The sequence below is a fragment of the Gallinula chloropus genome, assembly GCF_964237585.1.
Source record: "Gallinula chloropus genome assembly, chromosome: 4".
Taxonomy (NCBI): Eukaryota; Metazoa; Chordata; class Aves; order Gruiformes; family Rallidae; genus Gallinula; species Gallinula chloropus.
In genome coordinates this window covers 88,904,426-88,976,514 of record NC_140088.1, presented here as the reverse complement: position 1 = coordinate 88,976,514, position 72,089 = coordinate 88,904,426, and the positions used below count along the sequence as shown (strand labels likewise).

The following is a 72,089-nucleotide window of genomic DNA, read 5'->3' as shown; positions in this document are numbered from 1 at the left end:
TATTTCCCATGTGTGGTTTTTTTGCCTCCCTGTCGCTCATTCCTTTTCCCTAAAGATAGATAATTAACATAAAATTAATTCTAACACAGACTGAAAACATTAACAGTCTTATTGGGCTTTTTTACATTAAAAAGAAGACCCATTAAAATAAGTCTTTAACTCAGAGAACAATGCAATCATGAATTCCAATCTGCATCATTTACTTATTCAATGCTCTTCTAAGACATTACTTATAAAAATGTCTGCACAATTATAATGTGAAACAGTAATCTTCTACATTGATAAAGAGTTAAAAGCCAGGGCACACTGAGAAATCTGTGGATAAAATGATACAAAGGAGGTCCTTCTGCTTGTGGGTGTGAATATCCTTTCTGGCCAGGAACATGGGGAACTTCTGAAAGGACCATAAATCTTTGCTCAAGTCTTTCTTGCTTTTGCTGTTTTTTTCCTCAAAACCCTTGAACTGTTCATCTGTGTTCACTTCTCCTAGTGAATCCTCCAAGATTATAAACTTTTCCTAAAGGTCCAATACCTTTCCATCTACCCCATAAATTACAACTCCCTTGTAATGAGTTAGTGTTATAATGAGACTTACAGGCAATTCAGTGTATTTTAATAGACAAATTACTCTAAATTAAGCTCTAACCATCTGTTCCATTCTCATTTATGACTCTAAAAAGAACATATTTTAAAATTATATAATTTAAAAATAATGTAAATGATTGAAGTCTGCAGTAAGGCTTCTGTGTATTTGTTCAGTGTAGCATACTTATGGTAATAGTGATGTTCCTTCCTTGCTCCAGGCATATATGAAGGGGAAAGTGGTTAATGCTTGATACAATAAATTTGCAGTTATTATGACGCATTAAGTATGTCAAAAAAGATATTTTACTCCTAGAGAGTTTCACTGAATGTAAATCTCTGTACTGGAGCATCCTGATGGGATACCTGGAGGCAAAGCTTTAGCTAATTCTACAACTTGTAGGGGGTTAAGGATATCAGAGACATTAAATGCTGACAACTGTAGTTTTAATATGCTGGGGAAATGGAGCTATTCCATATCGCTTTCTGTATTTGTTAACAGTTATGCCACCACCAGGGATCTCACTAGGATTTATAGAGAAAGAACATGCTGATAGCTATTTAGACAGAAAACAGTAATATTTTTTTTCTCCTGCAGACTCGTCCTGTAGCAAATTGTGGTGCAGATTGATAGAGTGGCAAGGAAGAGAACAGAAAAGACATGGTATCATCAAAGGGTGCAACTCAAAGTCCAAGTAAACCCCTTTTCCTTCCATGGCCTCCCTGTTCTGTGCTTTAAAAATATCCCATTCAATACTTAGAGTGATCTCATAAGCGAGACGACTTTATTAGTGTTGATTTTGACTTCAAAAGTAGCATTTTCAGTCAAAGAATATTTACCCCTGGCTTCATGTGACTGCTGGACTTGTCTGGGAGGCCACGTGTGGAAGTGTCTGGGTCAAGCATGACTTACCATGCAGAGGCACCTTTTCTCCTGCAAGGCTGGGCAAGTTTCTGGTCTTACTGAAATATAAACCAGGATCAGCTGAAACTAAGCACAACTGAACCCAATCTGCAGATCGTCACCACAGTCAGTTAAAAGTGGCATGAATCTCACCAGCTTGCTGTTTGAAAGGGCAGTGATCTCACCACAGCTAAACAATCAGAGTCAGGCAGGAGTGTGAATGGGTTGTTTCTTCTGTGGGCTTTTTAACAGGGTGAATATCCTTTGGGAAGTGTCACTGGCTGTGGGGACAGCCTGTTTGACTGAGGCAGGCTGGATGCTGTGCTGTCAGACAGTGAAAGTTAGGGAAGAGGGAAGCCAAAGTTAGCATTGTCTCCTAGCACTCCAGTTAACGTCTCCTTTTCAATCATTTATGGAATGACATCAGTGATTGTAAAGGGAACATCTGCTGATGGCTTTAGGAGGTATTAAGTTTGGAATGACTAATTTAGTCACGTAATTAACAGAACTACGGTTTGTTTGGCAGGATAGGAAACACATGTTATAGAGATACTGATGATAATTGTGGAAGGCCAGTAATAGAAATCAAAACGTATCACTTCAGTACATTACATGTCTGAGTCTGTCATTCCAAAGTAAATGCCTCTTAAAACCAGATGCTCCCCCTGCAATGTTTGATGTGTATTGATAATGGATGGACAAAGGAGATGTTCCATCTTTTGTTATCGCTAAGCACCAAGGTCAGATTTGGTAAGTAAGAGCTGGGTTTGGAGTTTTAATGAGATGCAAAATAATTCTATTTACTTCCTGCAGAACTGTGTCTGCCTGGGGGGGATTTTCTAGAAGGTGGCATTTTAAAATCGGCCCCTCTTTTCGTTCGTCAGCAGATGAAAACGTGAAGTATGTTTTATTTATCATCTTGGAAATATTAGGATCCTAATTCAGATCTTTGCTTGGACTGAGGGTGCACTGGGAGGATAATAGTAGGGTGTGTGTGGCTAGTTTTCACTCTGTGGCATAATGAAACTTTAACAAAGACGTTTGCTCTCTAGAATATTAATCACTGGAATGACAAACTACATTAATGCAGGGCACAAAAAGGGATTTTACTCCATCTAAACAAAACTTACTGACCTTTCATTATTTGAATGATTAAAATCTTTGTTTCTGGAGTCATTTGAAATCATTATTTTTCAGTTGCTCTTTTATTATTTAATACATGATATCACTCAATTCCATTCAACTTTATAAACTAACCTCGTAGCACTGAGCGCTTTCCAGTATACAGTTAAGAGCTGTGATTAAGGCTGTTTATCTGTGGTTCACTCGTTTCCATTTTCCATCCCAGTGTTTGGAGTATTTTGTTTTGCCAGGCTTTTAAAATTTATTTTATTTCACGTGTTTTAATTAGGAAAAAAAATTCTAAGAAATGAATCTTTCACTTAGGAAAAGAATGGCAGAAACTTTCCCTTCCTTTTAGAGCCAGAACTCCCCTATAGATTTTTTTTCTCTCCCCCCCAGTTATTTTCACTTTGCAAATTAACTTTTTATTCAATGTCAGAGAACTCCCACTGTTGGCAATTTCTGTCTGGTACTGTTCCATTCACCCCAGGAGGAATGGCTTCATGAGCAAAGCAAAGGTGAGGAGTTGAAAGTTCATGATAAATGATTTTTGTTATATTATTCCATCATTTATAATGTGAATATTACTATCAAAATAGAATCTTTTGGTATACGTGTGTACATATTCAAAAGAATTACAAGACAGGTTTGGGTTTTTTTCCCCTCTGTGGGAGTTGAACTTCTGCTTGAACAGCTCTTTATCCTACAGGCTTTCCTGGGGAACAGGAAAAGCACATTACAAAGGCAGAAAAAGGAAATGGGACATTTTCAGAATTAATGAAAAGTTATTATTTTCTTATCTAGAATTTGGTTCACTGGCAATGGTTTAACTCTATAACTTCATGTATATTATGTGTACTTTTGCTTTAGTGAAAGTTTTTTTTGCTAGAAGAGAAACCAAGTCTAATTTTCTTCCTGTCTAAATTTTCCATTTGTATTTAGTAGGTGATAAGTTTGGGGCAATAGAGGCTATTACTGTTCCTTTCTGTGCCCTTTGAGAGCTCAAACTGTGAAATGAAGCCAAAGCTGCAGCTGCAGCAGCAAACATGCGCTTTTTAATGAGAAACATCTTGCTGTTTTCCCCTTCCCCACAGTAAAATTCTACCTACGATGAAAAATAACACATCATCTTACAATTGGGCCACAATCTATTAACATTTAATTTTGTGGTGATAAAATTAAACACAGGTGATAACAGATTTGTTCCTAGATTTTGGTTTTTTGCATACATTATCACACATTTACCATTGTATTCTGCATTCAAAGGGTAAAAATACTTTGTCCTGGCTTTTCTGTTAGTTAAGTTCTTATTCTTCAGTTTTATATGGGTATTTTCATATGAACGTTGATGAATCGATAGCAATTTTTATACACAAGCATCATCCAGACCCAAATTTTTGGTTACTATTTAATTTAATGCTTTTATACAAATAAAGCTTAGATTCATTGTGCTGTCATGTCAGCTTCACAGACTTCTTCAGTCTTATTAATTCTCACATTCGTCCATTGAGGGGGATAATGATTTATTGTGTGTGGAAATTCCACAATACCCTATTTTGCTTTGACAGCTGTATTTATTCCAGTGAGTTAATTAATGGGAATCCCACTTGTTAAGATGGTTTTCTGATGTGTCGACAAAACCCAAAGAAACAGCTGACAATGACACACTTGGATTTCAGGAAGAAAAAAAAGGGGTTTCTTTCCTTTATTTCCCCTGCTCTTCAGGTATAGAGTACAGGGCTTGTTCGTTGGAAAGAGGAATAGATCCAGGCAAATTTTCCAGTTTCACTTTAAAATCCATTTTTTTAATAGTTCTTTTTAATGATTTGTCTAAAATATTGTGATATGAAAAAAGACCCACAATCAAACAGCTGAAGCTAAAATAATTCTATTATTTTTTAGCTGAGTTACTTCCCACAGTGAATTTAAGCGATGTGATTAAAGTGATTAATTCTCTTTCATAGTCTTTTTTTATACTGCCATCTATGATCTGAGATGTAGGAATTTTTATTCTAGCAGTTAAAGACATAAGAAGATATCACTATGGCTAAAAGCAGAAGCCAGAAACATTTAAACTGCCAATTAAATGTAACTTTTAAACCCAGGATGAATATGAGCTTATTTTTGAGCATCTCACTGCATTGAGGGCAATTAATAATTTACATTCCTTCTCATGGAAAGTGACAAATTCATCATCATTTGGAATCTTGAGATCAAAATTGGATGCCTTTGAATAAAAATGTTCTGTAAGCCAGTAAAAAATTAAGAGTGATAATGTTCATTTCTGGTAAAAAGAAAAAAAAAATAGTATTTTCCCAATATGAAGTAGCAAGAAATTCTTTGGTCCATGTTATGTAGAAGTTGGATAATAAGATTATAGTGGATTTTTCTGGTCTTAACGGTCTGTGGATCTACAAAAAGCTGTTCAAATAATGCATGATATGAGTACAAGCAGGAGATAGAACATTCTGAAATGAAGGATGACATTAGGGAGGCAGTCTGGTTTAGTAATTAGCGCGTGGATTCACTAGTCAGAAATTCTACGTTCTATTCCCATATCTGACATTGATTAGCAAGTCACATTAGGACTTATTATCAAAAGTCAGATATGCAGCTGATCATCTAATTAAGATCATCATGCTATTAGCATAACTGCATTTGCAAATCATGCATGCAGAGCTTTAGCCTTTGTTTAACCTTGATCTGTGATATGAAAGCAATCTGTGTTACGGACTGATAGAACCCTCTTATTCCATGATTTGAGCAGCTCACAGTTTTTAATGTAATTATCCTCATCAGATTCTGTCAAACTGGGTACTATTATTTATCTTCATTTTCAGAAAGTGGAACTGCAGCACAGAAATACCAGGTTCTGATTTCCAAAGATGCTTAGACATTTAAAGATGCAGATAACCAAGTAGTGAAATGTTCATGTCTCAAGATCACATCTTTAAGTCCTATATACATTTTTAATGGCTTTTTAAGTGCCTAAATCACTTCAGAATCTGGTTCTGCATCTTGTTATGGTCTATGACATCTGTCCAATTGGAAACACTGTCCATGTTAGCAAGTACCACAAACCAGTATAGGCAGGTTCACGAAATGGACCAGTCTGTACTAAGGATCTGGCCTTCTCACACTTCAAGGGGCTTTAATGCTGGGCTAGTTCTAGACATGCTGTGGACTGAATGCTTGTCAAAACTCACCTTCTACTCACTTTCATTCCAAAATCCAGTTTTGTGGGGCTCCCAGCCCATAATATGCATGAATGTATGGTAAATGGAAACGATCAGTAAATTCTCTTACAAAGGTCATACCTGACCTTTTGTGGTTGATGGGGGCTTACTGTGTGACCCAAACCAGTCAGTGTCTAAGCAATTACATTCCTCCCTGCAAAGGAGGAGAATATTGATGTCCTTGCTTGGAAAGTTAGCACTAGTAAACAGATGAGCTCATCTGAAATGCAGGGTGAGATTGGTTTGTAGGAGCTCACTGAAGACCTGGATAGAAACAGTTAAAGCTAACTTGAGAAGGGATTTACTTGATTTATGGAGCGTTAGCCAACTTAACAAAACAAAATACTTAGCACCTGTCCAACTTTGAAAATATTGCTGTATTCTGGCATTATTTCAGTAAATACTCCAAATCTCTCATGGCCAAGTTTATGAGAGAAAGCAATAAGTTTCCATCCACTGCATCAGCCTCACAATTTCATGAATTTTCCATATGATGAGAAAACGTAAGAAGAAATGTCTCATTTTAATATTATTAAGCATAGGAGTAACATGAAAAACATTCATGAAATTAGATACACTTCCATGCAATAAGGTTGAAGAAAGATGACAATTTCAAAGAACCAATATGATTGAGAGTTTCAGCCTGGTAGATATTTCAAAGACCTCTTGGAATGGCTAAACCCCCTAACCGCTGTGTCATTCTTTTGAATGAATTAATTTTGTCATTCTTAACATTTTCCAGAGAAATAATGGACTGATGAAAGGTACTGTGTGAACTGATATTTCTAGCATAAATATTTTCATTTTTCCAGTATATGAAATGAACTTTCAGCATTGTAGATATGAAAAAAAAAATATCCCAAAGCAAAACAGTGGAACTGCAGATGTACAAGATCTTCTAAGCTATCTAGATTCCCTCCCTTTTTTGTGCTTTGGTAATGCTGCCATACTTAACTAATAAATACACATAAGCATTACTCAAGAGATGTCAGCAAAAGAATGCTGGAAAAAAAAAAAAAAAGAAGGTTTATTGTTACCCTAATAGCCTTTTCATGCCCTGAAATATTACATCAGAGTTAGAAATAAAGCATGTAAACAACAGATACTGAAAACACCCAAATGAATTGAATATGGCCAGAGGTTAGCAATGCAGCATGAAAAATCTATATGGATTTTAGGCAAAAAAGAAATTACTTTTTTGTGTCTTTTAAAAACTTATTTATGCATTAGGAACCCCAGTTAGAGAATAAAAGGATACTAAAATGGTTTGAGTTGGAAAGGACCTCAAAGATCACCCAGTCCCACCATGGGCAGGGACACCCTTCACTAGCCCAGGATGCCCAAAGCCCCATCCAACCTGGCCTTGAACACTGCCAGGGACCCAGGTGGCAAACATGCCAGGGCCTCACCACCCTCACAGGCAAGGATTTCTTCCTAATATCTAATCTAAATCTCCTATCCTTCAGCTCAAACCCATTCCCCCTTGTCCTATCACTCCCTGCCCCTGTAACCAGTCCCCCTCCAGCTTTCCTGTAGCCCATTCAGGCACTGGAAGGCTGCTCTAAGGTCTCCCTAGATCCTTTTCTTCTCCAGGCTGAACCACCCCAACTGTCTTAGCCTGTCTCCATACGAGAGGTGCCCTCTGATGGGTTTTGTGGCCCCCTCTGGACTCACTCCCACAGGTCCACGTCCTCCTCATGTCTGGGGCCACAGAGCTGGACGCAGTGCTGCAGGTGGGGTCTGACAGGAGTGGATTGAAGGGGCAGAATCCCCATCCTTGACTGCTGGTCACCCTACGTTTGATGCAGCCCAGGACACCGTTGCCTTTCTGGGCTGCCAGCACGCTGCTGGCTCAGGTTGAGCTTCTCTTCAACATCCCTTCTCCTCAGCACTGCTCTCAATCTGGGATATTATAACAGTCATAAGCTGCTAGTTTTATTCTTGTCATGATACCAAGTGAAAAGATGTCTTAATCTACACCCTTTCCCTGTCTTTGTCTCTGGCTGAAACCTTAGAGCCTTGATGACTTGTACCAAACACTGTGGCTGACTCAAGAGAATCTTTTCACTCCCAAAAATTAAACTACTTCTAGAGTTTTTCCAGATGTTATTGCCAAAAGGATTTGGGATATCCTAATACATCCCTTCAGAGTCTGCTAGTCTGATGGATAAATTGAAGGAGGTGGGCTTACAGAAGTATACTACTCTTCTTTTTTTCTCAGCAGTGTATATGTGGAACACCTTAGCTGGTTTTTTAGTACAAGTACTGCCATGCTTATGTTTCCATCTACAGTATTAGTGTAGCTTGGCAGGTATGCAAGATCCAGATGTAATACTCCACATTACCCTAAGAAAACATTTTAAACTAAACCATACATAGTTGTTCTTTGTAATTCATGTGATTATTCAGTTTACTTTTGTTAATTGTACACCATTTCCTAGAAATTATTCTCATGCTGTCTCTTCCCCTCCAGCTTCAAATTTGTGAAGGCTTCCAGATTTGGGGGCAAGAACATTCTAAAAGGTGGGAATAGGTAGGTAAAAGGGGTGGGAAGCTTTCTGTGTTCTGTGATCTGTCTGATCTCTGCAACCTCTATCATGGATTTCCACTGAGAAGACTTGAGATGCGAGATGAAGTTCTCTACAGATCTTAAAAACATCTTCTTTGTGGGGATTTTTTTACTTTTTAATAAATAACCTTTATCTCTTCAGAAATGTATGGAGCTTTTGAGTGGCTGTTATCATGCTGAAGTTGGAAATCTTTTTCATTAAAGGCTGATACAACCTGATCTATACATAAAATGCCATCACTGGCTTTAGGCAGTGCCATAGTGGGTTTTAGCAAAAATCACTATCAGTGTCACATGGAAAGTTTCCATAGAAAAATACAGTCATCTTTGTCATTTTTGGCATGAATGCGAATGAATTGGTGTCTGCCAAGATTATCTGCTGCTGTGGCTAAAAATGATTAGGGTGGAATGGACTTTCAAGGTAGCTTCAGAAAGAGCCTGCAAGGTATCTGAAGGAAAGATCTGCAAGGAACAAGCCTTCCTAGGGGAAAATGCTGTGGAGACATGATGAATCTCATGTACCTGTGGAGTTTATAGACAAAACCAAATGCATCGAGAGTCGATGAGTTCAGCTCTCACCTCTGGTCTTACCTGAGGCAGGAAAATCAACAGGATGCACACTGGGAAAAGCTTCACAGTGCAGATTGGGGCAGTCTGAGTGCCTCCAACTTCTGGTGCTCAGGTTTTAGTTCATGATTTTGTCTTTATTTTACGGTTGGATTTATTTTTCCTTCGTGCTTGTTTTGAAAGGGAGTGACAGACTAGGAGTGAGGAAGGCTGCCTCTGCTTTTCCTGGCTGCATCTGTCTGTCAGGTGGGCAGGGGGAGGGAAAGGAGGAGATTACAATGTCTGCACGCAGACTGGAAGGCTCCTGACAAAGCACATGGCTTGCTTGTTGCAAAGGAGGGATCTACAGCCAAGCCTCAGAGGTCAAGGAGAGGATACATTCCTAGAGACCCGGAGGGAGACTGGTGATGGTTGCTGCAACCCAGGAAGGCAGTGCAAAGTGCTGCACTCTGGAGCATCTGGAAGGAGAGGCTCTTTCTGAGAGGAAATAGAAAACAGGGGGAAGATTTGTTTTCAGAACTTTTATGCATCTGCATCATCCAGAAGATCTGCGTTTGCTCTATTTTAAGGGGTTGTCTGTGCTCTAAGAAAACAGAGATTAGAATTACTTAGAGTGTTTTGGGGTATGCTCCTTCTCTGGATAGGGTTGGTGAGTGCTATCTCAAGGCTCAGACCTCCTCAGAGTCCCATCAAAACCTCATAAAGGCAAATGTTTATATCTAAGCTTGCTGGGATGGAGGGTCTCTCTCCCTTATTTGGAAATGACTACAGAAAAATTAGTAAATTATCCCTGGTGTAATTTATTTGGCCAGTCCTGTTGGTAGAAGGAGACAAACAGCTACTATAATGGACAAGAAACCATGGAAAAATAAGCTTTCTGTTTTGAACTCTTGAAATTGATCTAATTAGTGATGACATCTAGTCTCTAGTTAGTCCAAGAGATTTGAGAGCATACTCCAATACTCTTTTCTGTTTTCCTCACTTTTTGCCTGCTTTTCTATCTCTAGATGCTAAAATCAAACACTTGAGCGTTTCAAGAAAGCACCTGTTGTATAATACACACTGCAAACAAAGTGTATTCTCTATTCTAAGACATAGTTTATGTACAAAGCCTCTGGTTCAATGCTATAAATTCATAGACATGTGGGCCCCCATACAGTGAGGTAAGTTCTCTACTGTCCTTTATCTGAGATACCAATTGATTGTCTGATTTGTCATATTTAATGAGACTTTGTTGCAGTGACTAGCAAAAGGCATGTAAATAATTTGATACTGTGAAATGATGGAATTCCTTTGATAATGATCTGGAGTTTGTGATAGAACATGTCCACACTTCACTTCAAAAATGACTGTAGTTCAGAAATACACAATGTTAGTGTATTTTATGGGGGGAAAAAGGCAGGTGAAGCATTACTGTCACTGCTGTAAGCATGGATAGAGGAAGCTTCTCATGCTAAGAGTAAGAATCCTAGAATCACAGAATCACAGGGGTTGGCAGGGACCTCCAAAGCTCATGGGGTCCAACCCCCTGCCAAAGCAGCTCCCCAGCTCATATTGCACAGGGCGGCGTCCAGACGGGGCTGGAATCTCTCCAGAGATGGAGACTCCACACCCCCTGGGCAGCCTGTCCCAGGGCTCCCTCACCCTCACTGGGGAAAAGTCCTTCCCCATGTTGCTGTGGAACTCCCTGTGCCCCAACTTGCAGCCATTGCCCCTTGTCCTGTCCCCACAGACACTGAGAAGGGGCTGCCCATTTCCCCTGCATCCCATCCTTCAGATATTGATAAACATTAATCAGGTCCCCCCTTAGTCTTCTTCTCTCCAGGCTGAACAGCCCCAGCTCACTCAGCCTTTCCTCACAGGGGAGATGCTCCAGGCCCTTCATCACCTCCGTAGCCTCCTCTGGACTCTCTCCAGGAGATCCCTGTCTGTTTGATTCCAGGGAGCCCAGAACTGGACACAACACTCCAGGTGGGGCCTGACCAGGGCAGAGTAGAGGGGGACATGTATTTACCTGCAAATTCCAAGTCACATAGACATGCCTGTATTTAAGTTTTTATAATACAGGGATAGTAATTAAAGGAAAAAATCTTTATATTGTTGCTGGGGATGATCCAACATTTAGCAGATTGCTGCTCCTGTGAATTATTTCACTGTCAGCATCACTGTATCTCTGACTGTTTTACTCAAAAGTAATAAGCTGCTTCCACAATCTTTTTTTGCCAAAAGTTACTTAGCCAAGAGAGGTGTCAAAGTCACTATTAAGATAAAGACATCTGCTTCTGCATCAGAACAGCAGGGAGAACAAATGCTGATGCAGTTTCCATAATCATGAACATGAGAAGTAGGAGATAGAGCAGAAAAGAAATGAAGTGTGTTAGTAATCATCAAAAACTTACTAAAGGGAAAAGTCCCAGGGAAAGAGTTCAGGACTTCTAGAAAAGGCAGAGCATCCAAACTTGGGAAAAGTGACTTTATATGTCTTTATATCATATTACACTATTAAATCATATGTATAAAGTTTCTTTGTATCATACTACAGTGTGCTGTGAACATACAGCACTTGCTGAAACAGTGCTCTATTTGATGGCAAATTTGATGACAATACTAAATCAGGAGTCCATAGGTCTGTCCCTGGGGCAAAATAACCCCACACATCACCTTGGGATGGGAAGGGACTGGCTGAATAGCAGCTCTGACAAGTACCTGGGGGTCACTGTGGATGCCAAGCTGAATGAGCCAGCAGCGTGCTTGTTGTGAAGAAAGGCAATGGATGCTGGGCTGCATCAGGAGATGAAGGGACAGTAAACTTGAGGAAAGCTGCTATGCTCTGTGCTCACCCTTGGTGAGAATGTGGTATTCGGTTCTGAGATTCCCTAATCAAGAGGGATGTTGAGTGACTGGAGATGGTCCAGGGGAGGGCTAGCAAGACAAGCTAGACCTGTGAGGAGAGGCTGTGGGATATAAGGTTGTTTTGTCCAGTGAAGAGGATGTCAAGTGCAGTCACTTGAAACAAGCTTCCTGTCAAAGACAGCAAAGCCAAAACTCTGCTTGGTAATGGCATATGATGTAGCAAGGGACAGCCGGCCACAGATTGCACCTTGGGAGGTTCAGCTGGAGGGGGGAAAAAATCTTTTCCACAAGAAGTGTGGTGTGGAACTGGAACTGGTTACCCAGGGAGGTGGTGACAGTCTCCACCACTGGCTCTTTTCATGGCACAGCCAGACAAAGGTAGAGCCAGCCTGACCTAGTTAGGTGACAGATCTGCTTTGACTCAGAGGTTGGACAAGAGCTCTCCAGAGGTCCCTCCAAACAGGTGTTTCTATGACTCTATAAAAGAAATTGATTAGATATTGTTCATAAAACTTTTAGTAATAAATGTTTGTGCTACCAATATAGATCTACTAAATCCAAATTTCACTAAAGAACATGTTGTCACAAATTATGGGATCTCAGGGCATCTGATGAGATTGGAAAAGGGGAAGAAACAGCAAAAAACAGAAGTCAACGTTTGCTAAGGAGTTGACAATTTAAACCAAAGCATTTTCTTAGCATAAATTATAGGAATTATGGTTTGAATTTTACTACCAGTTCTGTGAGGATAGCATAATTTGAAACAGTTATCAGTAGACAATGGGCAGGTTCCACCTATAAAGCAGACCTGGGTACATTTTGTTACTTATAGTGTTTAGTTCCCAATGTGTTTCCTTGAGCATTTCATTAAGGAATATTGGGCCCATTATTTAGGTGAGTAAATCAATGCTTTTAAATTTCTGATTTTGACTGTTCTGGCTTTTTTCTATTATAGAGATTCCATAGACTGTTAGAAATGTGTCACATAATAATGATCATATAAGGCTATTACTGTTCCTATAGCAAATGAAATGTGGAGACTGAGAAAGAGAGGAATGTAAATGATCATGGAAGTCATTCCTCCATTCTGTGCTTATTTTCTCTTAGATTTAAGGGTAACTATACCACTTTAATGCAATTTTTTCCCTTCTAATAATGTATTTTATTCGTAATTAGAAAATGTTATCCAAACAACTGCTAGAACAGTTTCTCAAACCCCATAACTGATAATGCATTCAGTAAACTGCATTGTAACAGGTTGGGACAAGAAGTGAATAATATCTTTTCTTAATTGAATCTGCAAACTGTATTCAGGGTCGTTAATTAAAATGTGGTCTGGGCAATGGCTTTTCTATTGACAAAAGAAATTACAATATGAGCTTTACATCTTTCAAAGGAATAGGTCAGATTCTGATTATGTTCATGTTGACATAATTGTAGAGTTCTTCTGTTGATGCTAATTCATATTTATACCACTGTCTCAGAATTAAAAATCCATTCAAGCATTTCTAGCAATACAGTGCCTCCTAGCATGATACTTGACATTGATTTAGCAGTACAGCTTCCTGAAATATAAATTGATATCAATTTATCCTTAATTTGTAGTTAATGCAGAATATAATGGGGAAAACTTAAATTTGTCATCTCTTTGTTGAGTTCACTTTTTCACTGTAATAATTGATAAATAAAATTTGCACTCAGGCACTTATGATTATTAATAATGCAGGGATCTGAAACAGCTGTAAGAATTACAAGGAATTATATAACCCATTATTTAAACAGCAGCTTGCTTCAATTTCAAAAAAAGCAGCCCCCCCATTTAAAAAAAATACATATCACTTTCAGCAAAACAGGCAAAAATACTGATTTAGAAAAACTCCTTCATTTCCCATTCCCCTGAGCTTTCTTGATTTACATCATGTTTATAACCAAGCTAAGGAATGATGACAAACTTACATATGTAGAAACACAGAAGTTGTACTGATTTTCCTATAGAATTTCCATGGGGGAAGGTAAAAAAAATACACCTTGGTCCCAAAAATATGGTGTCACTCTGACAGTGGACCACAACTCCTCAGTCCAATGCTACCCTTAAGTCTGCATTGATTCCTCAACAGTAGTGGGGTGGGAAGAAGATGCTGTGCTATGGTGGCAAGTAATGGATCTCTATCTGAATGAGAACGATGTACAGACTGTGATATATGGATGATTTCCCAGGAAAGATCAGTTCATTTTTTTACAGTACTTCATTATTCACAAGAATTAAAGATGCAACTCTAGTAACTCCACAGCTCTCATTTAATATACTTAAGATCTGAAACCAGTATGCTAACCAAGCACAGTAAACCTGAAAAATGCTATGTTGGATTGATCAGAGGGGTTTCTACACAGGCTGTATACTCAATCCTACTGAGAAGTGATGGAATGAAGTAATATGGTAATTAAACCACTCCCTGGACCGTCTGGCAATGCCATGCTTGATGCATCCCAGGAGACAGTTGGGCCTCCTGGCTGCCTTACTGCTGGCTCGTGTTTAACTTGCTGTCAACCAAGACCTCCAAATCCCTCTCAGCATGACTGACCTCCAGCATCTGATCCCCCAGTCTGTATGTGTAGCCGCAGTTGCCCTTTCCCAGGTACAGAATCTGGCCCTTGCCCTTGATAAACTTAATAAGGTTGGTGACTTCCAGGCTCTCTAATCTGTCCTTGCTTTGCTCTGCTTTGCTTGAGCACATGACTTTACCTATTAAACTTCCTTTATCTCAATTCATGGGTTTTCTTGCTTTCATTCTTCCAATTCTCTCCCCCATCCGGCTGTGGTGGAGAGTGAGTGAGCAGCTGTGTGATGCTTAGCTGCCAGCTGGGGTTCAGCCACAGCAAATGGTTAGTCTCACTAAATTACACAGTGACAGATACAATCCCTAGTCCCACTAACCTCCATGTAATCTATGGTTACACAGCCACTTTCATGTAAATTAAACCCTGTATTGCCACTGAAATGGGACCCCTTCCCTTCCCTTCCCTTCCCTTCCCTTCCCTTCCCTTCCCTTCCCTTCCCTTCCCTTCCCTTCCCTTCCCTTCCCTTCCCTTCCCTTCCCTTCCCTTCCCTTCCCTTCCCTTCCCTTCCCTTCCCTTCCCTTCCCTTCCCTTCCCTTCCCGAGCTGCTTGTTCTGGTGTGGAGCTTTTTCTTACTGATCAGTGATATTCTAGAGTAAAACTGGGGTTTTCTTTATCCTTTTCCTTATCTTGGCTTGAATTCTCAGTGAGCCCTGGATTAGAAACAAAAACCAGAAAACAAACACATAACAAATCACCTACCCCACACCCCCAAACCCAACAGCCTTGCAAAGGGCACTTCTAAACTCAAAATACAGAGTGAATTTGTAGTTCCCTGGTAGTAGGTTGGACCTTGGTTAAAGAAAATATCTAATGAAGTCCACTTGGTTTCAGACTCAGCAAAAGAATCTGAAGAGTTGTCTGAATCAGTCACTTCTGAGTAGATGCTTATGGAGAGCTGGGTGTCTAATCAATGGAGAGTTTATCACTGCAGTTAGTGGAGACCAGAGAGCTACTGAGTCAGTCATTTGGTCAAATACAGATATAGATTAAAGGGTCAGCTGAACATTCTCTGGATTCTATCAACTACAAGAACTAGACCTCCTTTTTATATAGTGGCAATCTACATGTCTAGTTCATATGTATACCCTCAATTTAGGTGTCTTAATCTGCAAACTAAATGCTTATCCCAAATGATAAATGGAGATCAAAGCTGCCATCAATCCTGTTGTACCATCCCATACTGGGAACACTTTATTCTCCCAAGTAAATGCTTTATTTGATAAAAGCTTCCAAACCAACCCCACAATTTCTCCACGATGAGGTGTTCCACTACTTGTGACTCTGGTACTGAGATTTTACAACTCAGACCTCAGAGGTTTTTGACCAAATGTAAACTTTTTGGCATTGCTGAGTGTCCATAATCATATGTGTTTCCATGGTAACTACAGGAGAGAAAGTATGGCTGTATAATGCTGCTTAAGTAATGCAATGTTATGTTGTTTTTCTCAGTAGACAAAAAGATGTTGACTAGTCATAAGCATATTAAATAGCCTGGGAATATCAAAGTTGCAGATATACTCCTTACCAACACACTGGGAATTCTTTTCCAAAATTTGGAAGTGTGGTGACACTTCAGGAATATAGATACAAAATTTCTGGAGCTGCTGTTTGGAATAAAGGTGGGCAAATTAATTTCAGTTCTATTATTTTAGTTCAATCTCCTTTATCATAATTTTACAGTTTAACAGAAAAGCCGTAACTAATCATGCAAATCTTGGTGCTTACCAGAGAAAGGGCTGAATTATTCTCTAATCAAAATGGAATTCACACCCTTTTAGTGTGCTATATTCCTGTGTGATACCCTAAACATGTTCATATAACCATTTTCATATGGTGTGAGTCAAGAATTAATGTAACACTGACTGCACTGCTATGTTCTGTAATTCTGTGTTCTTAAGTAGGGCTTTTTTCTTTGTGCTCTTGTTTTATGAATTATTTTTGTTTAGCAAAAGTACAAAATATTTTAGACACAGTTATGACTGTCAATAAAAACCCCAAAATATCCTTGATACTCTATTTGTTTTATACTTCCCAGCTTTTAGCCTGTGAATCTTGGTAAAGCCTGAAGGGACTATAAGGCTGTTGTCTTAATGACAGAGGGTGACACACTTTGTAAGTGAAGCTGATCACCAGGCACACTTTGGCACTGGTGTTTAAGAAAAGAAAGTTTATATTCCTATGTCCTCAAGCATTAGGGCTCTATAGAAATATTCATATGGATAGAAAATAGGTGGAACTGAGGAGACACAAAGAGAAAGAAAAGAAATCCAAAATACAGGTAAACTGGTTTCTAAATGGATGTTTTTGTCCAGTTATCCTGAATTTTCAGCTGTTTTCCAGTGGGATGTACAAACGGAAGAAGGAATGCAAGCATAGGTTCTGAGCCCACAGATTTTTTTTTCTCCAGCTGCTGGCCCACAGAAATTTGGCATCTGTGGCTTTCCAGCCATGAAAGTAATCCATTGAAGAGAAATATGGGGTTTTTTTTGTTTGTTTTGTTTTTTCCTTCCCATCTATGAGATACTAAATTTGGTGTTCTGATGTCCTTCACCATGTCAGAGGCTGTGCTTAGCACAGTTTCTATTTAAAGAAATAAGACTGGGAGTCCTCAAGTTAGTATTTTCTGTCATTATTAGTTATCTTTTTTTTTCTGTTTCCCCCTGTCTTCAGCCATGGAGGGACAGAGAGAGGATAGAAGATAATTAAGTAAAATTTACAGTCACTGCATTTTGCCAACAATTCATGATAAATCAAACAAAGATAAGAATGAGGCTGTAGGTCCTGAGGATTTTAATCCTCTACTGTCATGGCAGAGCCCTCATTGTAAACAGGGAAAGGTCCAGTGTAAGAAACATAATGAAGAAAACACCCAAGTGTAAGGACTATAATACCAGCAAGTATCTGCAGCCTTTGAGGAAAGAATCCCCCTTTGGTTTTAGTTTTGAACTAAAATGTTTCAGTGTCTCTCATTCCCACACTGGTAAGGTAGAAAAGTAAAGATCTAGACTCAGTTGTATTCCTTTAACTGCACATCTGATGTTGAAGGGTATGATATCCTCAAGAAATTGGAGTAATGCAGCTCTAGAAGAAGGATAAACTGATTACACAGAACTGTAGAACTGCAAAGCCATTTGGGTGCTCAGTGCAAAGCATCACTCTCCTATTCCACAGATGAATCAACTGTAACGTTTGTGATTTTTGATATTTGTTTGTCTACTCTGCACTTAGAAACCTCAAATGACTTCCCAAGTGAGTGACTTCCAATGATTCTGTTTCTTTTATCATTTAGTAAGTTTTCCTTACGATAGCTGTGCCAAACTATGCAGCCTGCATGTATTGTCCTTTTCCTGGATACATTCATAACATGTAGTCATGGAACCAGAATGATCTAGTCTGGTGATGTGCCTTTTGGCAGTAAGTTTTCTTCGAAAGGAAAAGGCTAGTCTGATAGATTAAATAATTCTGTGCTGGATCCAGAGCTAATTGCTTTGTTCTCATTTTAAGTGTTGTCCTGGAAGTGTCACAGTAAGTTTCAGTATGTGCAGTTAGCTTGTGCAGTAATTGTGATGATAAACAGCAATGCATGCTGAAGTTTAAAGCTACTGAGCAATAAATAAGTCAGTCTTAACTGATTTGAACAGTTGTCTGATCAATATACTTTAAAACTGCTGGTACCTTTGCATAATTCTTCTAGACGGCTGTATGAGCTGGAAAGGTCACCCACTTCTGATGTAAACAGACTCAATTCTCTAAGGAACCTGTGGATCTGGAATTCAGGACATAGGAGGGGGTGAGCTGGATGCGATTCAAATATCTTCCTTCAACAAACACTCAAAATGGTATAACAGGATCCATGAAGTCTTTTTGCTCTTTTTTCTTTAGTGGAGTCTGGCTCCTGGAATGGAAATAAATTATGGAAAAGATTGCATTAACATAGGATGGAAGAATGGGGCTTGGAAATAAAGGGCATGTCCGTGTCGAGATGGCTCAACCTGCGACAGAATTCCCACAGTCTATCCAGATCTACAGGGATTGTGGTTATGGGTGCTGAATCCATCTACGCTGAAACTTGCAATAGTTTCCATCTTGCCAGGAGAATAACCAATGGAAATTCCATTCACACATCCCAGTTTATTCATCTCTTGGCTTTTCTTGTTGATTTACCATGGGGAGGGGTGCAGAAGGGGAGCATAAGTTTCCAGTTAAAGTGACACAGAGATTGAACTGGTGGTTTGGTAACCCCCTCCTGGTGGACAGGAGTGTGTCACTTAAGCAATATCCTGCGATGGCCTGGGAGCTTCCTTTGAAAAATAACCTGGTTTGCTTTTTTTTTCCCCCCATATGTTATACCATCATGTTAGAGATCTGTGGAAGTATTTAAGGGACATTCCCCACAATTTCAAGAGGACCCTATGAAAGACTCTTCATGTTTCACTGTAAACTTTTGAACTTAGCTTCCTTTCCTTGACCAGCCTCAATTGCCTTCGTTAACCTTATAGGCATGGCACAAAGCCCCTGTGTTCCCTTAGTTGAATGGCAGCAGGGAAAATAATTTAAAAGAAATAGTAAACACTATTTCTTAACTGGGTCACTGTATCATGCACAGTTTCTCATAGAGGATTTCATTTTAGTGATGCAAGTACATGTCCTGCGCTGCAGAGGATGTATGATTTCACTGCAATAATACGATTTTTAGTTGGGTTTTTTACTCTGAAGACAGCTAAGAAAAATCTCAGAGCATTCCCAAAACCACTCTTTCCAAAGAAACCACAATGTTACAGAGCCCTTTCATCATCCAGCCTACGGTCCTGTAGAAGACAAAAATATACCCTGTCCTACTTGAAATTAATTCATATTTGCAGGAGACACCGTCTGTGTGAGTCTGTGCAATTAGGAAATGCAACTTTTTTCTTTCTTTTTTCCTTTTTTTTTTTTTTCTTCCCCCCTCCTGACTTTTTTAGCTGCCTCACCCCTTTTATTTGAACACATGCATATGGTGTGTGAGAGTGAGCAAGCTCTCTGTAAATGTTTGGAACGAGCATCTGTCAGACAATAAAACTTAGAAGAAAACATGCTTCTTGTTTAAAGCCTATTCACTAGAACTATTTCAGTGTTGGAATGAGTTCATTTGTATAGCTTGGAGGCATTAATAAGAGCAGAGAACTGTAAAGGCACCAGAAAACTCAAACTGTTGCTAAGAATCCAAGGTATTTTTTTTAAAGCGTTTCGTCTATTCGGCATCACAGCCTGCTGATAGCAACCTGAACCACTTGGCAGACAGGAAGCCTCTGGTAGTCCATCCAACAAGATTGCAAACAAGAAGATGGCATGCTTTTTGCAAACCTGGAAAGTCTAAAGATTACAATAATTGTTGGACCAAAGGGACCCTCTCCAGGCATAAATAGCAAGACTCCTACTGTCTTCTCTTGCAGACCAACTCAGCTGCCAGCAAAAGCAGGTGCTCTCCCCCTACCAGTGATCCAGAGGAAATATTTAGTGAGTATTCACAGCTCTTTTTACAAATTAATATATTAGTAGTATTTTAGTTATATTTGTATAGTTTTCTCAAAGGACAAAAGCATTTAGGAATAAGTTTTCTAAGGCTGCTATTTAAACAATCACTGGAGTTCAACAGTCTGATGCAATTACCATATTAATTTAAAAGCAAAATTTGCACAACCTATGACAGCAACTTTTAGAAAATATTGGTTTTTAACAACTGTGTAGTTTAAACAATCTGAAGCAATTACAATGTATTTTTAATGCACAATTTATGACAGCAAATAATTTATATAAATATGAAATGTATTTGGCTTTAAATGTTATGCCATAAAACAGCCTTTGTAGAACACAAATTTTAAATAAATCATTTCTTTTGGCAAAGTAACCTGCAATTTAATCTTTAGAAGAGTAAATATACCACTAATGTTTTCCACAGAAACAGTTGCTACTCTAATTAATTCAAGATGTGACTCTAATAAGATTTCAAAAGAAAATCAGAACCAGATTTTTCTCAGAGGTAGTGCTAGGAACAAGGTAAAGATGTTTTTATTTTCATTACAAACACTTGTCCCAGGTAGAGTTACAGATTTGTAGCATGGAAATATCAAATCTGAAGGCATTAGAATAACATTTTTAGAAGCATAACAATTTATAGTGTTTCAGATATATGTTTTCTTTTTCCTTATGACTTATGGTATGTCATATTTTATTAGGTAGCTGTTATTCGGTTTTTAGCTCAGAGTGACTAATATGGCTTTTTTTTTTTTTCCCTCTCTCTTTTTTGTGTGGAAGGGAATGGAAAACCTGATGTTTGTCTACCACTCCTGCAAAGTTATCTGGACGTTACTTGTAACGATCCTAGGTTGTGCCAGCAGCCTGCCTCTGGGTGATGATTCTCTCTGCACGGCAGAGGAACTTGCTAAGTACAGCATAATCTTCACAGGGAAATGGAGTCAGACCGCTTTCCCTAAGCAGTATCCACTTTACAGGCCCCCAGCACAGTGGTCATCACTGCTTGGTAAGTGAAGTATGTTCAGTTTTAAGAGCAGACAAGTCTCTTCACCACTGAGATTGATTGATTGATTGATTTTTTTTCTTCTCAATAGTCAATTTTGAGATAACTAATGAAAGAGGGGAAAAAAAAATAAAACAGCCAAAGTTATTAAGAATGAAATGCAGAAATTGCAGTATCCACAATGCTTTCAAAAATCTACAGCTGTTTTCAATTGACTTCTGTTTTCAATTGGCTGCAGCTGAAATAAACAGCGATAAGCCAAATGCTTGAGTGTTCGCTCATTTCTAGACCCAGTTCTCTTTAACCTCAGGAATCAAACAGAGAAATTGAAGAAATAGGGACAATCTAAACCAGACTTTTATGTCATGCCATGTATTCACTCAAATAGGTGTTACTCATAGTTCTGACTACAGCATGTGGAAAAAAAATGAATATGCCAGCAATGGTGTACGTGATTTTGCTGAAAAGGGTGAAGCATGGCTATTGATGAAAGAAATAGAAGAAGCTGGAGAGAAAATTCAGAGTGTACATGGAATCTTCTCTGCTCCTGCCATTTCCAGTGGTACAGGACAAACCTCCACTGAATTAGAAGTGCATTCAAGACATCCCTTAGTAAGTAAACGTACATATGAATTTAAAAGCTTTATTTTCTGTTGCTAGTGCACATGGTTAAATATCTGGGTTCTCACTGGTAGGAGGAATCTAATGCAAATAGTTACTAAAAAGCAGGAGCACTGCATTGAAGGGCATGATAGTATTTCTGTTACAAATTTTAAGTTAAAATCCACCATGAGCAGAACTGGAGCATTAAAAAAGGGAAAATGCAATCCTGATGGATGATTTTCTTTCATTAGGTTTCATTTGTTGTACGAATTGTTCCAAGCCCAGACTGGTTTGTGGGTATTGACAGCTTAAATCTCTGTGAAGGAGACCACTGGATGGAAGAAGTATCAATAGATCTATTTCCATATGATGCTGGAACTGATAGTGGTTTCACATTTTCCTCCCCAAACTTTGCCACTATTCCACAGGACACAGTTACAGAGGTGGGTGTATATACATAGTTTAGCACTTCAGACCTACATGTTTTGAATCCTCCCTTTAAAAGGTAACTATCCCATGACTTCATGATAGAGTCCTGGGAAACTGATTTCAGTATTTCAGACTGCTGGTGCTCTTTATAGATGGATTGATTGCACAGCTGATAACCTTACTGCTTTTGTTTAATTTCTATATCTTTCTAATTAATTAGGTAAATAAAGATGGTTCATAGACATTTAAGTATTTTCTGTAAAAGCTGACTATTTTTGATGATTTTTAACAGTTCTTAAAACACTGGGAAGATAAACATGTTCCAAAAACTTCTGGCACTACTAAATATGTTTCTAAACTGGAAAATTCTTAGTAGTGCATACTGAGTGGGGAGGAGTTCTCAGTTACAAGCACTGCTGAAACCTGAAACTGGTGAATTTGGGAGACAGAGCTAAGGGAAAGCAGAGGACTCCTCCATTGCTACTGCAGTTACCCCACTTTCAAACTCTTATGTGCTCTATATGCCTCATACTTTGCTTTTGTCATTGAAGGGTGGTGACGAACAGAGCATCTTGATTCAAACTCTTTAGGTACTATAAGCACTCAATCTGTCCTGTCTTTAAGGCCAGTTTTGCTAGAGTCAAATGCTGGGGAATCTGGGAAATAATACATTAGGCCTCCTGTGTGTGTATGAGAGCTGCTATAGGATACCTAATATTATTATCTAATACTCTTGTGTTCTCCACTTCTTCCTATTAAATCATCCCAGGCATTACACTGGTTTCAGTCCCTCCCTCTGCAGTCCTCTATCCCAAGTCTGGCACGGTTCATTGTGCCAAGTCTCAAAGCATTATGCACAAAAACTTCTGGGATTACCAGCAGGAGTCATGTGAACTGAGGTTCATAGGAACTGGTTGTATGCATTTTACTGGCCAGAAGTATTAGCATGATTAGTAAACAAGATTTTACAGTTATCCTCTTGCTAATAGGATGTTTTTTAAGGTTCTCTTTTTTTTTTTATTTCACAGATCACTTGTTCCTCTCCAAGTCACCCAGCCAACTCATTTTATTATCCCAAACTCAAAATTTTGCCACCTATTGCCCAAGTAACAATGGTGAAATTAAAGAAAACCCACCTGGGTCTTCCTGCACCTTACCTTAATCTGCCAGCTAAAAGCAATGAAATAATAGACTCAATCTCTGGTAAGTGATTAGTACTTTGATGTGCTCAATTCTCTTATTGCTTATTCAGAAAATGTGTGGAAGTCTGGCAGGTGACATGGATGAAATAGGTGATTAGATAGAATATTCTACTACCTCCATAGGAATAGTTTTGAGATCCACATGTAGGAAATAAAACAAACCAGTTGACATAAAAGAGAATCCCTGAAAGAGTAAGGAAGGGATTTAATGTTTGAGCTCTGGTTCAAAGGTTTGGCTTCTGTCTCCAGCAAGGGTTACTCAAGCCTTAGCATCAGCACAGAGCAGTGAATTTTATGAGAGAAACATTTGACTAGAATCAGAGATCCCAAATTCTTTGCAACTTTGAAGTAGATCCTCATCCCTAAGTTTTTACCTGACAACGCAGCAAAAGAACTGTTATTGTTGTCTCTTTCTAGGTCAGAGGGTCTGTTAGTTAGATGCAATAAGAATTTATATAATTCAATTGATTTGGATATGTCTGCGATAGAAACATACATCCCAACAACAAAAATAATGTTCTAATTCTAATAATCTTTCCTGTGACAGGCAATGTTTTTAACCTGCTAAGGGATAATTGTCTATATTTTTCTGAGATATTTTCAATGGGAGTGTACATTATGAAAAGTACTTTAGAGTTTCTGACATCTTTTCTTGAAGAAAAAAAAACCCTATTGAAAACCCTTTTAGTATTAAAAGCCTCCTAGTGACACAATATCTTTATTGGCAAACAGAAATGTAGTGTACATAGCAAACAATGGCCAGATGACTTAATGATTTTAAAAAATGTGATTTTTCTTTATTTCTGAAGCAAACTGGAACAAAAGGTAAATGGATTTCAATAAGAACAACTACAGAACACTAGCTATTTGCAAAGAAATATGTGCACCTAAATAAACCACAGAAAAGCTTTAATCCCAGTGGTTTTAGTGAGCCATGCAAAGGCAAATGAGATATAAAACTGACAGTAAATGTTTTTTAATGCATTTTTTGAATGCAATTATCTTAAACATAGTTTTCTTTTATAGGAATTCTATATTTTCAATTCAATAAGTAATGTGCTGCACCACCGATACAGCACCTCAGAGAGTCTCTAGACTGTAATAATAATAGTACTTAATAATAATACCACCAGTATTGATCAGCTTAGAAGCTTAAAGCAGATGTTTTTATTTATGAGACAACATATGGTTTTTATTAATAGGGCTTATACTTTTGTATAAGAAAGGACAGTATTTGGTCATTGTTCCTTAATGTTTTGCCAATTAGGTATTTGCTTTAAGCACAAGTTCATGGAAAGTCACTTTTTGTGTGTGTGTGTGTCTTGCAGAAACACCACTGGACTGCGAGGTTTCACAATGGTCTTCCTGGGGTCTCTGTAGAGGTCATTGCAGCAAAACAGGGACCAAGATCAGAACTCGTTTTGTACTTCTTCAGCCAGCCAACAATGGAATGCCTTGTCCAAATCTGGATGAAGAAACAGGATGTGAACCAGAGAATTGTGTCTGAAATATAGAAAAGATAATAATTTAGATAATTTAAAAGTAGGATAAGTTTAATTAAATCTAAACTACGTGTCAATGTTCCTTGTAATTCAGGTGTATTTCACTATTTTGATGCAAAGGTATATTAGAATCGTTTGAAAGTTGTTTATTATCAAGATTTTAGGGGGTTAAGTTCCTAAGATTTTGTATGACAACGGTACTTGATCATTTAGAGACCAAAAAAACCCCAAATAAATCCTTGCTAGAAATATACTGTAAATTCTTGGAGTACCCTCTAGTGGCAGAAAAGACAACGTTTGGAAAGATTACACTTCCACACGTGTAAAAAGACTCTCAATCACAAAATCTAAACTAATAGCATTCTTAAAAACTGTACTTCGTTGATCTACAGCTATTTATACCTAAAAATTATTTTTTCTCTAAATTATGGTTTTTTTTATAAGTTATTGGCCATTTTTTCATCTTTCTGAACATGTTTACCATGCATTTCTTCAGAAGCCACTTACATAAACCAGCGACCAGATGTTTGCAGCGTGGTTAAAAAACCCCAGTATAACTGTGCAAACTTGTCTCGAGACTCATGAATGCATGGAAATGTCTTTTCCTTTTTTTTCCCAAAAGAAAGAATAGCTGTCATGACAACACTTGGTCAACAAAATTGCTAGAAAGAAATTGAAACGTGGATGCTATTAGAAAACTTCTGAACTTAATTAAAAGTGTTAGCTGAGATCTAAAACCTGACTGGTTGTTGCTGTGTGTTCCTCATGAGACAACTGTCTCAAAGTTAGCACTGTTGATGAAATATAAATTATATCATTGTCCTTATATATGCAGTAAATGTGTTCTTTGTTTAAGTGTTTGCTGCTGTTTGTGTCATCGTAACCTTTTTACAAAGAAAACTTACTGCTGTTTGAATATTGTCTGAATTAAGGTATGCACAGATAAGAAAAGCAGCTGTATGTTTGAAACCCTTCCTGACTGCAAGTTTTAATGCTCCAGTAACTCTTACAACCCAAAATAACTCCTACAACAAATAACTCTTACAGAGAGAGTGGTGAGGGGCTGGAACAGGCTGCCCAGAGAGGGGGTGGGTGCCTCGTCCCTGGGGGTGTTCAAGGCCAGGTTGGATGGGGCCCTGGGCAACCTTGTGTAGCTCCAGGCCTGGAGGTTGGTGTCCCTGCCTGTGGCAGGGGGGTTGGAGCTCTCTGATCCTTGGGGTCCCTCCCAACCCAGACCAGTCTGGGATTCTATGAAAATGTAACATATGGCTTGTAAAGACTTGTGGCTACCAACTAGGAAAAGGATTTTGAAGTAACACTGTGCAACAGAATGTTTCCAGTCAGCCCACTAAAACTTTTACAGCTCACTGCAAGTTTACAAATATACAGCCCAGGTATTGAACAGGAGACACTGATCTGTGTTGGTTCTTTTTGGAATATGCCCAATATCAGAATAATTTATTATGTACTTAAAGGAGCACACTGTATTCTCTGTAGAGGTGAAGCATTTAAAATGCTCTCCATGTATTTTTCCAGGAGATAAATCTTGTAAAGACCCAAAGAAACATGAAGCTTTATTAGGCTAGGCTTAGTTGGTCCAGCAAATGCTGATAAATGCACAATTGTTAGAGCGAAGTAGAGGAATTTCTGCATTTTGCATTCTTCAGCTTCCCACTGTTTCCTGGTTTCCAAAATTGAGCTTTTTTTTTTTAGCAGTGTGTGTCTGTTTCTATTGCATAATGGAAACAGTGTTTTCATAGTTTATGTTTAGTTAATTTCTTTGCCTTTAAATTTTTTTTCTCTCTTATTTTTCTGTTAATTTTTACTCATTCTAAGTTTTCTGTTAACCTTATTTACTATATAGTTAAATGGTTACCACCATTTTAGAAAACTAAGCATATATTGAAGTATAGATTTAATTATTCTGTGAGGACAGGAACTAGCTCCATATAGATTGATGAAGAAGTGGTGATTGAGTAATCTCAATAAAGGTCTTGGGAAAAAATCAGATGAAAGTCAAAATTATGACACAGGGAAACAAACCCCAGAAACCATGGGCTATCCCTGGAGGAATATTCCTGGAAGTTCTCTACACATGAGTTTTGCTTCTTCACACATGCAGAACAATTGAAGAACTAGGTCTAGCAGAAGAGCATCATGCATCTGTAATTGCATTCATGACCCAAACCCAGGATTTCAGTCCTTCAAGAAAGCAGGACACAGTCTAGCTGGAAGCCTGTAGGTGTTCCCCAGGGATCATTATGGGGTCCATTCTTGATTAACATGTTCATCAACAGCCTGGATGAAAGGACAGAGTGTACTCTCAGCAAGTTTGCTGATAACACCAAACTGGGAGGAGTGGCTGATACACCAGAAGGCTGTGCTGCCATTCAGTGAGATCTGGACAGGCTGGAGAGATGGGTAGAGAGCAACCAAATGAAATTCAGCAAGGGCATGTGTAGGGTTCTGCACCTGGGGAGGAATAACCCTAGGCATTGGGTGTACAGGTTAGGGGCTGAGCTGCTGGGAAGCAGCTCTGTAGATGACCTGGAAGTCCTGGTGAATAACAAGTTCTGCATGAGCCAGCAGTTTGTCTTCATGGCCAAGAAGGCCAATGGTGTCCTGGCGTGCATTAATAAAAGCAGGATGCAGGAGGTTATGCTTCCCCTCTACAATGCCCTCGTAAGGCCACCTCTGGAGTGCTGTGTCCAGTTCTGGCTCTCCAGTTCAAGAAAGACAGGGAACTAACTACTGGAGAGAGTCCAGTGGAGGGCTACAAGGATGATGAGGGGACCGGAGCATCTCTTGTATGAGGAAAGGCTAAGAGGGTGGGGGCTGTTTAACCTGGAGGAAATAAGACTGAGAAGGGATATTTATCAACACTTACAAATATCTAAAGAGATATTTGTTAAGGTTAAATGGATGGGGCCAGACTCTTCTCAGTGGTGCCCAGCAACAGGACAAGGGGCAATGGGCACAAACTGGAACACAGGAAGTTCTATCTCACCGTGAAGAAAAACTTCTTTAAGGGTGACAGAGCACCGGAACAGGCGGCCCAGAGAGGTTGTGAAGTCTCCTTCTTTGGAGATACTCAAACCCTGGCTGGATGCAATCCTCTGCAACCTGCTCTAGGTGATCCTGCTTTAGCAGAGGGATTGGAATAGATGATCTCCAGTGTGAGTCTGTGATTCAGTGAAGTTCTGATTTGATAGTGGAGGGTCACATTGTTTACTCGGAGTGCTGAAGCCAAAAGTTTTCCAAAGGACACTGAAGGAGAAGGGATGAGAGAGGGAGGGTGAGTAGAAAGGGAAGTGAATATGTAAAAGACAAGCACATTTCAGGAAACTCCAGTTATTGATAAATATTTTTTTTAATCTCTGATCTGTCTTAGAAATTTTGGTAGAGTGAAGAAACATAGAGAAGCCCTTCCTTTTCTCTTGCATCCAGCGTTATAAATGGCTGGGAACCAAAATGCTGTGGTCCTAAATAAATGGCATTTAGGGAAGGAAATAGGTAAATTAAGTTCTGGGTACACTTGGTCCATCACTTGGTGGTTTCCCTGTCCATGGCACCTTGTACCACCAGTGAAGGTAGCTCATATCTGAAGCCAAGATGACAGAACTCTGAAGTGTACTACGAGGTTCCTCAAAGACATGTTCAAGGGCATGACTTAGCAATTTCACCTGCAGATGCAGGGTACTGCTCAGAAACATGGCAGGCTTGGAGAAGCTGAGTGATCAAATCACTTAGTCTTACAACTGGAGTGTAGGAAGCTTCTGAAAGAGATAGTGAGCTCAAAAGTGGTTCAGCCCTACTCCAAATGATCCCATATGCGGGTCCTCCCTGCTAGAAAATGACAGCATATCTTCCCACATTGAGGCCAACTTTTATCTAAGTCAAGAAACACTTGAGTGGCAACTGAGTTAATCATCAGACATATAGATTGTTTAGTCTATATGAGTACAAAGAGTAATAATAAAACCCTCTATCATGATTTAATTTATTATTTATTAAAGGATTTCTTTTAGGCAGTACCTAAGAGAAATATATTTTTATGTAAAATAATCTCATTCTGGAAGTGCTCACTTTATTTTAATTTTTTCCTGCCACATCTTATTCATTAGTGTCACAGAGTCTTTTGATCAGGTTCTTCTGACTTTCTCCTTCATATTTCTTTCAGACCATTTATGTGGAACCTATGGGTTTTGTACAGGTGTATACATAAGTCCAATGATTTAGGGTGGAAATGACAAGTTCTCCTAATAAAAGAAGAATGAAGCTCTGGAATAATCACCTGGAATAAATGTGAAATAGAGGTTAATAATTTCATTGAAGTTGAAAATTGAGCAGTTGACAGAAAGAGATAGCCAATGTGGTTGCTGACAGTAATCTAGGGAACTGATCTCAAGTACCTGAGAGGTGCTTCCCAGGTTCATGTTATGTGTATAAAGTAACAGTTTAACCTAAATGCTGGGAAAGAAGAAAGATTTTACAAGTTATCTTTTTCATGTTATCTCATCCTGCAAAACTTACTGTAGTTATTTATAAATGTGTAGCCACCAGCTGCCTTTTCTCACAGGTTTTTTTCGCCCTCAAAAATAGCCTGATAAGCAGCAAAGAAGGAATGACCACAGGACTACACACATTTGTAAAGAGTTATCTTCAAAAGCAGCTCAACTGGAATACATAAAAACCATGAAAAGCCAATTAGTAGGATTTTTAATGAACTTCTGGATTCCTTTCTCACTCGCTTTGTATTTTCACAGTGGAGAAAGAGAAGAGAAATGTATAATCGAAGATGTTCCTACTGACACGTTGGTAATTGGTAGGTACCCATCGGTGCTCTGTGATGATCTAACCTATGCAATAATAAACATAGCTTGATGAATATGGTAAGGCCATGGTGATAAGAAAGAGGGCATCTGAAAAAATAACTCCCCACAGCAGGGAGTACTCAGAATGCCCTCACATAAAGAAATGCAGGTTTCTGGAGTGCTTAAATGACTAGGTAAAGAATATCTTCTAAATCTACAGCAGTGGAGTTGCTCCTTTGGTGTGTGATTCTATACATTCTGACTGGTTTACTCAGTTTCACCAGAATTTCTGTAATGTGTTTCCCCATGTGAATGAGAGCTACTTTTTTTTATTAATGTGGGTCTGTATAGAAACAATGCAAAATGTACTGAAGTTCCATTTTACATGGGGTATCATAGGCACATTACATTTGTTGACCAGACTGTAAATGTAGGATTGAAAGGGGATAGTGAAAATAGTATATACTCAACTTTTTTATAAATAATGTGATCAATCTGAAAGACAATCCTAAAAATGCAATTTGAATACAGCACACTTACACTTTTGGAGGTTTCAGCAAGCCTTCTATATGCTAACGTTGCCAGAGCATTAGGAGCAATCAGAAAGTATTACTTGTTAATCAACCATTTTTGTTGTATTCTAGAGCATTTTCTATTGTAGTAAAAATTTATTGCATTTCACACTGTTATAAAGTGCCCCCTGGGCAATTTTAATCATAAGCACATGAAATACATATATTGTTTTACTGTTAAACATTTATCTTTATATTTTTGCTGGAAAAGCAATAAAGATTCTTAATATGAAGCTATGTTTTATTTAACAGTTTTTTATCTATGTTTTTATTCAGGGAATTACAAAGTACAGCGTTGGGATATACATAAACAAGAGTTCCTTGAATCTGCTCCTGGTTTGGGAATGTTTGTGACTGTGACAACTCCTTCTGCTGAGGTAAATATGCTTTATGAATATTTCTGTGGGATTTATGAGGTCACTTTTGGCACTGGCAGGCAGCACTCTAAAAAGAAAGAAACACTTTTGGGGAAAATATAAATGCACAGTCTAGTTTGGTATTTTGATGCTGAAAGATACAAACAACTTGTGCTTGTTATCAAAGTAAATAGAAATGACAATGTTTGGTAACTATTTGTGTGGAAAATTTTTGCACTAAACAGATTTCAGAAATTATTTCATTAAGAATAGTAAAGTGACAACTGAGAAAAGGGGTTAGATTTGAAAAAAAAAAATCATTCACTAATGAAGCAAAATGGTACAGAATGTACTGGAGCAGCAGAAAGGAAGGCTGGTGATAAACTAAACTGCAAAGGTTAAGATTTCCATGAGGCTGCATATTGCCATCCTGTAGAGACACTGTTTGGTTGCAATGAAGTCCTGAGCTTTTTCAGCAATGGACAATTTTATTCTGAGCCCAGACAAGGTCTGTGCTATGTGCAGCTTTAGGTACCCCAACATAAGGAGGACATGGACCTGTTGGAGCGAGTCCAGAGGGTCACAAAGATAATGAGAGATTCTGGAGGGTGTCTCATATGGAGACAGGCTAAGACAGTTGGGGTGGTTAGATAGATTAGATATTATTAAGAAATCCTTCTCTGTGAGGGTGGTGAGGCCCTGGCACAGGCTGCCCAGAGCAGCTGTGGCTGCCCCTGGATCCCTGGCAGTGTTCAAGGCCAGGCTGGATGAGGCTTTGGGCATCCTGGGCTAGTGAAGGGTATCCCTGCCCATGGTAGGGGGTGGGACTGGATGATCTTTGAGGTCCTTTCCAACCCAAACTGTTCTATGTTTCTATGATTCTATGATTGGTTTCCAATCTTAAAATGGTTTAGAGGTTATTGGATTTTGTATATTGTAGAAATCTATAGCATTTAAATTTTTGTTTTGAGCTATAATTATTTATGATTCTCTAAACCTATTCTGAAATTCCGGTAAAATTAATGATTTCAGGAGGTTAATTAATTACTTTTACATCCAATTCACATTCTTTTTTTGATTGTTTTATTGATATTTATAATGCACATACCAAACATATATAACGTCTGAATTACAGATAATGTTGTCGAAACTGTATGGGCCACAAGGATCATTTTCTTTTACATCCTATTTATCTGGGGAGCACATTATCTGCTTACAGTCTAATTCCACAAGATTTGTGACATTTGGAGGAAGTAAACTGGTAGGTGTGTTTCATAATTACTCTTTAGCTGTACTCCTTAAGTATTCTTTCTTGTAGTACTAGCACTTGTATGCAGACTGCAGAGTTTACAAACTAGATTAGAAGTAGCTCTAACTTCTAGCAGATGCTTCAATATTTCCTAGTGATTAAAGAATACAAATCTGGAATTATGAAGAGGAAGAGATAAAAAGTCTGTTCTGATATTTAAGAAGTCAGTATTAAAGAGGGAAGCCTAATAACTATAGAATGATTTAATGTTTGTACATTGCTTAGAATGTGAAAGATCCACGATAAGAACAGCCACTTGGCTCAAGAAGACAGATATAAAAGACTGACTAACATCAACACTTGCCATAAAGACATTCCATGTCTTCACTAACCTGGGCTGGATTCCTAAAGACAATGTGAATATATTTAGTTTTGAAAGAGATTCAAATTTAGAATGCACTAGCATACTTGACATTTTCTACTACCAATAAAGTTGGTCTTAATGTAGATTTTGGAAAAAAAAAACTAAAGAGGTGATATTGTGCTTCTAATCTATTTCAGGAAATTATTTCATAAACTCTGTTTTGAAAATTTCATCTATATGTCAAAAGGCAGTTGAATGGGTGAGAAGAATTACTCCCTAGGGGTGTTTTCTTTTTTGCAGTTAGATAATGTACTAGATATAAACACCTCCTAAATGTGTCAAGTGAGGTAGATCATATTCCATTGTAGATAGATGCTTTGGGAACACTCAGAAGATGACTGAGAAGAGTTAACAAGTACTGAAGTGGGACTATTATAGTGGAATAACTAGGTGTTCTTATGGACTGATTTATGGAAATTAGAAGAAATTTCAGTATATGCATTGCAAAAGCACTTAGGTTGCACTAATAAAAAACTGAGGAGCTCATCAGCTAAAGAGGGTAAGGGGGGATAAATCATTGGTTGGTCAGAGATTCTACACCAAGAGATTTTTATCTGGTATAGATGGAGACGTATTAATCCATTATTTCATTTATATGATGCATTTGCCATGTACAGGTTTGATCATCTGATTTAAAGGAGGTGAACAGGTGCAGGGGAGGACAACATTAATAGCATAAATATTAAGCATGGTGGGGTTTTTTAGCATAAGAACATATTAAAAAAGGAAAATATTGTGCTTTATCCTTGTATCTGATATATAATTCTACTGATATACATGATATATAATCATATCATTGCATCTGCAGGAATAAAGATCACAAAAGGAAAACCATTCTCTAGATACTTAAGTGGTCTTCTATATGAACCAGATGCAGTGGTGGTGATCTGAGCTGCTTCAAACCAAAGGTTAACAAGCTAAAGGACAAAGGGTGTCATAAGATTGTGAGGCTGTTTTCTGGATGTTCAGTTAGCTAATTCTGAGCGAGCTGAAAGAAGATGTGCTTTTAATTTGTGGTTGATGTCTGAGCAGACCAACCTTTTATCCTGGTAATATCAAACTGTAGGATTTCTGCAGATCATCAGTCTGGCTAGAAGATTTTTTTCTCTTAGGGACACACTGGTACAAACTTTTCATTCATGCCAAAATAAGTTCAATAATACTGCAAGTTGCTTCTTTTCTTTCTATGGGTCTATTGCTTGGCAGATTTACAGCATTTTTGCTATAGCTTATAGGAAATGGGGTGGTATTTCATACCAGATAATGTATGTGGAGGAAGAAAAGATACATTATGGAATGATTCAGCTGGTCTTCTTCCAATATTGTATTCCTAACTGGCAGTGGATGAAACCTAGAAGAGCACCTTTAAAATGCCTGCTGCAATAGTATGGAGAAATGTCATTTCTGCAGTATTAGGGTGGAATGTGAAATACAACGAGCAGTCCTAGAGATGTGTGTCCTTTTAACTAGTTTGAACAAAGAATGGAAAAGTTTTAATGGTGCTTATATATATATGTATATATACACACTGGCATAAAATAATGCCCTAACAGTAGTGAATATTTTAAATTTGCATAAATAATTTTAAAATAAAATTAAGAAACTTTAAATATCCCACCTGATCCTAATTTTAGGAAGGATTTCTATAAGTAATTAAAACTATTTTCCTGAAATGAGTTTAAAAGGAAATTATCTGCTAGTTTGGTTTGTTTTCTTTCCCCTAAGGACTTTTGAAAGCACAGATGACACAGTAACAAGAATATTTTCTTCTGTTTGCAGCGTATCCATTTGGACATTAGAGTTGGAGAACATTTTTTGGATGAATCTGTTGTTCAGGCCAAAGACAAAGTGAATGAAGTTAACGATAGACTAGAACATCTACTTGAGCAAATTCATCACATATCCAAAGAACAAAACTATGAAAGAGTATGTATGTTCCCTAATGGAAATGTTAAAAATACTGTACACAGGCTTATTGATTTATAAAGTTTTATGAGGTTTATTATTTAATTGCAGTGTTATTTTTAAATAACCCATAAAAATCTATTGCTAGTTAACTAATAGGCTACATTACCTTGCAAAATATTTTTAAACAGTAACATAAAAATTAATTAACCACTGTGAACTCATGCCTATAGCAACAGGTGTTATTTTAAAGCAGAAATGTCCAAATAGAGTTTTCTTGGTCAGAGTCAGTAACAGCAGCTGAGCAGGTGGCAGGTCCCCTTGCTGGTGATGTTGCCAGCTCTTATTTCCACTCTGGTCTCTGTGCATAAACTTTATTGGAGTGGGTAAGGTAAGGAAATGACTGAGTGTGCATTTATATATCTCCATGCAGCTAGAAATAAAGCCCTCCTTCAAACCAGTGTGCACCCTTTGTCTTCACTTTTCTATACGTAGACAGGCAGGCAGACTGTGCTTGGAGTACAATTACCTAAGAAAAGAAATTTGGCTACAGAAAAGTTGTTGATTGCAGTATGAAAGCACATGTAAACCTAAAAAGGCTTAAGCATGGACTAATGGAACATATTTACCACAATATATATATTGTGAGACAAGGGAAAGATCTGTTTGCCTTCCTGCTTCAGGATACAGTGTGTCTGCTTCTCAGCTTTAATTTGTAAAGATATCCACCTTATGACTGGAGGAAATCTTTCATTTTTATTAATGTGAAAAAAGTGCTTTTTCACTGCCATGCAGAAGATGGATGCCTGATTAGTTACCTGGATAACAGCATGAAACATACAGATGCCAAAAGGTAATAATTATCCTTTTCCTTTTTTCTACAGGAGCGTGAAGAAAAATTTCGTAAGACAAGTGAAGAAACCAACAGCAATATTTTGTGGTGGGCTATTGTACAAACAGTAATCCTCATCTCCATTGGAATCTGGCAAATCAAATCTCTCAGAGATTTCTTCATAGCTAAGAAGCTTGTTTAAGTCTCATAAAGCAAACGCACAGATTTGAAAATTGCACACCATGTAACACCTAACATCCAAAGAACCCCTGTATCTATGTGAAAATTGGTTGTATATAACTCTCAAGCTTCTCTCATCTTCTGTTCTGGTTCTTACTCTAACTTCCTTTCTCCATCTATATTGCAGACTGGCATCAGCATACATTTTACTCCTTGAATCCCATTTTTTATGTCTTTCTTTTCCTCTGCAGATGTAAAGCTAAATCTGGAAGAAGGGCTCAATGACCAAGGCAACATTTAGGTACAACTTGGGATTGTTATATCTAAAATAGACATTTTTCAAAGTTCTGTGTTGTCACGGTTTAACCCTGCCTGGCAATTAAGCACCACACAGCCTCTCACCCACACCTTCCCTGCCCCTGGTGGGATGGGGGAGAGAATCAGAAAGGAAAAAATGAGAAAACTCATGGGTTGAGATAAAAGCAGTTTAATAATTTAATAATAACAATAATACTAATAATGAAAATTGGAAAAAAAACCAAAACAAGAGAGAGAAAAATAACACCCAAGGAAGACAAATGATGGAAAAGGAAATTGTTCACCAACTGACTTATGTCTAGCCAGTCCCTGAGCAGTGACCTCACCCCTAGTTTTATTGCTACTTTACTTTAAATTATTCTTAAACAAAATTCTTCTGGCTGTTTCTGTGTTGGAGAATTATTTTTATTGCAATTATTCAGCAACTGCAACATGACTGTCTAAAGAATTTGCAGTTCTTTACTTAATCGTGTAATTCCATTTCATTTATTGCAGCATGGGTGAATGTATCTTTATGCCTTATTTAGCCAGTTTATGTACAGCTAGCAGAGTAGCTACAGTATCATGAAATTGCAAGTGAAAAGCTGTGGTTAAAAATTCAAATAATTAGCTTGACAAAGCAGTGGTATTGTAAGGAGGAATAGGAGGTGGCTATAACATGACTCATCTTAACACTTGGTTAACTTGTAAAGGGACAGTCTTGTAAAACGTTTCTAGAGAGCATTTGATATCAGAATATTGTGGTTTGGCTTCCTGCTTGTCTTTCCAGATCCTTCACTAGTCTAAAGGGTCATGAAAGCTGAAATATCAGCAGACCAATCTGTATCTGTATCTGTTTTAATGGAACTTCTTGCTTTCTTTTATCTATCTCCTCAACCTTTTGTTTTCATTATCAAGGAAATGACATTGCATTTTAAGTTCAGTTACATTCACAGTATGGGAATGAAAATACAGCTGTGAGTATGAAGCTGATAGAAAATAGAGACAAAAAGCAATGCTCTGTGCACCAAATCAATCCAAATAAAACTTTAGAAAGCTACACATTGCCGTCTATCTTTTATTTAAAAATACTGAGACTTGAGAATTGTTACTTGAAATGCCCACTAAATAAGTGTTATTAAAGTCACTTTGATAGAGCACTCACAACATGCCTCAAAATAACATCTTTGGTCATTGGAAAGATGTGTTACAACCATATGGTATATGAAGGCCAAGAAGAAAGTTTAATAAAGGGTTGCTACAAAGCTTTGGTTCAGATTTTAGCTGATATTTAGTGTAAGGCTCCTAACTACATCCCAATGATGAACTTTAATTGTCTCACAATACACTTAAGCTTTTAAACCAAAAGGGCAGGCACCATGTCAGAATTTATAAAGGATTAGTATTAATTTTAATCAGTATGAATTAGATCTGAACTCAAACCAGCACTGTCATTTGGAGCCTTGAATATAGCTGGAGAATGCTTATTCTTTATCAATAATAATAGCAATAAAAATAATAGTAGTATTACTACTAGTAGCAGTAGAAGTAGCAATAACCATAATCATCATCATTATCATCATCATCATCATCTTTGCTTTGATGAAACATTTCCAGGCCTCTTCAAGATTTGTAATTAACTCTGTAAGGCTGAATCTGAATCATACATCTTTTGGGAAGCACTTTTGGGGCAGTAGTCTTTGTGAAGTTAAAAGCTGGAGGTTCCTCCTATGTAGTCTGTGGCTGTGCCATATACAGAGCTATCACTTGCAGAGTAACTAGGTCTACAAGGGCATTTTCTACTAAAATTTGCATCAAGGGAAGCTAGCAAGCACTGGGAATTTTTCAGTGTAAAATATAAAAATCAAAACTCCTAATTTTGCACTTTTTTTCCCCTTCAAAAGCAGCAACAACAAACCTGTGACAGTAAATTAACAGCCTTTACTGACTCCTGCATTTAAAAGAGTGAAAAGCCACTATTATTTTGCACACAGCTGCTGTCCTGATGGCAGCTCCTGCTGCACACCTGCCTCTGTGAGGAGAGGCCAGGGTTTGTGGTGAAGCACCTACACGGAGCCTTGCTGGTTTGGTCCAGTTCACTTTCCCACATTTGAGGAAGGGAGGGGGAAGTCTCAAGAGGTTCCCCTACCTGGGCACCCTCTGCAGTTTTGCAGTGAGAGGCCAGAAAACAACCTTTTTTTGGGGCCTAAATTCCACTGTCCCCAGCCCCACCATGAGGCAAGGGCCCTGCGCCCCTCCTGTCAGGGCCCGGCAGTGCCTCAGACCTGGTGAACATGGCTGAGGCAGGGTAGGCCTGTAGGCCTCACCCTGGGGAGCAGCAAGGAGACTCTGTAATACCTCAGCTGTCTGCTATCCTCCAGGCTGGCCTACCCCTCCATCCCATGGCTGTCCCGGTCTTTTGCAATGTCTGCTTCTGTGAACCCTGCAAGCCCAGCCCACGATTCAGCCTCACAAGCTGCGGCCATGTTATCTGTGAAGTCTGCCTCCAGAAAGGTAATGGCTGCTTCAGGCATGGGCAGCTCCGTCCTCTGCTTCAGCAGGTCAGGCCCTGCCAGTGTGCACAAGTTTACCTTAGCTGCTGGCATTTCTGACTCACTGCACAAAAAAGAAAGGCCTGAGAGTTTCTCTTAGTCAGCCTAATGTTATTGATAAACATACTCAATTTGTGGTATTGGTTTTCTTTAAATAGTAGTCTGCTTCCAGATGAATCTGGCTGGAGCAGTGTGACTTTTTGGGAACAAGCTTCAGGTGCTGAAAAGCAGAGGCTGTAATAAAAGTTGAGTTTAGATGCTTACGATCCATGAATGCATTGCAAAAAAAAAATTAGATGGCATTGTGTTCTGTCTCATTTTGGAAAGGACATGCTTTTTCATTAGTAAGAGCAATTTGTAAAACGTAGGATTTGTTTTAGGGCAGGCTATGCTAACAGTCTTAAGACAGTTGAAATTTCAGTATTGTCACTGAAATACTAGGACATTTTCAGCAGCATTAAGAGAATCAGAGGTAATATTTTGAACCTTGTGCATTGTATGCAATTCTTGAGTCATATTCTGGGACTCCTGTGATGTGCTTCAACACAGATCAGTGGAAAAGATAGTTGAATAAGGAAGTTGCTTTTCAAAAGAAGAAAATAGTAAACAAATATAAATGTTTCTCCCTTTGAGGTAATGCTAAATGACCTGGGTTTTGTAAGGCTACACAGAATAAATTATTAATCTGTGTTTTGGAATTAATTTTGACTGAAAGTTTCCACAAGATCAGTGTTCACGAAAGATGATCATAGAATGCAGCCTCTTGATAGAATTGTCAGGCTCTTAGAACCTTAACAACAGCTATTCTTTATACTGTCAATATTGTTAGGCAGAAAAAGCCCTATGACATTGTGTATTTTTTTTTATATGACTTCAATACTAATGATAGTATCATGTTTAAAATATATTTGCTCTTTAAAGATGTTTATAAACATTGTTCCTTAGAATCCTTAGAAAGAAAGCAGCTCGTAAAGTTATCAATTGTATATATAGTACCACTGTCATAAGTATTTACTAGAAATATATGCTTACAGTATTTATTTACAATATGGAAATACTTGTTTACATTATATATAACATATATAACTTACAAATATTTATTTTCATTCTAGAAATATTTGTTTACAAATAATCAGAGACATTTAAAAAATGATAGTTTTAAAAAGTGTTGTGATTAATTTTTCACTGTAAAAAAATCACAAAGTGAAATTATTAATTCTTTGAAGATCCAGTTTCATATATTTTATTGAGAGTGCCAGACTGGCCCCCAATCTAAACAGTCATATATCTGGTTCACTCTAACTCATTAGTGCACTTAGGCATACATATAATTAAATGAGGCAAGTAGTCCTATTTAAATCAAAGGACCAAAAAGTCACCTGCATTCAGTGACACTAATGATATTCATAAAATCATTTACATGAATGCTTATTTGCAGGAGTAAGACCTGATGACATTCACACATATTTTCCCTGTGCAACTGTGTGTAATGTTTTTAGAATCAAATTCTTTATTCATGTTTAATTGCATTTCTTTTATAATCTTCAGATTCTTTACACAAGCTCCAAACAAAGGTTTAGGTAACAAATTCTATTAAAAATGAATTTGATATCTATTGAGTTTGATGTATATTTTAAATGTGTCTTTACCTTACAGGCAAAAAAGATGAGTGTTTGATCTGTAGAAGTCCTTGTCATACCTTATTCCTTTCAAAACAGGTAAATGAAGCTTTAGTATTGTTGTATTACATTAATTGGTAGTTTGCTTAACAGCTAAATTATTTACATTGCAAAGTACTTCCCTTTTGTTTGCTAACTGTGACATGAATATTTACTGATGATAAGTTGGTAGACTGGGATACTTTATGCACTATACAACTTTTAGCTTGGTGTATTTCTTCAAATAAAAGCCTACAGAGACGGTTTTCAGATTCTGATGGCCCTGTATATCACTGCTTTCAAGAAACATGACTGGGTGCTGTGTAACATCACTGACTACTTTCAAAATGGGGAAAAATGTTTCTTGACTTTGGCATTTGTACATCAGCAAAAGTGAACTATAATGAATTATTTCATGTGAAGGACAGAAGTGGAAATCAATGCATTAGTGAAAATTAAAGGCAGTGAAAATCAGTGCATCAATGGTTTCAAGTGTATTTGGTTTATTTGCCTGTTTTCTCTTAACTATTTTCCTCATGAATATGGGGTTAAGAAGAAGATCTGAAATATTGTTGAGAATTCTTGTTATTCACTGGAGAATGAATAGCTTCTAATTCCATTTCTTGAAAAATCATTAGAAAGGTTTAATTTTCTTGTTTCTCCCAGGAACCATCTTCAATTCTTAGCTGATTTCATAAATGGGTTATGAAAACATTTTTGTTTCCCTACACTGATGCCTACCTAAGGGACAAGCCTGCCTTACAATGAAAGAAGAAAAATACTAAGAGCATTCAATACACCTAGCACATAAAGCCCTACAAGGCTGTAAGGCAATCATATATATGAAATAGAGGACAATTTGGGACTAACCCTGAGGCAACGACCTCCAACAAGGGCATGATTTCTGCAGACATGTTTAAAACTGAGCTGATGTATATACAAACACAGAAATCACTACCTCTACATACTGTATATAAAAAAGTAAAAACCTATTACTCTATATATCATATTTGTAAACACAGAGTCTTGCACAACTGAAACAGGGTGAAGAAGACCATGCTACCAAAAAAAACCCCAACCCCCCCCCAAAAAAAACCCCAAAGGAATACAAACATAATACAGAGGAACAATGCACATAGCAATGAAATAATAGTAATAAAGCCCTTCATAAAACTTCTAAAGGAGGTACTTTAATAAGTTTTCAATATCAGCCTGCCCTGGCTGCAAGTTTTTGTTATTATTTTGTTATTTCAGTCACAGAACAATTTAGGTTGTTAGGGACCTCTGGAGGTCATCTTGTCCAGCACCTTGCTGAAAACAAAGCTAACTTTGAAGTTAGATCAATCTTAAATTGCAGTGTTTTAAGAGAACTTGATAACTTGCTTCAAAAATACATAAATAATTTAAAAATGCATTGATTGGGGTACTAACCAAAATATTAGATGTTTCATTAGAACTTGGCACTGCTCTGGAGAACTGGAAGGAAACAAATTACCATATTCTTTAAAAAAGACATTAATGATGATTGCTTAGCCTTGATTAAGAATAGATAAAATGATTGGAATGATAATTAAAGATGCACATAAAAAAGTCATGGGCCTATAATTCAGGAGCCTGAGTGGAAATATACCTGGTAACCTTTATGAGCTTGATGCTATGGAAGAATTCCCAATGAGTAGGAGGTCCTATAAATGTGTTAAAATGCCTCATTAAATTGTATGTTGGGGCAATCAGCATCTACACATTAAATATTCTCATCTTTACAGTAATGCATGCTTGTCACCTTTAACATCTTCCTTCTGTCTCACAATCCCCACTTGCTTTTTTCCCAGAGGGTGGCTAAGAGTCAGGATAAATCAGAATCTTGCCATTCATTATTTCAAAATATCATGTTAATATCTACTACTCCAGCATGCAACAGAAAAAAATATAAACAGAGTTCTTCAAGCCTTTGTTTTTAAGAGTTTTTAAACCAGCAATGAAACTGGTTGGGTTTTATTTTTCTTAGATCTGATAGGTTCTTAAGCCAAGGTCATTGCTTTGTTAGGACCCAGAATAGGTTTCTAGAGCTTGCCTCCTATGAACACATTTCAAAGATGCTAAAAGTATATTTCTGAATACAATATTTTTTTTTCTAAATGAAATTTTGTTGTCTTGTTTGTATTTTCTTCCCTTAAATACCATAGACAGGTTAGACTGTGCTGCCTACCTGCTTTTCTCTTTCTCAGGTTGCCAACACCCAGTGGAAAGTTTTTGAATGCTTTGGCTAATGCCAAGCAAATTCAAAGGAGCAGAGGAAGTTTCAAATGCAATTAATTTCCTCCTGTGAGTTCTATAACAAATAGTAGCTGGGGAAAGCAAGGAAAAGCAGTTTAGCTCCCCTGGTGAGAGAAGTTGCAAGTACAGCTCATCAATAACCACGAGTACATTTGGCAGCCACATGCACAGTTCTGCAGGAACAGTCCATGCCATCTTTGCTCAGATGAAGTGCTGTACAGGACATCAAAGTAGCTGATGTCAGAATATGGGGGAAAAATATAGGTTGCAAATCCAGGTTATTAATTTAATTTCTCTCATATTTATTTTTCATACATATGAGACTCAATTCCCTCATTAAAATATATATAATATAAGGACACATTGAAAATAGGTTTGGCATGTGCAGCTGTTATTTAGTCTTGGGTACTTTATACTAGTGTTATACTAATTTTGGACTAGGTAAAAATATTGTCTCTCTGTATATGTTTGTGCATTCCCAGATGGACCAAAACCTAACTCTTTTTTATTTCAGTGCAGTATTTTTAATTTAAGTGATAGCACTTATCTGTTTTCTTTGTAGCCTAGAAAGCTGTTCATTCTCAGTTGGCCTATTTCCTATTTCTCTCAATAATTCACCTTTCTGTAATTTTTCTCTTTTTAAAAAAGACAATTCTTCTGTACTTGTGGGATTAATTTACATTTTGTCTGCAACAGTTTCAGTTCTTTTTGATTGGATTTTGAAAGGTTGTTCCTTACATGAAGGATGCATTTTTTTCTGGGACAATCTTCTTCTATAATCTAAATACGTTGGGACTGGTTTTGGTTTGTTTTATTCAACTTTTGGCTAGTCATAAACCTAACTTCTATTTTACACACACAATATATAAAATAGAACCTTCCAGTTTATAGGTATACAGGGTTTTTTTTAAGCCAGATTACTCATTTTTAAAAGCTGTTTACTGTTGCAGTAAAAAATAATTGAAATGTGATCACTGTTAGTAATATAACTATTTTAACTTAGAATTATATCTTGTGTAACTGTTTTGGGGCTGTATTTTGTTTGGTTTTCTTATGAATAAATTAGGAATATATGTATTCCAAATTAAAATTATGCTTAACTAAGTAATCTACATTACTATGTAGATTGGGATAGAACTGTCCTTCTGAAATTCAGTTTATTTTTTGTAGGATTTCTTTCTCACAAGAGGCAATAAATATATTCCTGAATTGCAATAATAGCTTCAGTACAGAGCCCACAGATGGTCATTTGTGAGGCCACATCATGATTTCTGATTAGAAGTCTCAGTCATAAAATACTTGAAAGATTCAACTATCATTTTAGGGTTTTTTTCTTGCTCTAGGACAGCATTGTGCAACCAAACAGGCAGGAGAGATAAAGGGATCCCAGTCAGCATTGGAACCATTCTGTAACTGGGCTTTGAAATAAAACTGAATTACAAGATGCACCTGTGTGGCTGCAGATGGTGACAACCAGAAAGCCTGGAAAAGGACAGCCAGAAGGCTGGCTGTTGGTCTGAAGGCAATGCCTCTTCCAGGATTCCAAAACAGCTTCCTTTAGTGTCCTCTGGAAATCTTTATTGTCTTAGTTGCAATAAGAGTGAGTGAGTGAGTGAGTGAGTGAGTGAGTGAGTGAGTGAGTGAGTGAGTGAGTGAGTGAGTGAGTCAGTCAGTCAGTCAGTCAGTCAGTCAGTCAGTCAGACTCTTTGTGTGTGTGTCTGCTTCTGTGTAAAACAACAGCACAAAGACTTCCAGATGATCAATAAGAACAATAAATAAAACTGGGCTTGTTTTCAATTTCTGTACCATCCTATTTTTGATCTGTCCTTTTTTTAATTTATGTACATCAATAGATTTAAGGAACACTCCACAAAATGCTTTATTTAATACAGCTTGCACATAAAAATGCTAACATTGGTATACTTTGTTTTCTTGGCAGACAAATCCTGATATTCAATCACTGTTCATGGGAATAGATACGTTATGCAAGAAATATTCAAAAGAAATAACACAGGTGAATCTGTCTTATAACTTTTTAACTGTGCAAAATGATCAGCAACTTTACTGATTTTTATATAAATGGGAAAAATACATAGGTGAAAGCTTGAAAATTAATATATGCCAGTTACTGTCTTTACTTCCTTAATTACACGGTTTCAGTGTTCTTAAGCAAGTATAAATTATTCATGGTGGTCAACTGCTTATGTTTGCAAACTCTCTCTGAGGACCACTAGTCTTGTTATTTTAATGATGTAAAATCACTTTCTGTGCCATGCAATGAAAAATTAGATCTTCTGGAACCTTAAACATGCCCAGATAGTGTGCACTGATTATAGCAATAAAAAGTTCCACAGTGAAAACCTGAGCTGGCTAAAGCCTGAGTTGAACACTTTTTTTTTTAAATTATTTTTTAAATTTTTTTGAAGTGAAATAATGATGTTCCCCATCTTTTATCCACTTCTAAGATCTGATTTGCTTTTTTTTCACTGGTACTGAATCGACATTTTCACACATGACTCTTTTAGAGACCCAAAGCCTCATTTCTGAGGCAGCTCAGAGCCAATACTTTCTGAGTGCCTATTTCTTCCATCAGTTCTTCTGAAGACTCTACTGATCCTTTGATCAGTATCCAATGGAACCTCCCAGGCTCTTCTACTTCTCTAAGAAGGAACCATTTCAATTAGATACTCCACTATGAGTTTAACTTCTCCAAGTGTTTCTTGTTTGTTTCTAACCCTACACATTTTCTAGTGGTTTCTTTACACATGAGAAGATTTATTAGTAAGTTACTGGCTATTGTAATTTGTTCCTCAAGCTCTTGTCTTGCCTACCTTGTATGTTTTTACTTTTAACCTGTCACCATTTATGATCCTCATTTGGACACAAGAAGTGCTTACACACCACCAGACAGTGTGTCTGACAATTATTTTTTAATTAACAGGCTATTTTTACAAGGCAAGTTATAATTGCCAGTAAGACACATTACTTTTTATGTTGCCATTAATTTTATGTGTTTGCTTAGCACTAATGAATAAGAAACACTGCAGCTAAACTGGCTTTCCAATGTCTTAACCTTGATATTGAACATAGTGTTAAAATATAAATTCAGTGAAATAAATCTACCACCTCTAGGGTAGGGCATACTAGATTAAACAAACTTTATAAGACTTTATCAGTGTCAATAACTTGGAGTATTTTGTTGGAGAGGATTTACATTTGTTAAGTGCTTATTAAAATATAGAAAAATTTTAATACTGTGAAGTATTAAAGTTTGAGGATGCATAGGGGTCATTAGGTCAAGATTGGTATAACTATATTTATTTTTAGATTTCAGAATTTCAAGAAAAACATCGTAAACATTTATTAACATATCACAGACAGAAGGTAACTCTACTCTTGTGGTTTTTTTTCTTATGTTTGCCTTGTTACTTTGGGTTATTTTTATAAAATATATTCCCCTTCTATCAGAATACTTAGAATAATTTATCAGAATAGCCTTATTTCTGTCATTATAAATACCATATTCTAATTGTCTTAGATCTGTGTGGGCTTTACAAATTATGGTTAGTATTATTTAATAAGTCAGATTTTAGTTGTGGCAGTGACCCAAAAGTGAGGAGAGCTGAGGAAGCATAAGTTGGCCCTTTGACACAAGTGCTCTTTCTGCCCCCCTCTACTTTGTAGGTCTTGGCCCTTTGGGAAATTCACAACCACATTCTCATGCTTGACTATCTTGTTTGTGGGGGCCCTTCCTTATTTCTGGTCTGACACCCTTGTCACTGTCAGCCAGTGGCTCTCATGACCTTGATAAAATCACCCTTGCTGGGTTGTACAGATACCGGGGTGCAGATGATGGCATGTGGTGTGCACACTTGTCATCCATATTCCTGGCAAGTCTAGACCCTGTGTTGTGACACTACTCAAAGATACTAAAAGTTGTTCAGCTTTAAAATAATCCAGTCCTACAGAGTGACAAGGTAGAGGATATTGTTCCTGACATCTCTGCTCATCACTTTCTTAATCAGACCTGTCTCTCATTAGGAAAAAGAAATAAGAACAACACAAAAAAATCAGATGTTATGTAAATTAGATTGTTCCTGATACAGGCCAGGATACTGTTGGCCTTCTTGGCCACCTGGGTACACTACTGGCTTATGTTCAGCTGGCTATCCACTAACACTCCCAGGTCCTTTTCCTCCAGGGAGCTCTCCAGCCACTCTGCCCCAAGCCTGCAGCGTTGCCTGGGGTTATTGTGACCAAAGTGCAGGACCCCACACTTGACCTTGTTGAACCCCATAAGACTGGCCTGTGCCCATTGATGTACCCTGTCCAGGTCCCTCTGCAGAGCCTTCCTGCCTTCCAGTGGATTGACACTCTCACACAATTTGGTGTCATCTGCAAGCTTACTGAGGGTGCACTCAATCCCCTTGTCCAGATCATTAATTGAGATGTTAAAGAGGATGGGCCCCAGCACTGAGCCCTGGGGAACACCACCTGTGACCTGTCGCCAGCTGGATTTAACTCCATTCACCACAATTCTTTGGGCCTGGATGTCCAGCAAAGAGTAATGAGGGAATAAGGTCGTGCAATGCAAATTAAGGATAAAATATAGATGCAGTATTGAGGCTATTCAGTAAATTTTTATGTCCTTCATAAAATATAATGTATGATCATGTAATGAAGGACTGTAAAAAATACACAAGACAGCTGACCTAATGCTCTTGACCTTAACGTGCTTCAATTTTGCAAGCTCATAACATTCTTTAATAGAGATATTTTTGGTTGTGTCTATAACATAATAGGAAATAGTCTTCACAGAAGCTTTTTGCAAATAGGTAACTGCAAAGAACTGAATAAATTTTGAATCTAAAATATGGGAACCTGGTATTTGTTATGCTGTACAGGTTTTGTTATCTTTTCCAGATAATTCCATATTAAATGCAAAATATTTTTATATCAGGTATGGAAAAGAGGAAGAAAAATCAAAGCAAACTATTTTTAAGCACTTTTCTTAGAATTTGTTTATCTAATATTACCAGTACACTAAACACAAGGTAATCAAACAGTCTGTGGCTGCTGAAATGAAGCATATCTTTTTCAGGCTGACTATTTAATGGATATATATAACAGCTATATTCTTGTCCCAGTAAGTCTGGAATAGCAATTAAAATCAATGGAAAACAGCCTTTCAACACTTTAGAGAACTAGTTGTATGAAAATGAAGTTATATATCACACAAATAGATTTTGTTTAAATCTATGATTATCTCACAGACTGTAAAGTTGGAAGAATCTCTCAAGAAAGTAACACAACAAGTGCATCAGATACAATGGTAAGAGGTTTAATGCAGCAAAAGTAAATGAGAAATAGTCTTTGTAATCAGACAACCATAAGTTTAATTGATAAAATGATAACAAGCCATGCTTTGTTTGCCTTTCTCCCATTACTGTTTCAAAAAATCTTCTTACCAGAACACAAACCAAGCCAAAACAGACATCAGGTTGATCTACTGTGATTCACCTGTGGTGAAATTATTACATTTTCCATTTGTTTCTATGTCCTGTTTTATCCTTCCCATTTTCTAAGATTTCAAAAACCTGGAAAAAAGAAACCTAACAGGCTTCATATCCTTTTCCCTTTTAGTGAATATAGAGATTAGGACTACTTAGTATATAGTTGCAATGCACTATAGATCCATATTCTGGAGGGAAGCCCTTCATGAATACCTTTTTATGATTACCAGTGATCAAGGCTGCTCAAAACTCCCTAATAAGCCAGTTCACAAACCCACCAATGTAACTGCAGAATTTTCTTGATCTTTATTCCTTTCCTGTGTTTTTTCAGTAAAGGTTTTCTTTTGACTCTGACAGGCACATAAAGGCAGCAGAAATGTATTAGGGTCTCTTATGTTGCTTGGTGCAATAGAACTGAAAAATAAACACCCTCTCCCCAGTAAAAAGGAAACTCTGTGTGTGGTGGATTATGATAATTATATGTTTTTATCCACTGCCTTTTCTGCATCTTAAATAAGTAATATCTTGGCTATACCAAATACAGAGTTCTTTTTGAATTTTAATTTTTTCAGAGTTCTATCAAGACTTAGGGCTCCTCCTTGCATGCCTAGTAGTCATCCTCATCCTATTTATGGTCATTAGTAAAGGTACCAGTGTTACTTGGCTGTTGGGGAATACCATAAACATGCAAAAATTTCTTTTGATGGCCAGATATTTTTTGAAGTTTGGGAAATGTCTACAACAAAATGAAGAATCTGGCCTCAATTGTAGTTAATTTATTTTAACATCTGTTGTTCTATAAAGTACTTTGCCATAATGTTATCCTAAATGGATATAGTTGGGTATGTAATGACTGATACAGACATTATGATATAACAAATAAGTGCTTAATAGCTTAGCAAATGGATTGTTATTTTGCTTCATGGAAAATAGTGTCATGTTAAAACCAGCTATTGATGGATAAAATGTTTTTATTTTATGTTTTATTGACTACCTAGACAAATGAATTAACCACACCAGCTTATATCTTACTTCTGTTTCCTCTTCAGTATGAAACCTCCTGAACAAACTACACCACTACCATTTTCCAGTACAAGTAGAAATCCTCTTTCCAGTAAGAAGTGTTTGTTTAAAATGCTAACTATGGGATACATATCACTGGACATAGCTGTGTTCTAATATTGTATTTATTCATTACTTTAGATCCTTCAAGAAAACAGAATGGTTATTCATATTCTCTTCATCCTGGTCATCCTCCCACTTCTGAAGTGTAGGTACAAATCTGTTAATTTTCAATTTCAATCTCAACAGTGGGAACATACTGGTATTTTATAGGCAAAGCCATTTATTGTAGTTTGTTTGAAATTACTGGGTTTTACTGATTTTGTGTTTTCTTCCTACAAATTGTGTAAGCATGAAAGAACCAGGGAGGGTCTTACCTATCCAAGTGTACAGAATAATTACTTGTAGAGGTTGCCTTTGTACTCACTGGAAAAAATTGTAAAGCATGATGCACTTTATTCTAAAGACTTTCTGAATGGATGGGTGGATGGATGGTGGATGGATGAATTACTGAGGAACTCTTGCCATTGACTGGAGGGAAAAACTAAATGACATGTACACACACCTGTATGTACATTGTAGTTGTCTAAAGTTAAATGGGATGAACTCCAGTAAGGGCCATTAACTTTTAACTAGACTGAACATATAGCTTGACCAAACTAACAGACTTCTATACCTGTGGCTATGACTTTATTTTTAACAAATAGAAAATGTTTTAGAATGTCCTTGTTATGGAGGCGAGTGACAAATATGTATACATGGTTTTTGGACTTAAATTCAAGACTAACAATGCTAATCATAAAATAACTTTCTCTGTAAGTGTCTAAACCAAAGCTCAGAATCAGTTAATAGATTTTTGTTACTTCTGGTGGGCTTTGGAACAAATCCTAAATACCTGTGTGTGCTATGCATTATGTATTATGTTTTTCCATTATTAGTCAATGTGAACATGAAAATATAATGTACTTTTAGTCATTATAGTGATTATGCTATTTTTATTATAATCACACACTTACTTTCACCTTTGCTCCAAGAATGGAGTTAATGGAGATTGATCCTGTACCTTCACCAATGAGGAAAGTAAGTGCTTTATTTTCTGTATGTTTACATGCACACACACACACACATATTTGCTTTTGATTTCTCCTATTCTGTTAATGCTGGAAAAAGAAAAAGCTAGGTGTAGAAGCCAGTGGTCTGAAAGCAGTGTTGATACCTAATATTTAAGTAGGGAATTGCATGTTTTGAATGACATCTCTAAGATGAGAATGAAGGCAGGAGTTTTTCACTGTATTAGTGTTCTGATTAGGAGAGGTAACATCCAGGAACAGATGCTAGTTTAAGAATGGAATCTCAGCACTGAAAATGATGTGTCTGATAGTTTTCTTATCTGAATGTGGCATAGAGGACTTCCTGGAATGAAATTAAAATACATGTGTTTTTCCCTCCTTCCCCATATTCTCTAAAAAATTGTGACTTAATTCTGAGGTTTTGCATTTTAGTGCTATGAACAAACCTGGCAGCAGAGAATACCAGGAATCTGCAGGCTTTATAGTCCTCAAAAATGTCACACTATTCCTTGAAATACCTTAATAGTTAACATGCTTATTACGCTTTAATTAATATCTTGCCATTCATTTAGCCTGAGACACCAACTGGTCCAACAAGAGTATCCTTAATAACTCCACCACAAGATGGACATATGGGTGAGTTAAAAAAAGTCTGTAACTGGATAACATTTGTATTATGTTAAGAGGATTAATAAATTAAGATCCATACATTAGCAATCTAATGAGCAAACTTGAATTGTGCTGAGGTCATGTAGACATCAATTTAATGGGTAGGAAATGGTTAAAAATGAAGAATTAAATGAGTCTTCCTATTACTAACTTACTCTGTTCTGTGAATAATGATCATTGATGAGCAATCACAGTCAATAGCAGTGAAAACACTGTAAGGGTGTGTACAGCTGAGCAGAACAGGCATACTTGAAAATATTCTGTTAAACTTCACAATTATATTTGTTTATAGTCACCAGAGATTGACATTGTCCGTTAATGTCATACCAAAAAACACAAAAGGGAAAGGGGGAAAACTAAATGAAAGTTACAAAAGTATTTCATAACAAAAACAAGGTAATTAAGTTAAGATCAAGCATTTATCATAGAGGTGTTTGTTGTGGTTTTGTTGTTGGGTGTGTCATGTTCCCCAGCCCCCCTTCTGTTTCCCCCCCCTCCAGTATTCCTGTAATGGGCAAGTAGACATTTTACCTGCCTGTACTTCCTTTCATTACTGGGCTGTTGCAGAGCTTTGGTAACACTCTGAGTAAATAAGATAGAGAGTACTGAAATTAGTGCAGTGTTGCTTAGTGAGGAGTTTCCCAGAATCCCTAACACTCTGCAGGTTTGCCATCTATGTGTCCCTCTCATTCTTGGTTTTACATTCATCATGGTTCTGTGACAGTCACTGGCTTCAGCAGTGTATAGAATCCATCTCCACCCACACAAGGAGTTATTCCACTCTGGTGTTTTCCCATGGCACAAACATCCCAAAAGAGAGACAAATGTCATTGCAATGCAAATTATATTTTAAAAAAATTTATTTATATGTTCAGGTGCTTCCTAAATGCATGCCTGCCTATAAATTTATGAATTAGACTATAGTGAGAGTTGAGGTTAACTGTTGGGGTTTTTTATTGTTTCTAAATATAAATAGATAATTAATTGGGTAGTAAAGTCACAGGTAGAACAGTTATGCATTCAACACATTCCAGAATCAACCCATAAAATTTTGCAGTGGGCAAAGCTGGATGAATCAAAGCATACTTGAAAAACTAAGGGCAAGTAGAAACAATGATTTAATGGTGCACCAAAGAAAGATTCCTTCTCAGAGGAAAGGACAAAAAAGAACAGCTGAAAACCAGGAGCACCTCAGCAGAGCTATCTTGATAGTGTATTAATTATCTAGGATGAGAGAACGTGAAAGAAACCAACATATGTGTTTAGCTTGAGAAGGGTTTGCAGGAGTGTCAAACAGGATGTTTTCATGACAGTTAAGCTGTGTGGAGGATTAATCTATTGAGAGTAAACACTGTTTTTCACCTTTACACTCTGTTGGAATACTGCTGAGGACTTTTGATAGCTTTCACTTTTGCTGGATCTTCTTCCATCAAGAGGTACTGGAATCCCTCAGCAAATGTTTTCTGTTCTGAATTGTAAAAACACATTATTCATTTTCAGGGCTATTTTAAACCTTTCTTATGTGACATAGTGGCTTTATTTTATTAGACAATTCCTTACCTTTCATTGTCTACTCTAATTATGCATAATTTTTAAATTTTGAATAAGCTGCTTGTGAATTTGCCACAAATAATGCAATTAAAGTACTAATCTCTGTTTCTAAAGCCATCTGTTAAGTAAAGTGGGTAATTCATGCCAGTCCTGTTTTCAAACATTCAATTCTTACAGGTAGTGTATCCTACAGAAGTTCTCAGTCAACTGGACTAATGTCAAGTCAAAATAGTAGAGCAGAATCTGCAAGGTAATTTCTACTTTTGGAGGTTTTACCATCTCCTATCAGAGCCTGAAATTTCTGTTGCCTGTTCTGTAATACTCTGTACATTTAAAGGTTATATTCTATATATGTAAATAAATGTTACTGTGCAGGTTATCTATCACCTGTATGAATGTGTTTGTTACTGTTGGAAGGTTTTATTTTGAAATTGAGTTCTTCAAAAATGCTCAGAAATAATCTGAGTTCCTCTAGCTGTGGGCATCCCCAGTTGTACTTTTATACAAAGGGTATTAATTTCATAGTAGGAAGATGGAACAACATACCTGCTTTATAATTCTAAAAATCAAAGATGTCAACACAGTAGCCACAGAAGAGCTATTTTCTGAATGACCTGAGCATCTTCATGCAGTAGGTAGCAGATGTTTCAGGTCTTTCATCTAAATGCTGAAAATATCTAAACTGCAAGAATTATTAACATCAAGAAAAAACTTAAAATGGTTCCAAAGCAAGTAAAATCTTGTTCTCTATAATCATTAAGCCAAATATATCTTCCTGGCACAAGTAATATATATATAAATATAAAAAAATATTTCTTTTCTTTTCATCTCTGAATCTCATATAATTGATTTTGTTCTTTACCTTTTCAAAATCTGTAAAGATCCTGAAGAAGTAAAAATCTGATAAGGAATATGGAGAACACAATAATTTATAGCATTCATATTCAAGTATTAGCACTATGAATTTAAGATGTTTATGAAATCTCTTGTGCTATGAAAGTAGCCTCAAATCATGTCCATTAATTAATGTCATTGACAGATCCACACCTATAAGACTACCTCATAGTGGATGTTCACTTACATCATCGTCTGGATCACAAAGTAGTAGAAGGGGGCCATGGGCTACTTCTGATCTCAGAACTCCTCAGTTGTATCCATTTACATCACCTTCCCCACAGTCATCTGTAACAAGACAGCCAATCACCATCTCTGGACTTCTGCAAAGACAACACTTAGGCAAGTATAGTTTAGAAAATAAGATTTAACACTTCCTGAAAAAAGATACAGTGTAACATATGCTTATTACTTATTTACTAGAGAACAGTAAATAAGAAATAAATTAAGCCACAGAAAAGTGATATTTCAAAATTGGAAGCAGCTGTCAGCAAATACAAAAAATGTTCATGTTTACGAACAGTATTTTCCCTTAGCCTTCTGTGCAACAGAGTATCTCCTGTGAAAATGTTATAAACAGTGGGTGACAGCTGACATCTCCCTGTGTCCAACAGAGAAGAAAGGAATGTAAAAGGAAACTGCAGTATTCTGAGAGTAAGAAGTATTAGTCACCTGATTATTAGGAATTAGGAAATATTGATGGAAATTAACAAATGAGGGAAATCATTGTGAAAATGAACAATGGATGGGGAATGAGAAGATGAAATGAAGAGGAATGAAAATGTGTTAAGGAACAGAAAAAAATGTGAGGATATTAAAAGGGTTGGGAGAAAAAAAGGAGCCCAGAACAGTGCATGGGACAGAACAAAGTATATCAAGGAAGCAGATTAAATAATTATGAAGAATGGAGATAAGAATGCAGAATATTAGTCTAAAAAAGGAAAAAGGATGGACCAAAGGAAAATCATGATAGAACAGCAGAGGTTCTTTTTCCTGCAAAGCAAGAAATGTAGAAAAGAGACACTCTGGCAAGTTACAACAGACAGACCAAATAAAAAAATCAAAGATTAAGGAAAGGGTGGGAAGAAAATTGAAGATGACAAAAGCATTTTTCTGGTCTTTTATTTTTGTTTTGTAAATATTTATTACATTGTACTTTGCACATGCTCTGTATATTCACAGTTTGGGAGGAAAGGCTTAGGTGATAGTTACGATCATTTGTTGCTGGTCATTTTCACCATATTTTGTCCAATATTAACTTCATTTCTTTTACTATTACTTATTATAGAATCACAGAGTTCATTAGTAATCTTACCAATCCCATGATTTTTTATCCTAGTCCTGTTCTGTCATTTGCCATATTTTCAGTCTCAAATAGACATTTCTTACAGACCTACCTGCCAAGACACAGAGAACTGTCCACAAGTGACAGCAAAAATGGAGATAGTCCAGGGTATTAGTTGTGTTCAGTGCAGCATAAAACTGGCACAAGTAGCTGCATAGAGACCAGCCCAGGAGAAGAACTGGACTGGAGCAGGTTAACTCATAGAATCACAGGGTCATCCTGACAAATCCCATCTTGGAAACCTAATTCTTCACGTTGCAAAATTTACATCACAAGAGAAAGCTTTGTTATTTACATTAAAAGGATAATTCAGCTATAAAGCATTGTTCAGTCCACATTAATAAACGTGGCCTCTCTAGTCCAAGAGGAAGCTTATAGCTTGTAAAGCTTACATCATAACTGTGGAATTTCTGGACATTGATATAGCATGTGAAATAGTGCATAAACCTGACAGAATCTGTAAATAGAGTAGTAGAAATTGAAGTTTTAAAAAAGCATCTGTATTGAACTTAATTATTAGTTGTCTTTGAGCTATATGGTTTAATTGCAGATCATAAGCAGAGCAGCACTTTGGACATTCACTTGCATAGCTGAATGTCAAACATGACAAAAATGCTTTTACAGAAAGAGAAACCTAATTCTTTTATGTAAATACAAAAGACCATATTTATATTTATATTTATAAAAAGAGCTAGAAAGTTCTCATCAAAATGTATGGGGTTTATTTTTAATTTGTTATAATTTTTACTTTCTTCTTTGAATAGTTCCCAAAATAATTTACATAAGTTTAGTTTTAGTCTTACTAAATCTTTTTCCATTTGTACTTGTATTCTTATTCTAGGATCAACTAATTTTGGAAGACATTCAACAGAAAGATAAGCAAACATCTGCAAATCGTTTTGCTCAATAAGCATCTAGAGAAGCCCTACACAGTCTTTGGATATCAAAGTATTTGTAATTTCTATTAAATGTCAAATTGGCATAAACAGTCAACTCTTTAGCATGAATAATGTATTTAAAATATCACTGATCTTGCTAATTAACATCTACAGTAGTTTTAAATAGAAGTACAAAACCCTTTTGCTGTTTTTAGAAATTTTGCCTTAAAATATATTGTATAAATAAACAGTGTTAAGACAAAACATGATTATATATTGACTGTGAATTTCTTGCTAAGAATGCATTGGTGCCTGTGGAAGATTTAGTTTGTGGATTTTGGATTTTCAATTTTCAGAATTCCAAATTATGGTTCTTATTCAGTAGATAACCTTTTCTTTACACTGTTGAAAGGGGTAAGGTTTGGACGATATTACATGCTAGCAGATGCTGCTGAGCTCATGAGACAGCATCCCACACCCCAAGAAGTTTACCATTTGATTTAGGTAGCAATGTTTTCTTCCTAAAAACTGAATGATATGGGGGAGCTGGGTGAAGAGATGAAAAAAAGTGACACAGGAATAGCAAGTGGAGACTCTGGAGGGTGCTAGAATGCAGCCTTTTTCTTTCAAGAATAACTCTTACATTGATATTCCTACTGTTACTACATATGTCTGTGAAAGTTTTGGTAGGACTGGATCTTCAAATATGCACCTTGGTTTTGTTTTGGCCCTGACTTTACCTGGACTATTTCAAAAAGCATCAAACTATACGCAGTTTTCTTGAGATAAAGCCCCCTAAGTACATGGTAAATTTATTTTGGGTTGAAATGTTTTCTTTGGCCTAAAACAAAAGTTGGAATGGAAAGGGGAGAATAAAGGAGGGGGTTTTTGTCGTACTGGGAGAAAGTATTAATTTGCTCAGAAAACAGAAGAGTCAGTGGTTGTTCTTTCTCTCTCTGAATTTGATTTCATCATTCTTACATCATCTCCCTAGCTAGCTACTGGATAAGTTTTAACTGGCAAGTGTGCCCCTTGAATGACTTTAATAGATGGAGAAACACCTGTTTTCTGAACAGCTCTTGAGCAGGAGCTTCCAAAACAAATTGTAGGCTTCACTTTCCCCTTATTTCGATGTAAAACTTCTTTTACACTTTTACCATGAGAGAGTTGCTGGGTTTTCTCCTCCCCAAAATTCTCACACTTCTGTATTTTAGATGGGATTGCTAAGTAAATTCCCTTTCAAACACACTTCCATTTGAAAGATTTAATTTTACAATACTGCAGACATACAAATAAAGGAGTGTGGGCTAACTTTGTAAAATTCCTACTCTCCTTTACTTCCAGATGAGCTGGAGTAGCTTGAAAATTTGGGCTAGAGAAAGATGACTGCCAGCTCATGTTAATTCTGCCACAATGTTTTTTTCTGTTTGATGATGATGATATTCTTTCTAATTTCTATTTTACCACACTGCAAGTCATCAGCCAAGTCTGCAGAGTCATACTATAGCTTAGATAACTGCTGAAAGCTCCATTCTACAATCAGGTGGGGTTTATTAGTGCAGTTACTCCCTCCTTCTTGCCCCCTTGTTAAATGAGGAAGGAATTTGAGGTTGATAAAGCTGCAAAGTTGTGTCTCTAAATGGGACTTGTCTGAAGGTTCCCTAGAAGGAATCATCTAGGAAGGAATCATATATCCTAGTTCTTCTAACAATAATAAAAAATTGCACTCTGTCATTCAAAGATGTGAATAAATATTCCCAGAGAACGGAATGATTTCTGGTTTGATGCTCACCACAGTGGTTCCACACAAATTCAGTAACAACCTTCTCTGGTAATCTTCCCCAGTTTCACTTTTTCTGTGGTAAAAGCTTGACACAGGGAGAGTTGTTTTGTGGTTGAGAAGAGAACATGGTACATCACATCAAAAAAAAGAAAAGTGTATTATAAAATGGGTGCTTATATAATCTTACTTCTGCTTTTAAATACTCAGTAGTATCTAGTAGTATCTTCTGCTTAACAGGTACCATCTAACCTATTTGAGCCCACAGTCTAATTCTGAAGGAAAAAAAACCCAACCCACTCACCTTCTGAGATGTTACAGCTTTGGAATGCTTTTGGAGGAGAAAACAGATGTAATTGGAGTAAAAGAAAAAGGCAGAGGAGCTTTACATGCCGAGTAGCAATGCCTTTGACTGAGACCCTCTTTCTTCCCAGTGCAGACACAATGAAAAATTCAAAACCACAAGTTAATGTACTGACTAAAATGTGACTTTTTTCAAAATCTTACATCTAAGGTGGAGATACTCACTATTTCCTCCTCCGAGGAGATGAGAATGGAAAAAACAAAGTCTCCTCTATCTGCCAACAATCACTGAAGTTTATATATTCACCTCTCAGGCACCCACCTTCACCACATTTCTCTTGCTTCCGTGAAGAGTCGGCGTCCTTTTATCTTTAAGGGAAATTGCAGTACAGTAATGCTACACCAGAGGGTGCTAACTTACCTCGAAACAAATTTAGTTAGTCATCCCACTCGGGTAAGTGGAGTAAAACCGGCAACTGCTCCGGCCTGTTCAGTTTGGAATTTATATAGAAAAGCTACAGATAATAAATTGAAAGGCAACAAAGTGATGTAGAGCCTGAGGGTAAAACATCAGAAATGCACCCAAGGCAGCAGAGGAGGGAGACTGAACGAGCTAAACTGGAGGTTCAAACAGGAATTCAGAGACAAATATGTGAATGGTCAAAACTGAAGCAGCTGTTAGTGGTGCTGGTGTGGCAAGCAGTAGTGGGCTGAAGGAAGAAGTTATTCAGGCTTGATATTGGGAAGCTGTCTTGACAGAGAGCTGTGGCAACTCGCTGGGCATTTGGGATAATAGAATCCCTGTGCCATCGCAGTGGGTGTTAATGACCTCAGGGTTAGGGATGGTGGTGCTAAAGCTGTGGCATAGAGCTTGGAGAATGCAGAGGCTGCAGGTCTTGTCAGTGCTTCTGTCTGCAGCTCTCTGGCTTTAAGTCACAAGAGGATGCTAATTTATCTTCTGCAGTCTTCTGTGAGACAACACAAGAGTCCATATTTCAATACAAGGCTGTTTTATGCACCTACAAACAATAGCATAAGACTTTATGACAAGTCAGAACCACACCACTCATGCAGTGGGGTCACCACAGATACCAAAGTTTGCATCAGCATCGCCAACTTCAGCTTCATTTCACAGTCATCACTTATCTTTTTCACAAGGTGATGCTTAAACCATGCAAGGTAGTCTCATGTCTATTTATTGCTTTGTAATACAAAGGAAGTCTGTTGCAGAGAAATGCTTAGTCTGTCAGGCAGAGTCCCTGATCCTTGCCAAGCAGGGTTTTATGCAATTGTGCCAATTAAAATGAAAAAAAAAATGCTGCCACTTATTTTTGAGCTCTTCTGTTCTGGCAGTCAGGAAAGAATGCCATAACTCATCAAGATGCAGCACTGTCATCATATCTACTGTAGTCCTATTTTTCCTCTCAAATTTAACCTGCTCATGGCGTGAGGAAATGGCTTTAGGACTATGCAGGCACTAAATCACCTGCATCACTAGAACCCCTGACTGCTACAACAGGGAAATCTGCCTGATCTACACCAACACACACCAGCACCCTTCACAGCAAAAAGATCAGCTTTCTGAATGTCCTCATGGTTAGTGACATCCTGCCACAAGGATCCTTTGCCTGGTGTGCTCCATGAGCTCTGGTCAGCTTTTCCCTCCATCATGTCTAAAGTCCTGATGCTTTGTCCCTTGGAAGGATCCAAACCATTTGTCCTGGGCTCACAAGAGTGTAGCAGTACCAAGGACCAGGGTGCCAGCTCTCTGGAGGGGATGGGGAAAGAACCTTCTTGGGACAAGGTGATGCTTGTGTGGATGAGGTGGGGAAGGACTTGACTCCATGAGTCAGGGGACAAGCTGTGCCATCAAGTTATTCCAACTTATACCACCAGTAAAAGAGGAAAACTCTTTCTATTCCACAAATTGAAGCAGTTGCTTTCCTTTTCTATGCAGGATGTGGGAAAGGTCCCTCACAGCCCTGCCAGTAGCCAACACCAGTCCCCTCACCTTGCTAGAACTATTCAGAAGGTAACAAAGCTTCCACATCCTGGTTCACCTTGCACTACCCTGAGACCACAGGCTTTCCCCAGCTGTGCTGCCAAGGCCCAATGGCAAACCCCCCCCCCCAACATCTCTGCAGAAGGTCAATTCTGAGAGAATCCACTTTAAATCTGGCACTCCAGAGGATCACTCTGTGCTGGTGGTATTTTTCCTAATCAAGACAGAGCCTCTCAAAGAAAAGCATACAGCCCATTTCCTATCAGGGCAGCCTCCCTAACAAGGTCAAGGGCTGTCTATCCTTGTGTTAAGGCTTCTGAAGGAAACAAGACAAAAAGAGAAGAGGCAAATCAGTCCCACTAGACATTCCTAAAGGCTTTTTCTGTCTCCTGCCTTAACCAAGAACACATTTTAGCCATGTTTGACATCCTTGCCCAGCTCAGTACTGAGCCAAGCAGAAGCTGCCTATGGAGGTGGCCTAAATACATCTGCATCTTAATGCATTTGGCTGTGCAGAATACAGTGAAAAAACCTTTCAGCCATCTCCAGCTCCTCTGAACTAAACTGACCTGAAACAGGCAGGGCACAGGTTCAAGCATCGGGGTGGGTGATGATGGGTGAGGCTTCATGTGATGGGAGAAGTGAACAGATGCACCATTTGGGGTTGCCCACTCCAGTCTCAACTACAATTTCAACCTATATTATACCTATATTTGCAAACAGGACACACTCAGCTTGGTGTGGGTGAGCTCTTCTGTTAGCTGCTATTTGTAAGATGGGAGAATTTTAAATTGGGGATGGTGAAAGGGGGGCAGGCAGGAAAGCCTAGCTGAGAGAGAGGGAGGGATGAAGGGAGGGAGGAGAAAAGCAGTGCTTGGAGCATTGGGGGATGTTTTAAACTCAACCAACCTCCCTTCATTATTGCTCAGCTTTTCTCCTTGGATGTTCATGCATGTTCTCCTTTCTGGTGTTGCTCATGCAACATTAGCAGTGGGTGAATCCTGGGAGGCATTTAAAGCAAGGAGGGGCTGTGGAAGGCCTAAAAGAGAATTAGCTGAATGGCACTGGTCAAGATTTATGCTGGTTTGTGTTCTGGTATCATTCCTCTTCGAACAGATACACAGACCTGGAGGGCTTCATTTACTTCTTTCATTGTAAGCTCTGAAATGGGCATTTTCAGCTTTCCATGTATTTATCTCCCCTTCTATTTGCATCTCTGCAGTTCCTAGTAACAGCAGGTCTTTCACAGATGATGAAGCTTTCCTAACTAAGGAATAAATAGATTAAGGGATCCCAAGCAAGGGAAATAATCCTTGTAACGTGCAGAACTCACACTTTTTCACAAGCATAGTGCTGGTGTTACTTCTGACAGCATTTCACAGCTTATCCATAGAGTCTGTGGAGCTTGTTGGTGAAAGCAACACAGCCTGGTAATGCTACAGCACCATATATTAAACCTTTGCTGAAACCTGAAAAGAGAGCTGCAGTTTGTGTGTGTGAATTACCAAGTTTGCAGATTATTAGCATGAAGGCAAAACGCTTCTAGCAGAGCAGAAGGTAAATACATTAGGGCTATATTCCAGAAAGCATCGTTTTCCCAAGCTAGAGGTCTCACTGACATATGTGGTGGAAAGACTAGTTCTGCCAATTGTCTGCTTCCTTCACAGCCTCCAATTTTGGTGCAAGTTTAAAGCAATATGCTTAATAGCCTTAGTCTTGTATTTTTAAAAGAATTGCAATGCTATCTATCTGTGGAAAGTCCCATATCGATGACATTTGGTTGGCACAGTGGGTTTTTGAGGGAAATGGCAAGGGGAACAGTTGGCACTGGGTTTTGAGAAATAAAAAACCATCAGAAAGTGTGGGTCTCTGCAGTAAACTCACGTTTTATTTGCTCATATATCACTTTGTCAGGGTTTTCAATAGTTCTTGTGGAAACTGTGCAAATGAAATATAAAGCAACTTTTACATGCAGTAAGGATTTTTCCTGTAACCTAGCTGGTGTTCTCACAACCTGTGCCATATACAATATGCTGGGTAGTACAACACTGTCCTCAGAAAAGGATTACTTGAGTTCTCAAAGTAATTTCTTTGTTAAAGAGCCTGTTTGTTTGCAGGGCGTGGATGAGGCAGGGGGTGGGTGTGTATGCATAGGCTGAACGCCTGGTACCCTGCCACGGATGCACATGAACATGGTGGACCAGGAAAGCTGCTGTCTATTTCCAGTTTAACTCCAACTGGAAACTAAAATTCACACTCCAGCCGCAGTCCCTCTCCTTCACAGCACAAATCACAGCCAGCTAATAACAGTGATGCTGAGGTGTCAGACTGCTGAAGCCGTTTTGCCCACCAGATGAGGCAGCAGCCTTGTGGGACTCAGGAATAAGCAGTTTGGAGTCTCACTGGTGGGCTGGAATTGGCAGCTTTGAGCAGTCTTTGTCAGAGCATGTGAATGGGGCAGAAAGTTGTCTCCATGCTGGCGTCAGGAAACCTCTTTGGAGTCCTTGTATGGTGGTGGCCCTGTGCTTCTCTTCCCGTAACACTCAGAGTGACTTTCCTATGGCCTGCAATTAACCACTGTAATACTTTGGCAGTGAAAACTGCCCCATGCATCCTGGCTCTGCAACTCAGACCAAGGGCGACTTCACAAGTATTTGTCATATGTGCAAACTTTTTAATGCATCACAACTCAAGCCCTCTTTCTTTGCAGCATGCTTTGTTTCAAACTGCTATTCACTTAAAACTCTTACCTCAGCTGTTGATGATGGAGCTGCAGATAACAGAATCAAAGAATCCTAGAACGGTTTGGATTGGAATGGACCCCTAAAGTCTATCTAGTTCCAACTCCCTGCCATGGGCAGGGACACCCTCCACAAGCCCAGGGTGCCCAAAGTCCCATCCAACCACTCCTTGAACACTGACAGAGAGCAGCCACAATTTCTCTGGGCAACCTGTGCCAGGGCCTCACCACCCTCACAGTGAGGAATTTGTTCCTAATATCTAACCTAAATCTGCCCTCCTTCAGCTTAAGGCCTTTCCCCCTTGTTCTGTCACTCCCTGCCCTTGTAAATGGTCCCTCCACATCTTTTCTGTCGCCCCTTAAGGTGCTCTGAAGTGTCCCCAGAGCCTTCTCTTCTCCAGGCTGAACAAGCCCAACTCTTTCAGCCTATCTTCATAGGAGAGGTGCTCCAGCCCTCTGATCAGCTTTGTGGCTTCCTCTGGACTTGTGCCAATTGCTCCATGTCCTTGTCCCAGGGACCCCAGAGCTGGACACAGTACTGCAAGAGGGGTCTCATGAGAGTGGAGTAAAGGGGCAGAATCCCACTCCTTCAGCCTTTGGTCACACTGTTTTTAATGCAGGCCAGGACACCGTGGGCTTTCTGGGCTGCAAGCACATTGCTGGGTCATGATGAACTTCTTGCCCACCAACTGCCCCAAGTCCATCTCCTCAGTGCTGCTCTCAATCCATTCTCTGCCCAGCCTGGAGCTGTGCTTGTGTTTGCCCCATCCCATGGGGACCTTGCACTTGGCATTACTGAACTTCATGTGGTTGGCACTGGCCCACCTGTCCAGCCTGACCAGGTCCCTCTGGATGGCATCCCTTCCCTCCAGCGTGACAACCCATCACACAGTTTGGTGTTGTCACAAACAGGTGAGAGTGTGCTTGATCCCACTGCCCATGTCCCTGACAAATATGTTAACTGTGCCAGCCTCCATACTGACCCTGAAGGAACACCACTAAAGATCATAGAATCATAGAATCCCAGACTGGTCTGGGTTGGAAGGGACCCAAGGATCACAGAGCTCCAACCCCCCTGCCACAGGCAGGGACACCAACCTCCAGGCCTGGAGCTACACAAGGTTGCCCAGGGCCCCAGCCAACCTGGCCTTGGACACCCCCAGGGACAGGGCAAAGATACAAGCTATAAAATAAAGATCACAAATATACACATGTTGTATATAAAGTGCACGTACAGTGAAAACATTCCTGTTGTTTGCAGTGGTTAATTCGTGCTGTTACTTGAGAATCTGTTGAGAAAGATATAAATCAGAAAATCAGCTCCCTACACTGTGCTGTTGAGGTAATTGCAGATTTTCTACAGTGCTTGTTAATTGGGCAACAGAGTGTTTGAGGGGACACGAAAAAAAAGGGGCTTGGAGAGGAGGGAATAGCTCTTGTAAGACTCAGCTGGGCCTGTCAGAACTGTTAAAAGGGTAATAGTTTTTTGTGAAGCAATAAACTGGAATCCCTGCCGTGCTTCGTTTAGTTTCCAAAATTCATAAATGCAGCCTGTTCCCAAAAAATTAATTAGCTCATGCGTTAAAAAAAGGAAAGAGCCTGGAAGTTTATGCAGAAGGCTTTAGAGCTTTCTCATGATACACTGACTGATGCTTCACCCTTCAGGAGTATTGCCCTGTCTGACTGCACTGTGCCTCACGTCGCATTACTGTGCAGAGCACCTATAATGAGTTACTGCTGTACTAGCTCTATATTTCCCCCAACTTTATGTACTGTTTAATCCACATTCTTTCTACCCCAAGACATTGAGAATTGTGACTATTCAGGGAATACTACCTCTTTAAGAAGGACATTGAGGTCTTCAAGCAAGTGCAGAGAAGGGCAGCCAGGCTGGGGAAGGGGCTGGAGGGCAAATCCTCTGAGGAGCAGCTGAGGGAGCTGGGGGTGTTCAGCCTGGAGAAGAGGAGGCTGAGGGGAGACCTTATCACCACCTCCCCTGCCCTGCCAGGAGGGTGCAGAGAGGTGGGCGATGGTCTCTTCAGCCAGGGGACAGGAGATGGGACAAGGGGCAATGGGCTCAAGCTGCCCCAGGGCAGGGTCAGCTCAGATGGGAGGGAAAAGTTCTTCCCTGGCAGAGTTGTGGGGCTGTGGCACAGGCTGCCCAGGGAGGGGCTGAGTCACCTTCCCTGGGTGTGTTTAAAAAAGGGTAGATGAGGTGCTCAGGGATCTGGTTTAGCTTGGGATGGGAATGGTTGGGCTTGATGATCTTAAAGGTCTTTTCCAACCTTGTGATTCTGTGATCCTGTTTTCCTTTTCAGCAGTAGTAAGCAGATGCTGAAAGAGTACATTCACAGAGCACAGCCACAGCCAAGTCAGTGGGCACAGGCCAGGTTTTGCCATCGAAGAACCCGGCACCCAGCGGTGAATTTATTCCAGCAAAGACTGTCAGCAACAGCTCGTGAGCCAGTGGCCTCCCACTCACACACCAAAAATACAACCCAACGAGGCAGAAGTGATATGTGAGCCTGACCATCTGCAAGAGGGAATTTCATTCTTTGCACAGTTTTTTGGGCAGAGGTACCTGGAATATGACAATTTGCTGCCAACAATTACGTTTAAAATAGAGCAACGAGTCTCATTTATACTGAGGGGAGAGAAGTCGTCCCTATGGAAGTCGTGTGAGAGTGAAACACTGCCAGCCAGGCTCACAGTTCCTACCCACATCTCAGGTTTTTGGTGGTTTAAATAGAGGTACATGCATGTGTTTTGCCACATAATTTCATAAATAACCAAACTTCTGGCAATCAGATTGTTTTAACTGGGCAAGCAACGAGTACAAATGTTTGCCTGACAATTAATAGGGATTATGTTTGAATTATTTTCTGTAAACCTGATATTATTTTTCTGGCAATACCAAATAATTCTTTAATGTTTGATTATTTAGCCTAAAAATAACCTAAAAGATGAATAAAAGATGCATTTAAAAAAAAACCCTTTTAGTTAGAAAGGTCAGATGAAACGTTATGCTAAACAGTGGTTTCTACATATAACATCTACAGTCTACAGCCTGGGAGAAGAGCTCCTGGAGAGCAGCCCTGCTGAGAAGGACCTGGGGGTCATGGTGGATGAGAAACTGAACATGAGCAGCAGTGGCTCTGGCAGCTGGGAAGGGCGATAGGATCCTGGGCTCCATCAGCAGAGGGGTGGCAGCAGGGACAGGGAGGGGATTGTCCCTCTCTGCTCTGCCCTCGGGAGGCCCCAGCTGGAGTCCTGTGTCCAGAGCTGGGGCCCCAGGACAAGGAAGATGTGGGACTGTTGGAGGGGGGTCAGAGGAGCCACGGAGATGCTCAGAGGGCTGGAGCAGCTCCCCTGTGGAGAGAGGCTGAGGGAGCTGGGCTGGGTCAGCCTGGAGAAGAGAAGGCTGTGGGGGGACCTCATTGCAGCCTCCCAGTCCCTGAAGGGAGCAGAGGAACAGGAGGGGAATCAGCTTGTTAAAAGGGCAGAGACTGGCAGGACAAGGGGGATGGATTAAAGCTGAAGGAAGGAAGGGTTAAATTAGATATTAGGGGGAAGTTTTTTCCAGAGAGAGTGGTGAGGGGCTGGAACAGGCTGCCCAGAGAGGGGGTGGGTGCCCGATCCCTGGAGGTGTTCAAGGCCAGGTTGGCTGGGTCCCTGGGCAACCTTGTGTAGCTCCAGGCCTGGAGGTTGGTGTCCCTGCCTGTGGCAGGGGGGTTGGAGCTCTGTGATCCTTGGGGTCCCTTCCAACCCAGACCAGTCTGGGATTCTATGATTCTATGTCCTGGATATGCCATGTTATGACATTCTGTCATAAATATTTGTGTGACATATAACTCAGATATCTTTAATGGGGTTCTCAGTGATTTTCCAGTAAACATTTTTGGCAGACTGGGTGGGGAGAGTCCACTGTTGAGGGAAAGCCACCAGCTGGATGTAGTAGTGTCCAGGCACTGGAGAAGCCCCATGTGCTGGTGACAGTAAAAATCCATGCCTGTGCAGCTCCACCAGGTCAGGCATGTGGGACTCCACTCCACCATCAAGGTTGCTCTGCTGTGAGGAGACTGGGACATCTAATTAGCTGTGAACTCTGTCTGAACTTTTCCATGAGCTTAGTGCTAGGTTGTTTAGCCTTCCTAGTGTCTAATAAGGGTGAAATCACAGTGCAGCACTAATCTAATTCAGGTAAAAACAAAGCAAGCATGAGATAGCCGTCTGCTGGAGCCCAGTCTTCTATTAGTTCCTGCAGTCAAAGACTTGTTTGTTCATTTAACCCAAAATAGCCTTTTTTGTCTACTGCTTAGTTTATAAACAAGCAGCAATTCGTTGGTGGCAGTGATCCCCAAAGCAGCCTAGGGATGTTAGGTGTGCAGGTCCCATGTCTTTGTGGCTTTTCAGCAAAAAGCTGTGAGTTTTCCAGAGTGGGTGATTTTTTACCAATTCATGACTTTTCATATTTTTCCACTTAGCGACCAAAAAAGGGAGATCAGAAGCACAATGTGTAAAACAGTTATCCTGGCTGTCTCCTCTCCCACCTTTTGCTTTTTGGGAGAGCAAGGGGAGCTAAGGCAGCCAGGATGTCCTATAGCAAAGCTTGGCCAAGGAGCTACTCGCCCAGCGTGCTGTACTTAAGCTGCATAAGTACATGAACAGCGACTGGCCCAGTTTCTCACACCTTTTCCTTCGGTAGAGCTGGGTTTTCCTCCCAAGAATCTCCATATAACATAATGGGGAAATGAATCCAACCAGAAGCAAAGAAAAGCTGCATCTCTTTGCTTCTATATCCATGAAAACCTGGTGGGATCGTACAGCAACGAAAATTAAAGCAACATACATGAAAAAGTTGTTATTAACATCAATAGCATTTCTGGACTAATTTTCATATCTGATCAGATGATAAACTTCTCCAATCCATGAGCCTGTTTCTATGCAGCACAAACTGAGATCTTAGGATCTGAAGTGGAGTAACCAAGGAATTTACCTCATTCTCATTGTTGTTAAGTTAATTGTGTGAAATATCCAATATTCAGGACAGTGGAACCAGTGGAAACATCCCAAAAACCCTTTACCCAACAGCAAATATGAACATACAGCCTGGTGGGAATCTCAATACAGGTTGCAAAGCCCACAGTAGGTGGGAATAGTGTCTCCTCCTGGATGTGGCAGAGGCAACTGATTTGAGTCGATGTGAAGGCAAAAGGAGCTCTACAGAACAGAGTGCTGAGTAAGAGCGACCTCAGGATTACAGTACAAACCTCGTGGCTATCAGCAAGCCATCAGTGAATGGAAACGGCCTCTGAAAAACCCATTCGATCAGGGGAACTGCCCCGCCTGCAGCTCATTAACAGGATTAAGTCCTGATACAAAGTGACAGTCAGTATTGTTTGTTTAGGCAAAAGGCTCGCCTCCTTTGTAGTTTTTGGCACATCCAGCTGGCTGTAACAATAGGGATCTGAGACAGCTAGTGTAGCTTTAATGTTAAATTAGCCAGGGTTAAAAGCTTGCCAGGGCCAGGCAGAAACAGAGTGCTCTTTTTTTTCAAAGCTGGCACATGGGGCCAGCGTTGTTTCAGTAGCACCCGTGTGGTGGGTGCTCCATTTCCAGCACTGTTTCTAGTACCACATCTCATTTTGCCACCAAAGTGGCCTGGTATCACAACATGAGGGAGATGGTGCTGGCCAGGGCCGAGCAAACCAGGTGAACACCCCATCATCAGGGTGTTGGGAAACTGTCCCCTGCAGTTGCTGGCACTTGGGGCAGCCGAGCGCAAGGGGCAACGCACAGATCAGCCCTTTGTGTAGCGGAGACGCACGCTGCGGAAACCTGAGGTCTGTTCCGAAGTCTAAACAAGAGATAAAGGCTCAAGTCCTCAGCTGGTAAAAATTAGTGCCGCTACTGTGAACTTCTGCTGCAGTTTAGTTTATTGTGAGACAGCTGGAGCGTGGTCTGCAGCTTGTAGCTGATTCATTGCTGCGTCGTTCCAGCTCCGTGCGGAGGAACCGGCGCTGGAGAGGTGGCTCGTGCTCCAGTGTTTGCTGAATATGGCTAGTGGTCTGGATTCAGCTTCAGAAAATAAACATCAGGATCACAGAATCACAAGGTTGGAAGTGACCTTTGAAGATCATCCAGTCCAACCATTCCCATCCTAAGCTAAACCAGATCCCTAAGTACCTCACCTATCCTTTTTTAAACACACCCAGGGAAGGTGACTCAGCCCCTCCCTGGGCAGCCTGTGCCACAGCCCCACAACTCTGCCAGGGAAGAACTTTTCCCTCCCAGCTGAGCTGCCCCTGCCCTGGGGCAGCTTGAGCCCATTGCCCCTTGTCCCATCTCCTGTCCCCTGGCTGAAGAGACCATCGCCCACCTCTCTGCACCCTTCCTTCAGGTAGTTGTAGGTGGTGATAAGGTCTCACCTCAGCCTCCTCTTCTCCAGGCTGAACACCCCCAGCTGGAGAGGAGGCTGAGGTAGATGTGTGAGTCAGGCTGTAGCAAATCTTTACAAAACCAACTTGTTCATGGTTATTGTTCTGAAAGTAAACGGGTAACACAGCTGTGTGAGGCACCAGGGTCTGTCACCACGTTTCTCCACAACAAGGCCATGGATAATGGACTGTAATGCAGTCTGAGTAGCGCTGCCATGAAACCAGAGTCATTTCATTTAGATCAGAGTACTCTGCCTGTGTGGCACAGACTTATGAATATAATAATTCTTAGTCATGACGGATCAGCCTGCCAATGGATGGCAGCACTCTGGGCTTTTACAGAAATGCCATCCCCAGTTACATGTTTTGTTTCAGCCTGTGCCGTGATATGTATTAAGTTTGTGATATATATGAGCCACTAAAGACCCAACTGAAATCCCTAAATCCAGTAGAGCCTCAGAGATCATAACATAGGCTGCCCAAAACAAGAAAAAAATAATTGTACCATCAACTCAGAGGATACAAGGGATATTAAGTAGTTTTTCTGAACAAGTGAGAAATAAAGTCATGAAAGGCCCAAGAAACTGGGAAGAATTATCCCTGTTGCAGGAGAATGTCTATAGTCAGCCAATTAAACTGACATTTTTCTTCTAGTAAACTATGTTTAGAAGTGTCTGAGAACAGTGATTCCACTCACATCTATTCTTATGGGTGGGAAGCGAGAAGGAAAGCAGGAGAATTTTCTCCTCCATCCACTAGACATGTCCTATTCCAGCTCCTGTGGGTGTTACAAAGCTTACAGTTTCTCTTCCTTTGCTTTGATTTTGTGTTAGCACTTGTTAACACATGGTCCTTCCAGCTGCTTTTGTCTGTGTACAGTCACATACTGTTGAAAATGAACTGAAGAAATATTTCCTCTTTCTAGGCTTAAATATTCCAGCAGGAAGGATGGCTCTTACCAACCAAAGAAGATAATGCTGCCTGTCCCTCACAAGCTCCCACTGTCCCCATCTGAACACCTCCACTGTTTGTTTTCAGACAGATATCACTCTTTACATGCACATTCCTCTTCCAGTTGTCTCCTCATTTGGTGGTGCTCAGTAGTAGAGCTGTGAATGGAACCACACTGTTGCTTAACAGATCTAGATGAATCTTGGTATGGATGACATAGGCTGGCAGAGGGGTTTACCTTGCATGTTCTTCAAGATGTTTTGAAGCATTTTAAACAAGTCACCTCCACAATGCTGGTGCTGACCAGAGCAGTGATCTTGGTGGATCTTTGGCTTTGGCTCCCTTTCAATCCACGTGCCAGGGTCTTCTTCCCAAAGGCTAGAGAATGAAAGGAAACTGGGGCAGGGTAGAATAAGGATTCAGGGAGTGGAGATTCATACCTACGATAGTCCCTATATGGGAGCTGAGTCGTGCCCAGAGCTCATACTTGGTATCAGAGCCCAAGAATTGCTTCAGGTTCCTGCAGTTCACACTCAGTCCAGGTTACTCCATTCTTAACATGCAGACAGAGACATCAGGCAATATAAACTGACATTTCTCAGCAGTGTCTTTCTTTGGAGTGTCAAATCGAGTCATGGTTTTCAGTTTTCCATTGAAGTATAAGGAAGCCACTAATGCCCATAGTCATGTTTTATCGTTGCAATTCTCCAAAGCTCTTATAACTGTGGAAAATACATGGAAACAAAAATCTTGAGGGACCTGGGGCTTGCACAGAAAAGAAGCCAGTTGGATTTATTTAGCTACTGCATGTTGGATCATTGACTGGAAACTTGATAGTAGCACAGGAACATAGTAACATCTTTTTAAACTTGTTTTTATTCCACGTATTTTGACTCCACTGAGATTCAGGATACAGTCACCGTGACCCACAAGTGTAGTTAGTTCTCAGCTTGTAATACATACGTGAAAAAAAGGATCTGTCTGCTGAGCCAAGGTTCACTCACATTCATGGCATACAGAGCTGAACTTTTCCTGTTTTCTTTTCTGGCTCAAAAAGCCTTGGGTCAAACATATCTGGTGTAGCAGTGCTGATTTCAGTCACTTCAGCAACGAGTAAGACCCATAGCTTATTTTTAGGCCAAATAACAATAGCAGTAAAACAATACTGATGACTGTGAATTTGGCTCACATTAATAGATTAAATGTGGGTAGATGCAAACAGATGGCATTGGCTGCTTTGTCACTTCCTGGCAGAGCTGGCCTCATTAGAACAGCAGTTTTGCTGCAGCTTTTGTGCCTGTGATTAAAGTTGCCAAAACTTTTAAATAGGCAGAGTTTCAAAGTGATAGTTGGGAGGGTTTCCAAATGTATCTGGCGTAGACCAGCGCTCCACATTAGACTTGTAAAGCTGCATGTTTTTGAGAAGAAAGGAGATCTTTCATTTACCCAATAGGCAATTTTATCATTTCATATGTCATCTGCTGCATTTGTAAGAATGTTTGTTTCCCTCCAAAGAAAACAGTCGGTGGGGATGGAACCAAGAGCTGTTTAGTAAACAGTATGCTGGGTGGCTGTAACATCACTGAATCTGCTGCTCTGAGCTTTGTCAGAAGCAGAACAGGGGAAAAAAAATCTTCTCCCAAATGAAAATTCCCAAACAAACGTGGGTGAGAGGGGGAGAGGAGTGTTTGGAAGCCTGAGTGCAACTCTTGCTGCTGCACAGTAAAGCAGAGTGCTGACAGTTACCAGCTCCTATCCAAACTGCAACGTTCTGCTTTTGCAGGAAGAGATGGTGCTGCTGGTTGAACTCATGGGGATACACTCCCACGAGATGCTTCAACCACAGAGCTCCAGTGCAACCATGAGTAAATCATTTAACTTTCCTGTCCCTTGGTTTTTTCACTGTCAAGCTAGTTTTGCTTTTTGTATGAGAGAAGGAATCACAAAATCACAGAATCACAAGGTTGGAAAAGATCTTAGAAGATCATCAAGTCCAACCATTCCCATCCCAAGCTAAACCAGATCCCTGAGTACCTCATCTACCCTTTTTTAAACACACCCAGGGAAGGTGACTCAGCCCCTCCCTGGGCAGCCTGTGCCACAGCCCCACAACTCTGCCAGGGAAGAACTTTTCCTTCACATCTGCTCTGACCCTGCCCTGGGGCAGCTTGAGCCCATTGCCCCTTGTCCCGTCTCCTGTCCCCTGGCTGAAGAGACCATCGCCCACCTCTCTACAGCCTCCCTTCAGGCAGTTGTAGGTGGTGAGAAGGTCTCCCCTCAGCCTCAGAGAGGATATAAAATTTTCTGGAGATTAATTGCTGCAGGATGCTAGGAAAATAAACCTACCTGCCAGCAGCTGTAAAATAGGGAGCTATAAGAGTAGAGGAGAATAAAAGCAGTCTGGCATTTGTGACTTTAGGCTGAAGATGGAAGATGTTTCATTAGCAAAAGCATTTTGTCTACATGTAACTTTGAGTGAGTTAAAAGCAGGGAGGTTGCTTTTTGCTGATAATTACCAGATTAGGGCTTGGATCTGCTGGTGGGAGGTGCTGAATGAATCTTCTGAGTGGAATAAGTTTTCCACTTTGACATTTGGAGAAATGAACTCGATCTTTTATAGGTCTCAAATATATAGCAAACATTTTAATTCCCTCAGTTCCAACAACATTGCAAACAGGCCACATAGAAAACCCTGAAGTTTGATGTACAGTATCTGGCTTTAGGAAGGACATTATGCCTGCACATGTGCTGGGTCTATCCTACTCAGTGACATATGAGAAACACAGTTTTAATGGGTTCACAGATTATTTATTACGGGAGCAGAACATCATAAATTTGATAACCAGATCCCACTAATTTGCCAAAATATGTAAGAAACACATTGATGCAATTGTGTTTGTACTGTATTCACTTGTGGGGAACAGTTTCATTTATATTTATGGGAAATTTCCATTCAAAGGCAAATTGTGCAACAGTATCTGCTTCTGTGCATATACACACAAGATCTTATGCAGATGTGCAAAATTCTACCCCAAAATACTAGTATCTCCAGGGGGAAAAAGAACTATTTTAC

The 72,089-nt window shown here is 39.1% G+C and overlaps 3 protein-coding genes across 3 annotated transcripts; all 3 read left to right on the top strand.

The window, feature by feature from the left end:
• Window positions 1-19,780: 19,780 nt before the first annotated feature.
• On the top strand, window positions 19,781-25,617 carry SPON2 (spondin 2; the record flags this gene model as incomplete). Its single annotated transcript, XM_084264096.1, has 6 exons — window positions 19,781-19,948; window positions 20,747-20,972; window positions 21,358-21,581; window positions 21,824-22,015; window positions 23,030-23,204; window positions 24,532-25,617. The coding sequence occupies 6 exons, from the start codon at window positions 19,781-19,783 to the stop codon at window positions 24,708-24,710; spliced, it is 1,164 nt and encodes a 387-aa protein (XP_084120222.1). The 3' UTR covers window positions 24,711-25,617.
• Window positions 25,618-29,400: 3,783 nt separating this feature from the next.
• On the top strand, window positions 29,401-35,059 carry LOC311191746 (transmembrane emp24 domain-containing protein 11-like; the record flags this gene model as incomplete). Its single annotated transcript, XM_084264017.1, has 5 exons — window positions 29,401-29,530; window positions 30,368-30,468; window positions 31,583-31,708; window positions 33,900-34,046; window positions 34,910-35,059. 5 exons carry the CDS (start codon window positions 29,401-29,403, stop codon window positions 35,057-35,059), a joined length of 654 nt encoding a protein of 217 aa, XP_084120143.1.
• A 2,677-nt stretch (window positions 35,060-37,736) lies between these two features.
• RNF212 (ring finger protein 212) lies at window positions 37,737-54,804 on the top strand (the record flags this gene model as incomplete). Its single annotated transcript, XM_084263843.1, has 12 exons — window positions 37,737-37,848; window positions 39,543-39,604; window positions 43,761-43,835; window positions 45,149-45,205; window positions 47,095-47,153; window positions 48,384-48,448; window positions 48,538-48,604; window positions 49,431-49,476; window positions 50,039-50,102; window positions 51,864-51,936; window positions 52,726-52,922; window positions 54,767-54,804. The coding sequence occupies 12 exons, from the start codon at window positions 37,737-37,739 to the stop codon at window positions 54,802-54,804; spliced, it is 915 nt and encodes a 304-aa protein (XP_084119969.1).
• Between the last annotated feature and the right edge of the window lie 17,285 nt (window positions 54,805-72,089).